The sequence below is a fragment of the Hemiscyllium ocellatum genome, chromosome 32 (genome assembly GCF_020745735.1).
Source record: "Hemiscyllium ocellatum isolate sHemOce1 chromosome 32, sHemOce1.pat.X.cur, whole genome shotgun sequence".
In the NCBI taxonomy this organism is placed as follows: Eukaryota; Metazoa; Chordata; class Chondrichthyes; order Orectolobiformes; family Hemiscylliidae; genus Hemiscyllium; species Hemiscyllium ocellatum.
Genome location: NC_083432.1, coordinates 35,247,531 through 35,299,508, shown reverse-complemented (window position 1 = coordinate 35,299,508; position 51,978 = coordinate 35,247,531). Strand labels below are relative to the sequence as shown.

At 40.8% G+C, this 51,978-nt stretch overlaps 1 protein-coding gene across 2 annotated transcripts; it reads right to left on the bottom strand.

Moving 5' to 3' along the window:
* Window positions 1-961: 961 nt before the first annotated feature.
* On the bottom strand, window positions 962-50,832 carry vat1 (vesicle amine transport 1). 2 transcript variants are annotated; one of them, XM_060849112.1, is made up of 7 exons: window positions 50,468-50,832; window positions 43,946-44,153; window positions 33,666-33,836; window positions 33,223-33,312; window positions 22,206-22,441; window positions 6,773-6,882; window positions 962-1,504 (listed from the first exon to the last, which is right to left on the bottom strand). In XM_060849112.1, exons 1-6 carry the CDS (start codon window positions 50,792-50,794, stop codon window positions 6,796-6,798), a joined length of 1,119 nt encoding a protein of 372 aa, XP_060705095.1. In that variant the 5' UTR covers window positions 50,795-50,832; the 3' UTR covers window positions 962-1,504; window positions 6,773-6,795. The 2 variants fall into 2 exon arrangements, with proteins under 2 accessions (XP_060705095.1, XP_060705094.1); XM_060849111.1 differs by having other exon boundaries at window positions 962-6,882.
* Window positions 50,833-51,978: the final 1,146 nt, after the last annotated feature.

Below are 51,978 nucleotides of genomic sequence, written 5' to 3'. Positions count from 1 at the left end.
TGGATGGGAAAAAAAGAAGTTGTTAAATTAGAGCACAGTGTGTTACTTAAGGTATTGTGGCACTTCAAAAAAAAAAGCCATGGGGTTGAAGAGCTCTCAGTTTAACCTCCAAAACAAGAAGATTTGTACATTGACCAGAAGACATTACCATCAGTTTAGGGATAATTTTTTTAAAAAGCAGGTTGTGTGCCACTGTTATTTTTCATTTATGAATGAATGTTTTCTCATTCAACAACTTAGATACTGAGTAAAATATTCCCAGATTAGTTTAATGATCACAGTAATACAAGAGAATAATTGCTGCACATGTTTTTACAGCAAGATCCAGATGGTATTTAATGTAGGAAAAGCCACAGAAATAAAAAAGAAACGTTGGATGTACTCAAACGTCAGGGCAGATATTTGTGGGGAGAAACAGTTAAATGTTTCAGATGAATGGCCTTTCATTCAAAGTGTTCTGCAGCTCTGTCGGTCAAGGTCAGAAACCTGGAATGGCTGCTCTCTCCACAAATATTACCACGTAGCAATTCCGTTATTTGGTTTCACTTCAGGTTTCCAGAATCCCCAGTATTTTGATCTGGTATGGTTACACCTTTTGCTTCCAATAAAAGGCATTTTACCCAATGGAGCAATCCCCTTATAACAGGGATCTAAATGTGGCTAGCCTGGTATTCAAAAATCCAACAATGTTTATTACAGCTGGCTGAAATGCAAACATTTGATTCACAGACACTTCAGTGTTACTAAATAACTTTAATACTAAGCCAGCCAATACATTTCCATCACTTTGTCCTGCTTCAAGTGGCCCCAGATAAGGCAGAGTCTGAGCGTTTGATACCCTCAGGTCACACTAAAATACAGTGATGATATTTCCAGCATCTCTTAAAGATATGCTAACATACTAATCTTGACATGGATCAGGTACCAAATGCTTTTAAGATCAATGCTTCCAGAATCACACTTTTGGATTTTAGGTATGCATTTTATTAAACATTTAAGGCATATGGTAACACCTGGCATTAAACAGCATTACATTTCATAGGATCCATCTAAACAGCAACTGCACAGTTTTAACTGTTTCACACACACATACAAAAAGCAGCTTTTAGTACGAGATTAAAACACTGAATAAAATCGAGCGCAGTTAACGTTGACCTATTTGAGAAAAGGACAGTTTGTGCCTTCAGTGAATTTCCAGTTGCAAGTTCCTTTTGAGACTAGAGTTGGCCAGCTAACATTATTCTAATGCACAGCAATAAAATCCCCCATTAAAGACTAACTGAGCAGATTCAAAATACATTATTCTTGGTGTTAAACATTTGTCATAAACGCTAATCCACTTTAATCTTCTTAAGTGCTAGGCTTTAGAAACCAGCAATCAGAATTAGAATGTACGAAAAGTCAGAACTTTTAGTATGGACATTCTTCCTATTCCAATTTACCACACAGTGTACTAGGCAGTACTGTATAACATCTTGATTCAGCACCTGGACTTCTGATTGTCCTAGATAAAGAAAAACAATAAAAATGATTGAATTCCATGGGGCGAAAATACCTTCTAAGTGTGCTCAAAAACAGGAGACAGTTGCAATTACATTCGTAAAACTGTATGAATGAAGGGATCATAGACACAGTCATATAAACTCATTAAATGAAGCCATAATCTCTGTTAGATATACTGGTAGTTACCAGCTTGGAAAAAAGGTAATGAATAATGAAACAAGCTCTATGCTGAGAAAAAGTGGAGGATCTAGTTTAATGGGAGAAATAAACAGGACGTATACATGATGTTTGCATTGTAGAGGTGCTAGCACCTGAAGGAGGAGGGAGGCTCCGAAAGTTAGTGTTTTCAAATAAACCTGTTGGATTATAGCCTGGTGTCATGTGATTGGGTGTCCAACCTAATGCAACATCGGCACCTCCACATCATGGTCAACAAAAGGAGTTCACTTAGACAAAGTTAAGCAGAAGGCCACAGCTTTCACATTAATTTGTCCATTCAGGACTATACATGCGTTCAGTTGCACACTAATCAGAACTGTACTGCCAAGTTGCTGAGTAAGCCACTCAGATGCATCAAATCAAAACAAAAATCAGAAATTCTGCTTCACACACAAATTACCTCCATACACATGCACACTGAAGAATCATGCAAATGCATATTTGAAAAGGTATCAAGAACCAGATATAACTCAAGATTCCCTAATCAAGCACAAAAAAAAGTATTCAGATCACTACAGTGACTTTACAATGTTGATGTGTCTTTGCAGTTTAGGTGTTATTGGAATTGGAATGCCCCTGAGCAGCCAGGTATATACATCCAGACCCTAATCAAAAAAGGGACTTGCAACTGTAAATCAAAGGTCGCAGGGTTACATAATAAGCCACATGAAGGCAGATTTGGCCCTTTTAAATCCTGACAATGGACAAAGTTTTATTTGGAACATTAGTCCCTTCCTTTAACGGACATCAAGCTTAACCACAGGAATGGATCTCTCAAATTCCATCACATCATTCAAATCACATTCAGAACCAACCGGTTCCCTAGTTTTCAAGAAATTGGCACATTTTTAGTAAGCTTCAAGACATTTGAGCTGTTGCTCAGGCTCAGCTTTGAATAAGGCATTGTGTATACAAAGTTTCAAACTACTTCAGTGGACAGATGAGTGGGATATCAAGTTTTGTTTTCAGTTCTCGGTCTATAATTCATGGAAATTGCTTTGAGGAAAAGAAATGACGGGGAAAAATTAAGTTTGGGTGCAGCGTCATGATCCATTGCCTTTCCAGAGTATGCTGCCATGTTTCAGCAGGACAGTAAGCTGATTATAGAGAGTCTCTAAATCTATAGTTGAGTCGGCTCAGCACAAACCTGGGACTAACTTTGAGCCCATTTGGATCAGTGGAATTCAGTGAGTAGCAACAAAAGAAAGAAATGGATTGCAATGTTGAACATCACCTCTTCAGCTAATTCAGTTGCAGTGCATCAAGATCCACAAATTGCTTGACTTAGAGAGCCTGGTCTTAAATAAAAACAGAAAATGGGAAGGAATGGAAGAATCTTGCATGGACTTGGCTGTTGGAGTGAAATAGTTGATCGAACAGAAAGTTAAAGCAAAATGACCAGTGAAATAAACAAATCTGATCACGAGCGACTGCCTACTTTGCCTCAGTCACAAGTGAGATGTTGTTCTTAACTTAATTCAATAGATTGCCAGTGTTCCAAGTAGTCCATTGGTTAACAAAAGAAAAGTGTACATGCCCTCTCTAGTTTAACACAAGACATGTATGAGTTGATTTCCCTGTATAAAAATAATGAAAAACTCATCTGTCCACTTGGGCAATTTGTAAAGATTCCAAATGCTCAAATATTCTTTGGTCCCCAGTTATTTCTGCAAAGGTTGTAGATTTTATTTGGTAAACAAGATACCTCCCATTTCACACCACATTCAATAAAAATCTCAGCAACGTGTCTGAACTCCTTTTTCTCTGATTTCTTAAGATACAAACTTATAGCACATGAAAAGGGCTAGAGTAGTAAGGCCACATGTGATAAAAGGGTACAGCATAACAGAGGTTAACCAATTAAAATTTGCAGTCACAAATGATTCCACTAAACATTAGTAGGACATTTTTCATGAGGAGTCCATTTTCTTACAGTTACCTTCTGCTCCCAATTACTAACTCCCAATTGTTTTACTTCTTCCATCAGATTTTAACCCATTGTTCATCAGAATCCACAAACATGACACTGCAGGATTAGGGCAATTTCATGATTTTACTCTGTCAAAGCTATTCTTGATCTGGGAGGTGGGTAAGAGCTTGTTCACCACTATGTTGCTGACCACATTATAATGTACAATAGGTACAAAGGATGAGGTAGCTGAGACTGACCAATCTTTCAACCACCGCTGGGAAACAATTCAATGCAGAAAGAGGCTTCTCTCTGGTCTTTCGTACACATTGAAGACTGTGGCAATTTTGATAAAAATGATTATTGTAAACAGCAAGTGGTTAAGATTCTACATTCAGACGAGGGCAAGGTTTATGGTGGACACAAACAATAGAGATCTCAAATCATGTGACAGTTTACAGGAAAGCCTAATATTGGAACGTATTTATCTTATCTTCTGCTATCTTGCTTAACCCAACTCTTTTGGTTTAGCCACTTGGAAAAAGCCTAAATGTGTCATGGGAGTTTGGGAAAGCAAATAGGACTTCATGCTTTGAAGAGTTGCAGATCCAGAATCCAACTTTTTTTTTAAAAAAATGGTAACAACACCAAGAATAAAACCTCCTGGGGCAAAAACATTTTCTGTGGAGTTTCAAACAAAATGTGGCTTCAAATTAAAAAATGGATAGAACTAAATTGCCATTAAGATCATACTGACAAATTATATTTCACTAGCTGTTGAAAATGCATTTTAAAAAGTTCATCTTGGAATCTACAGACAGTTCTTTTATTGATTTATCCAGTGAGAATATAACAAAACTAGTTAAGAGTTTTCACAAGGCACTGGATTTGTACTCTGGTTTGGCAGGTATTTGAATACTCGATAGGCAGAGATTACCTTTGACATAAGACATTATAAATGGTCGTGAAACTTAATTTAGTAAAGAATACTTGGCATTTTATCTTGCCAAACAGCACCAAATTCAGACCTGGATGTTAAAAAATCAGTCAAGTGCCCTGTGCAGAAAAAGGTGGAGTCAGCCTTATTGACAAATCTTAGTGACACCCAGCCTGAAGTCTCATACTGTACAGAGATGGAGATGGAATTTATAAAATCCAGATGCTATCTTGGCACAGACCCAAAAGTAAAGACAAGAATTTGGCTATTGTGCAGGATGAAGTTATTACTTGTGGATTCATTCCTTAAGCACAAGAGGCAGTTGAGATGGTGCCACAGTTAGATCCTTATTGCAATTATGTACTCCTATATATGTGTTCATATAGACAGTACACATTTAGCAAGAGGTCAAGCAGCTGGCCCTATAGAATCAAACTTTATGCACTTTTGTAATGTAAACAGAGTAAAAGAGTGCAACTTGCATTGGTCTCAGTAATTTATTGACTGAGTCACTAGTTGCCTCTGGTCAATTTTCTTTTAGGATTTAAAAAGGTCAGTTCTGGACATGTGTAGCATTAATAAATTCAGATTTAATTTGCTTTACTGTGGATTTTCCCATGCAAAAAAAACACCACAGTGCACGGACAAACAGGATTTGGCCATTCCAGGATAGATCCTAAAGAGTAGGAGGCAACGGTCCAAGATTCGGTCAACAGAATTCATTATATTTCTGGAATTTGGATTCAGTTTAGCACATTAAATACTTAGCTCTGCTTGCCCTAAACATTTACCAACGCACCCTGTACTGTCAGTCACTAAAGCTAGAGGAATCTATTAATTTTCATCAGCCAGGGAATGGCAGTTCAATCTGCTGTAAACAGACACAAACCATGTTAAAGTGAGAGCAAGGAAACATGGTTACTGTGGTTGGACTTGTACATATCTAATGTGCACATTGGGACATATCAGCTCTAACTAGCACTGCCCATTTGAGTCAGAGGTACAAAAGGTTGATGGCAGAAGTACATGGAACAAAAAAAAGAGACCTCAGACAAAAAAAGTCACTGATCATGAATTACAAGACTGAACAGCAGAGAAATAAATCATTGCCTTTGGCCAAGTTATAACTGGGAATGTGCAGCTACTCCAGGTTTTGATCATTCTAGCCAGAACATCATTTTTAAAAAAAAAAGTCAATAATAGAAACAAGAGACTAGTTTCAGCCGGTTATTGGAAGAAATCGAGTGGCACTGTAAATTATAAGTGGTACAGTATATCAAAAGGCTCAAACAGTTCCAACTCGAGTCATAATTATCAAACATGGAGTAGGATCAGAATCCAATGAAGTAGTTAGTGGTTACTGTATGAAAACTAAATGTCACTTGGTGGTGTTTTTGGGTGACAATTTGTTAGTTACTGGTCTGGACCGAACCATTGCCAATCAAGTAGCCTGGATCAGTGTACAGTCCCAGCTAGAACTCAGTTGAAATAAAAGGAGTCCTTAAAACCCCATATACAGCTAACACTCTCCACAGGTTCAATTGATCAAACAGCACTTATCTCTAATGTGAACCATTTAGTACTAACCCTTTAAGGTTTTCTACATGGACAGATGGAATTCAATAGGGTGGACAAATAATTGAATCAAAAAAGAAAGGGGAGGTGCATTTACTGCACAGATCACACATTCAGCAGTTCCTGAAAGTCAGGCATCAGTGGTGTAGATGTACAGTGAAAGCCAATCAAGTTTCACAATATTTTACAATTCTGTGCTGTCCACAAGTGGTCAATTTGTGCCTCAGTTTGGAAGATTCAACACAATTGTTCCAATATTTTGGATCTTTGATCTACATGGTGGATTATAATTACAGTAGTTTGGAGTCATTGGAGACAAAGGGGTGCCAACGCAGAACTATGTCAGGCTGTCAGCTGCAGATGTTCTATATTTTTTAAATTGTTGAACATATTGGAGATTGGGATGTTGGGGGGGGAAGAGAAGAGAGAACAAGAGGATAAAAGGTTGTGTGAAAGGCCCATTAAACAGGATGGTAACTTTTAAGCAGCAAACCAGAACTAAAATGCACCTGATTACAGGATCAGTCAAGATTTGCTTCCCTGCTTCAAGCTTAAAATTAGTCATCTGTCCATCTTCAGGTCATAAAAGGTTAGCACTTTGAGCTAAATTTACAAGTGTTATTCCCTGCCTTCTATTGGAAATACAGTCAGACTAATTTTCAGCCTTCTTTGCTTCTGGGACCAGAATAACTTTCCCAATGTTTCTGCGCTCCTGCATTTGCTTCATAGCGTCTCCAATCTGCAGAGGAAAAGAAGAAGTTTATATTTTTTAGCACCAAAATAGTCAGTCAATCTCAAATTGATCTTATGGCTGCTTTCATTTAAAAGTAAAGATAATATTAAACCAGACAATCCAAAACAAGACAGGCTAAGCAGGCTTACTGTTAATACAAGAGATTACGAAAGTGTTTTCTGCACACAAAAAACCTCAAATGCCAACATTTTGGCAGACTCTCTGGTGGATCAAGTGTTAAAAGTCACAAGTTGCCAAGTGGCAATTATCACACAGCCATCTGCTTAGCAATTCAACTCTAAATACCAGGATTGCTTTTTATTTGCATGAACCCTTCACACATTTGGAGCAATTAAGTGGTGTGGAGAATGGATACACTTTTTTCCCCCAAAAGTGCTGACTACTCCATTTCAGCTGAAAGCTGTTATTTTACAAAAAAAGGACTTTAAAAGGAACATTTAAAAAAATCTGCGTTGGGACTAAAACCCTGATCAGACTCAAATCAAAGATGGTCAGTGGAACAACAACTATGACATACTGGACAGACACTTGCATGCACCATTCAAATTCTTCCAAATTTACAAAAGAAACATTTTTAAATAAAAGTGGAGAGTTAAACAATTTTTAGGATGAGCACATCAAACCTTGCCAGTCTCTAACTCACTGGGAGCGAGCAAATTAAAAGAAAACATTTTGAATAGGCCCAATGGATTAGCTCTGCGTAATTTTACTTTGCAGCTCTTTTAAAAAGAAAAAAAACCCTTTCCTTGTGAAACTAGATACTTGTGACTGAAAATATTACTCACCAACATCATCCACATTATAACCAGACTGGTTATGACATTATTTTAATATTAGCACAAAACTGTACTACAATCGTTGCAACAACTGCATCCCACAAATGTCATCCAAACATTTTTTCCACATGAAGGGAAACAGCCTGGACCCAATTCATACTTTTTTCCCCCCCAGTTGCTAAAAATTATCCAAAAATCCAATACAAGTTCCAAATAAGTGAATATTTTCAAACCATATACTGTAAAAGTTCAGAATAGAGTGGAAATTTAGGAAGAGGAGTACTTCTGTTTTCCTCTGGTTGAGTCACGCCATGCACTGAAACACAGACTCAATAAAGCAACAGAAATACCACATCGAAAAATGTGATCTTACCATGGCACAAAACAGTGCTGAAAATGTGTTGCTGGAAAAGCGCAGCAGGTCAGGCAGTATCCAAGGAACAGGAAATTCGACGTTTCGGGCATAAGCTCTTCTTCAGGAATAGCTTATGCCTGAAACGTCGAATTTCCTGTTCCTTGGATGCTGCCTGACCTGCCGCGCTTTTCCAGCAACACATTTTCAGCTCTGATCTCCAGCATCTGCAGACCTCACCTTTCTCCCCATGGCACGAAACAGTGCCCACCCAAGATACCCCTCGACTGTAGGCATGCAGCCACCACCTGATGGCACCCTTCACAAAACAATGTTGCTGAAACCAGAAGTTCAAGATTTATTGACAACACCCCAAGAAAGCAGAATTTAGGAATGAAGTGGTGGGAGCACTTTCGCCCAATTTACAATTCAAGTCAAATGCCATTACTTGTTATTTTCTGGGGATAGGTGTTGTGGCACTGTGTTGATCAATTCATTACTGATTATACTATTCACAAACATTTTGTAATTACCGTTATATAAGCGCCAAAGGCCAGTGGCTATTGAACAGATTTGCATCGGGTTCTGCACAGGCTCAATACCTTTTTGGAGGTGGATACGGTGATGGCCAGAGAAAGTGTTTTGTGTTTCTGCACACAGACAGCTCCAGCTCCCAGCTGTTTAATTTGAACTTTTGGCAGCGCAAGAAAGGATGACAAATCTTCTCAAAGTCTGTTTCTGTTTATGAAGTGCTCATTAATCCAGAGTCCTGAACACTTTTCAAAAGAGCTTAGTTTGCACTTGAAGGAAATAGGACACCGTTTGGTATTAAACCAAAGCACTAAACTGCAAACAGACATACGGCCGTTTTATCAGTGATTGGGGCAGTTATGTTTCATTTTCAATGCTGCTGAAACTGCTGTGCAAATAGAATAAACTGGAATATAGTTTATTCTAACTATTGAAATGATATCAGAGATGGATGAGGTGAAATTGTTTCACTGCACTATATCAGGGAACCAAAAATATAGTCAAGCATTCATCCAGTTATTGGAAGGATATTATTAAGCTGAACAGGATTCAGAAGAGATTTAACAGGATGTTGCTGGGTATGGAATATTGGAGTTAAAGAAAGGCTGGATAGGACATTTTTCACTGGAGCGAGGAAGTTGAGGGGCAACCTTATGGAAGTTTATAAAATAATGAGGGGTATAGCGTTAATGGTCATTGCCTTTTCCCTAGGATGGGGGATTCCAAGACTAAGGCGCACATGATTAAAAAAGGAGAGAGAGAGAGAGATTTAATAAAAAAAGGACAAGAAGGGTTTTTTTTAAAAAAACAGAGGGTGGTTTGTGTGTGGAAAGAACTTCCTGAGGAAGTCATGGATGTGGGTACAACATTTAAAAGATATTTGGGAAGGTAAATGGATTGTCCTATAGGGCCCAGGGATGTGTAAGTTAGGGTGGATTGGCCATGGGAAATTGTCCCATAGTGTTCAGGGATGTGCAGGTTAGGTGCATTAGTCGGGGCCAGGGGAATGGGCCTGGGTGGGTTACTCTTCAAAGGGTCAGTGTGGACACAGATTCCCTACAGTGGGGAAACAGGCCCTTTGATCCAATAAGTCCACACTGACCCTTCCAAGAATAACCCACCCAGACCCCTGACTAATGCACCTAACCTGCACATCCCTGAACACTATGGAACAATTTCCCATGGCCAACCCACCCGAATGTACACACCTTTGGACTGCAGGAAGAAACTGGAGTACCTGAAGGAAACCCATGCAGACACAGGGAGAAATGTGCAAACTCCACACAAACAAACAGTTGTCGAGGCTGGAATTGAACTCGGATCCCTGGTGCCATGAGGCAGCAGCGCTGACCACTGAGCCTAGTCATTGCCAAAGCTTCTCAGAGGAGTGCCTTCTGAACCCGGCGATTGCCTCTGCCCCCATCTGGAAGAACAGACGGGCAGCAGGTACATGGGAAAGCCACGCCCCGGCATGCTCCGCTCCGCTCCCCCCTCCCCAACTCGGAAATGTACCTGCCGTTCCTTCGGGATCAGAATCCTGAAAGTCCCTCCCTCCGAGGGAAGTCGCGGGTCAGGCCAAAAAAAAGGAGGGACACTGCAGATGTTAGAGAAGGCAGCTCACTCCCCCCTCCCGCCCTCCCCCCAACCACCCCTGGGGGATAACCAGAGACCCAAGGGGCGGTCAGGGTGTTGGAGGGATATGGGCCAGGAGCAGGTAGGTGGGACTAGCTTAGTTTGGAGATTCTACTCGACATGCACTGGTTGGACCAAAAAGTCATACAAACACAGAAACAGACGCTATCAGTAAGCCTTTTGAATACGGTGAAATCATATCCATATTTGACTGAACTCATCTACCTTTCAGACAGACATGCCCTTTTGCTTGGGTTTCTCCTGCTCAAAAGAAACTGTTTATGTCAAATAAAGCTCTTTAATCTTATCTTCACCTCACATACCAAATCAGCATTAGTTACCTATTTTAAATAGCTGCAAGACCATAACAGTTACAGTAAACAATAAAACTTGCTTGTTCACCAATAAGTGAAGCAGAAACCAAGAGTTCAAACAGTGGTATAAAGTGGAGAAGTAACTTTGCTGTGGATAGTAAAAAAGGTTGAATTTAGGTTCAAGCACAATTTGCATTAAAAAAAGAGATACAATCAATCAATATTTCCACTTGATGCAGCATATTTATTTGTTCAGGAGGCATTTATATTATTTGCTTAAAGGCCATCCTGAATTGAAGGTAGTGGTGAGTTACCTTCTTGAAGCACTGCTGTCCATGTGTTATTAGGAAAGAATCTCAAAATTTTGACCCCGTGATGGAGCTGTATCTCTGTTCCTTCACTAAGTTAAAAAGTTGCAGCTTTGAGGGCAACTTGTAGATGCCCTTGTTGCACTAGGTGCTGGAGACTATGGGTTAAGAAAAAACACAGCCAAGTAGTTTGAGGAGTGCATTTTGGAATTTTCCAGTGGTGAATGGAGTGAGTGTTGACGGTGGTAGACATGTTCATCCGGAAATAGATTAGATTAGACTTACAGTGTCGAAACAGGCCCTTCGGCCCAACAAGTCCACACCGACCCGCCGAAGCGCAACCCACCCATACCCCTACGTTTACCCCTTACCTAACACTACGGGCAATTTAGCTTGGCCAATTCACCTGACCCGCACATCTTTGTGACTGTGGGAGGAAACCGGAGCACCCGGAGGAAACCCACGCAGACACGGGGAGAACGTGCAAACTCCACACAGTCAGTCGCCTGAGTCGGGAATTGAACCCGGGTCTACAGGCGCTGTGAGGCAGCAGTGCTAACCACTGTGCCACCGTGCCGCCCACTAGGTGCTGAGCTTCACTCCAAGCAAGTGCAGAGATTTCCATTACAATCCTGACTTATTTCTTGTAAAGGCCGTGGATGGGCTTTGCCAAGTGAGGAGCAACCGTGCCTTTACAATGTGGGGCTGCTGAGTCCTCATGCACAGCATCATGCAGGACTTCAGATTTGGAAGCTATTGCCACACGTGAACCTCAGAAGTTCATGCAAGGGAAAGAAGGAGTTGATCTGAAAGTTAGGTACTTGCCACAGATTTCCCAGCCTTTGACCTGCTCTTATAGGCAGACTATTCAGCTTGCAATTGTGGGGTTTCAGCAATCATATCATTCAAAGTCAAGGGGAATTTGTTCGATTCTCTAATGGAGATGGTCACTGCCTGACCTATTTATCACGCCAAACCAGACTGTTGTCCAACTATTGCTGGACATCTACACAGACTGCTTCAGTATCTGAAGAGTCATGGGATCTGCTCAACATTTGTTTGATGATTACACATCGCCCCTTTTGATGGTAGAGGGAAATGAAGCAGCTGAAGATGGTTGGGACTAGGATGCTACTGAGGAATTTCTGTGATATCCCAGGAAATAACCTCCAACAATCAGAACCATCTTCTATTGTACTAGTAATGGTGGTGGATGAAACTTAGCAAGCACGATGAGATGGCGACAATACATCCCAATTATTGTTAACACTGACTTTATTCAATAAATACAACAATGCTAATTAAAACTATAAAGGAGAAAAGCAGAATCACCTGGAGCACTAGGTACAGAGGAGAAATGGATTTTGTTTCTAGGAAACCATAAATGAGAATGGCTAAAAAAGACACGCTAAAGAGCATCCAATTCATACCAAGTTAAACCAGTTCACAATTAAAATTTGAATGCTTTAACCTTGTTGGAAAACAAGTTAAATAAAGGGAATGAGGCTGGAAAGTTCAAATCTTAACTGTACACAGAATGTAAAACACAAAAAAAAGGGACAAGGGTATGGAATTACTTTTCAAACATATCGATCCTACTCAACTGTTAGATTGTTCAAACTTGTCCAACATCGGAGATGTAAACAAGCTATTGCAGAGCAGAAATAAACAATTAAAATATGACAACCACAAAAGCTTGCATTTTGCATAAATTGAATTCCTCATTCTAAATGGGAGCTGCACCAGCCCAATGACTTTAATTTGACTTTTGTCGCAGTTTAAACATTTGCCAAGCTCAAACAAACACACAGCCAAACTGTCTGGTCAGTGAAGCCCAGGGAGTCAGGTATGCAGTTCTTTTCCCAGCACCTGAGGTGACAGGATGCAACACCATCACTGCTAGCAAACTGTTCCTCTCATTTAACTTTTAGCACCATTGAGTTTGACACTCCAGCCAGGAAAAACAACCGTCCTGCATTTGCTACAAAATGAAATGCTCTAATACCTCCCCTCTCAAAGCAGCATAAACAGACTTCATATTTTTATAGCCTGCTGCTCAAGTGCCAAGTTCCCTTCACATCAAGGCTACAAACTATTTGTGCTCTGAATGGCAGGCACCCACTCCAGGTATGCCAATTCAAGCACATTTAAATCGAGGGACACCATGTAAAAATTAAGCCACACAATTTGCAACTTTTAAAATCAGTTTTTGTATATTGGTCATCCATTTCTTCACCAACTTCACCACCCATAAGAGCGAACTTGCACATGCCAATATTAGTCCGTAATATCACAGTTTATCAACAACCAAATCAGGAGCAACCATCAACAGAAAGACAGGATCAGTTCTGACAATCTCTGCTTTATTCATTGGAGAAATGGATCATATGCAAAATTCAGGATACAGCACAATTACTGTACACTTGTAAAATCACACAAAGTTCGGCAAGACCTGTGTCAAGGACAACACCTTGAAGTTTTCATCCTCTTGTGGAGAAGCAGGTTTCAATTAAATTGCCAATTAAGAAATATAGCTCACTAAACATCAGTCATACTACTTACCTCATCAATAGTAAGCTGCCTAATTTTACCACATGCACCAAACAAGTTAAAAGTGGAGGGCTCGACATGAAAACAGGTGGGTGCCTAACAACTGAAGCATACGTGCTCCAACCTCTCTCCATACCGGTTGGCAACAATATTGTAGGGCATGCTCCTTGAGCACTGGTCACATGCACCCCACATCCACAGTCCTTGCCCACTGATGTGTCAGCCTATAACAAACATCATGGGGCATTTGCAATCCACTTACAGCATGTTGCTGCACTTCACCGGCAACAATCACTGAAGTGATACTGCGAGGGCATGCACACAGCTGATGGACTGGAGCAGGCCGAGACTCCAGCCAGTCTTACTGCTGGCAGAGGAACGTTGACCTTCATTTCATAGTGCAGTATAATAAGGAAGCCTTATAATATTACTTAGACTGTACCTGGAGTACAGACGGGTTTGGCTCCCCTTTATTTCCTTCCTTTGGATCAGAAAACAATGGTATTAAGAAGCAGCCCAGAGAAGGTTCGCTTGGCTGATCCTGGGTACGCAGGAATGGACTTAACGGTTTAGTAGGTTGGCCTTGTACTCATTGTTTTAATAAAGGTTTCTTCTTCTAGACTCCAAAGGATTTTCAGGAGCTTGACACGATAGATGCAGAGAGTAAAAAATGAGGTCTGCAGATGCTGGAGATCACAGTTGAAAATGTGTTGTTGGTTAAACCACAGCAGGTCAGGCAGCATCCAAGGAATAGGAAATTCGACGTTTCGGGCATAAGCCCTTCATCATTCCTGATGAAGGGCTTATGCTCGAAACGTCGAATTTCCTATTCCTTGGATGCTGCCTGACCTGCTGTGGTTTAACCAGCAACACATTTTCAACGATAGATGCAGAGGTCACTTTTCCTTTTGAAAGAATTTAGGGCCGAAGAACACAATCTCAGAGTAAAAGGGTACCCAGTTAGGACAGAGGTGATGAGTAATTTCCTCCCTCAAAAGAGGGGAGCAAATCTCGAATTCTTTATTGTCAAGGCTGGGTTGTTAAGTAGACTCAAGTCTGAGAGACAGCAAATCAAGGGTTAGAAGGATAGCACAGGCGACTGGAAGGAGGATTCAGATCAGCTATGATCTCACTGCATGGCAGAGTAGATTTGATGGGCTGAATGGCCTACACTTCCTCTATGATTTTATGGCTGGGGCAGTAGCAGGGGCAGTGCAGGGTTTGTCTGGGCATACTACAGCATTTTAAACAAGGATGGCAGGTTTCTCTAGCATATCCTGGCAGTGGCAAGTTGTTTTGGAAACAGTTCAGTAAGGCAAGATGGGGTTGGAATGGAGTGAGGATGACAGCACAGGGGCAGGATAGGTCATTAATAAAGCAGTTTGACCAGATTCAGCAAGGAACTCATGGCAACACACTAAAACAAGCCTTGACGTAACTGTTCATTTGCTCTGAACGAACAGTCCTACTGGAGTCAAAACCTTAATTCAGTTTCTCTTCAAACGCTATCAGATTTGTTCATTTTTCCAACACTTTGTTTTTAAACATTAAGCAGACAAAGAAAGTGCTACCAAAATGAAGAATTGAACTGCATGAAAAAAGGAATCCAGCCTATCCCAGGGTCATCCTAGTCACTGACCTCAATCTGAGGTGCATAGCTAAGCATTTCCAGATTGCAGTAATTGGTTAAAATATTTTTTAAAAAAATAAAAAACTGTGATTAACAAAACCTGTGCAAGTCTTCAGGATCATGCTTGGGAAGCAGCAGTAATTCCTGAATTTTATACCAGTCTCGATTTTGGGGAAACACCTCAGCTGGTTGCTAGTCCCTCCTGATTGTTCTTTGCTCATCAGGTCCCCTCAATGCTGTTCAAAAAAATAAGTGAAAATACAACTTCAAGTAGGGACAGCATGCCCAGCGGGGTAGTGGGGCAGGGATGTGTTCTTTTGATTTCAAAATAATTTTAAAAATATGAATATAACAAAAAAAAGGGATGATTTGCTGTCAGAGGTTTTCACTTGAGGTTAATTCATTGAAATCACTCAGTCACAGCTATCCTAACCTCCAAGGGTACATGGATATCAGAGCTTCAGAATTTAGATTTTGATTTAAAAGGTCTATCAACGGAACTGAAAATGGAGCTCTATAAACAGAGTGCGATTCTACTGCCACTAAAACTGAATGAGATCTATCTTTCAGTACAATTGGTAAATGACAAATATATAATGCCATTCTGCGACTGCTTTCTGTACAGAGCAGGAGTAGAATCTAAACATTACCCCTTGCAGCTAAACAGCGAGAATGCCAGAACAGCTATAATACCTGATGGCCAAGTCCTCAAACTCTGAACCAACAACTGTTTTGGACTTTTTCCAAACAATCCCAACCACATGGCATAGTGGCTCAGTGGTTAGCACCACTGTCTCAGTGCCAGAGAGCTCCATTCAATTCCAGCCTCAGGCATCTGTGCAACCTCCACAAAGCCAAAGATGTTCTCCCTGTCGGTTTCCTCCTATGGTCCAAATACACGCAGTTTTAGATGGATTGGCCCATTGCAGGTAGGTGGATTAGCCATGGGAAACACAGGGCCAGGGTATAGATGGGAGTCTGGGTGCACTGTTCTTCAGAAGGTTGGTGTGGTCTTGATGGGCCAAATGGCTTGCACCCACACTGTAGCAAGTTTTATGGTTCACACAGGAATCCCACTGTATATAAGGGGTCAAAATTGAGCAGAAGATTTGGCTGCATTTGCAGTGGGAGATTACAGCATGAACTCTTAAAAGAAATTTCACTGTCCTCTATTTTGTGCAGAATTCAAAAGGGTTTCATCTTACATCATTATCACTAGCTGTAAAAATTGAAGGTTTACGCTTGAATCTTGTAATTGATTTATATCTTTAGTTACCATTTTGGTTTTTCTTACACTTCAGTTGTAACCAGTACGCCAAACCAATACATCAAAACGTGACTTAAACTGAACAGGTCAAGCCAGTGAGGAAGTTTATATCTCCAGGTTCCTGCCATTGAAATATGCATCTATTTGTACAGAATCAGCAACCAATCCAATTGGTACAAGCATAATCAGACTTGAGAACAAACCTACATTCTTTTTCAGTTGGTTGTTAAAAGATGTGCGCAATTGACTCAAGTGCCCTTTGACATGAAAATACACAGCCAAGTGGAAACTCTGGGCAGTACTCTGCACGAACTAAAGGAGCACCACATTCTTAGACTATGAACTAAAAGGATGCCAGGTTAAAGATTCTTCTGAATAATAAGATTATTATTAAGAATACTAACATTCCAGACAGAGTCAAGTCCCAGGTCATCTGCTTAGAAATTCATTTTCAATGAAAGCTTTGAGATAGCCCCTATGGATCTTGGTTTGCTTACAAAATGCCCTTCATTTAAAAAAAAGCCAAATTTAAAAATGTAATGCAGTAAACATGCAAGAACAGTGTTATTCAATTTGTTCGCACCTTACAATTGCCCTAACACATTTCAGCTTAGTGCTCAGGCAAGAAAGATACAGTCAATGCAGCACAAACATTTCTGACGTCATTGCAAAATTCAGAAACACCTCCACAGCTTTTGTGACTTTGGTGAAGGAGAACAGGTGAGCAGGCATTCAGTGGACTCTGCAGGGTCATCAGCTGCCTTGGCTGAAGGACACTGTCTACAATTGCCTGTCAGTTCCATTGCACAGTGCACTGGTATCCTGCACCTCCATGCAGGTTTCCATGGGTCTCTCTGCTGGAATTCTATCAAGGCCAGCTTCACGTAAGCAAGCAAAAAAAAAAAGTCAAGTCCTTGGTTTGTTTGGCTTCACCTTGCTGCTCCACACCAGGCATCTTGCACCATTTCAAGATGGAATCATTGGGCAATGGTTGCTTCCATCACTATGAAGTCTTGCCCAGAACTTGATTTCATGCTGGTGCAGTGTCATTCCACACAGTAACAGGAGAAGTTCACACTGGTTCAGCTAATCTGGAGTCATCAGTCAATTTCAATTCATTGCTGGCATCATTCTAGTGGATTTGATAGTCTGCTGGTGGGAATGACTGACCACACTGACAGTGTTGAGTGCCATCTGAATTTGACTCTTCCATTTCACTACATGAACACCACCCACAAAACTGGAGTCAGATATCTCTGACACGATGATGGAAAATGGACTAGAGATCAGATGACCCAATAGATCCAGGAGTAACAACATTCAGTTCAAATTGATTCAGACTGGTCAGATTTAATTTATTCCTCAAAATATTTTGATGGCTCTAAAAAAAAGCCCAATATTGCTGTAAGTTTCAGCTCTTAAGAACAAGTGCCCCATGAAAGAGTTAAATCCCCAAAATTATCTAATTAATTAGATTCTCGCTTTAGTGTGATAATTAGGGCACAAACAGTTTGCATAACACACCATCAAATTTGGCATCTCTAAATTTACTATTTGCAACTGACTATTTTATTGCTTTCCATGCTCAAAAGGTTACCTTGAAAAATCTTTAGTCATAGAATCATTGCCCCAACTTGTTGACGTTCATCCAAATCTAAGCGTCCTGTTCCCTCTTCCACTTTAAAAGCTTACAACAGTCTCTGCCTCAACCACTGAGCAGCAAAACACTCAACCCTCCCAGCAGATTTGCACAAAGAAATGTCACCTAACTTCAACGACAATAACATGCAAAAATCATATGGCATGCAATTTCCCTATCAGACCTATTCTGCTTTCTGTAACCACCACCTAGACCCCAAAAGTGATCTTTAATTTTAATTTCTTCCCCTCCTTTGCTCCAACAGATGTGTTGCGCGCACCTTAAAAGAAGTTGCTATCACAACAGCACCAGAGGGTTCTTTTGCCTTTAACATTCAGAACTCTGGAAGTCAATTAAAAATTCTACCCTGACCCAGATGAATCACTGTCGCACAATGTTTCACAGACTCCTAGAGGTTATAGCCATAAACCTGCCAAATGAACTGCTGGAGTCCAATTACTCTTTTACATTTATGTTAAGTAGCTGCTTCTTAAATTTTAGGAGTATTTGAGTTTCATATGCAAGACCTCCTGCTTTGGCAGCCTTTGTTAATTTTCCCAATGTGATCCTTTCCACAATACATGGCAAGCCACGAAGGCACAGAGAAAGACCAATACACAGCTTTTCAGCAAAGAAGCCTATTACACTATTTGGTTTCATTCGGGTTTTATTATTGCAGATTGCAATATTTTCAAGTTGCATGTATAAAATTAAATGCTGTAGTTAACAAATGCTGCACAATATTTACAGGTAAAGTTATTAGCTATTTGGTCTAGGGTTCATGAAAAAGATAAAGTCTAGTAGGATAAGTGGTTAATTGATGCTACTGCATACTCCCAATTCAGGAGACAAGTTACAATTTCCTATTGGATCAAATCTGTTAGTTTTGCAGTGACCTGGTTAAATAGTCAATAAAGCTCTTATGATCAGTCATGCTCCAGTTGCAGTGTACACATTAGTTGCCAAGTTAACAAATCCATACTGGCATTCAAAGCATTAAATTATAGTACAATAGGACTGAAGTCCTGTCAAATGTGTATTGCATAGAAATATAGCGCCTTTCACAACCCCAGGACATTCTACACAGTGCCCTGCATAGTCAATGGAGTCTGTTGTTAACATGGCAGCCAGCTTGTGCACTGAGATTAATGACAAGATAATCTGTTTCCATAATGTCACTCGAGGGATAAATCAGCCAGGAAACCCAGGTTTTTTTTTCCCCCGCTCAAAATAACAAACTCACTTGAGATGGGGAAGGAGGTTGAAAATCATCATGGCCTTCCTCGGATGGAAAGATCAGAATTTTTGGTTTAAAAATCTCAGCTGAAAGACTTCACATACCAAATCTTGGAAACTTTCGCCAATTAAAATGCAAAGCCAACAGTTCATCTGAAGATAAAAGAAATTACTGTGTAGTGAGTCCTGGAACTTTGGGCTTCTGATCTCCGATTTTAGGGTTTAACATTAAACAACACAAGAAAGGCACTCAAACACGCACACCCCGTAGAGAAAAAAAAAGGTGCTGATCTTGAAAATAAAAGGTTTTAACATTGCTTCCAAATGTTTTCCTATCTTGCTGGAGAATCACTGACAAATTAAAGAGGGATAAAAAAGTGGGGTGGGGTTTGGGTTGGGGGTAGCGGGGAAGAAGACATTAACAAGCTGCTGCATTATAGGGTTATGGAATGCTTTACCATAAGTAGTTTTGACCCTTTTTTTAAAAAAAAAGAAATTGAATAAGCATCCCTTACTTGCAATACAGTGGAGTCACAGGATTATGAGTTTTAGAATCAGAAAAAAAAGGGGTCATTCAGCCTATTGAGTTTACACCAACCCTCGGAAAAGCATTCCACCCAGACCCAGCAACCCCCCACCCTACCCCGGTAGCCCCACGTTATCCACGTGGAATCCACTTTGCCTCTTGGGACACTACAGGAAGATTAGGGATAGCCAATCCACCTTGCCTGCCCATCTTTGGACTGTGGGAGGAAACCAGAGCACCTGGAGGAAACCCATACAGACACAAAGAATGTGTAAACTCCACACAGACAGACAGAGTCGTCCAAAGTTGGAATCAAACCCAGTCGCTGACACGGAGGCAAATGTGCTAACTGCTGAGCCAAAGTGCCACCCACTGCAGTAACTGTGGCTACATTTAAACTTCCTTAGACCCATGACAAAATGCCAACACAATCATGACCCACTGCTACCCCACCTGGAACCAACAGCACAAACCAATGCCTGAATTGGGGACACATCTGGGCTGCATCAAGAAAACCAATAGTGCATTTCACTAGCAGGCACTCCAGACAAGCAGCATTTATTAAAATTGGCTTCCAGGACTAACAGAACCTCAAGCCAACAGATCTGCTGGCTTTATTATCCAAGTTTCAAAAAGATTCTATTTCAGGAATTTATAATAAAAATGTAAGCTTGTAGCCAGATACATTTGGATTCACAGACCACTGGCTGCTTTTACAAAGATGGTTGAGGAGGAACAGCAGCCGGACTCTGGTTCTAAACAAACAAACCAAAGGGTTAATTCTCCTAGGACTTCCCAAAGTACTTTGCACCCAATGGTTTATTTTGTGGAGTCAGCATGATGTAAACACCATATAGCTATCTGAACACATGGTAACCAAGATAATAGCAGGGAAAAGGTCAATGCTGCTCCAAAACATTTCCTTTCTGGCAATGCAGTTTCTAAAAGGTGAACCTTGACAAATTTTGGATTACTTTGCTTACAAAATAATATTGGTTTATTATATTAAAATTGTAATGAAAAGTTTTAGAATAAGTAGTGAGGAAAGGGTTGGCGTGACAGCATGCAAGAGAGTGCACAAGGGAGCGAGCACGGGCATGGCTATGGAGAAGTACAAGGAAACATGTATAGAAGTTGCTTCCATAAACCTTCCATCTATCACGTGCCCTCAACTTCAATCTTTGAGTCAGTTCCTTAGTTTATTCTCTAAAACCAAGAGACTGCTAATACAAAAAAAAGGGGGCAGGTCCTTTAAGATTGAAAGCAGGAGGAATTTCTTCATTCAAAGGCTGGTGCATCTTTGATAATTCTCTACACAAAGGGGCACAATAATGGAGCAGCTTTAAAGGCATAAATCACCAGATTTCTGGATATTATTAATAAAAAGGAGATGGGGAATATGCAGAGAAAATGACACCAAGATAGCTGCTCAGACATGATCCACTTAGATGGCAGAACAGGCTCAAGGAACATCTTCCTCCTGCTCCCCCCACTTCCTATATTTCCAAGGTTGTCACTTCTCTTTGCCAAAGCTTTTCCTCTACAAAAGATGACGACATTTTGTATGCTTGCCTTTATTGGTCAGAGTATTGAGTACAAGAGTTGGGAGGTCATGTTGCGGCTGTAAAAGACATTGGTTAGGCCACTTTTAGAATAGTGTGCGCAATTCTGGTCTCCTCCCTATCAGAGATCTTGTAAAACTTGAAAGGGTTCAGAAAAGATTTCCAAGGATGTTGCCAGGGTTGGAGAATTTGAACCAAATAGGGAGAGGTTGAATAGGCTAGGACAGTTTTCCCTGGATCATTGGAGGCTGAGGTGTGACCTCAGAGGTTTATAAAATCATGAGGGACATGGATAGGATAAATATACAAAGTCTCTTCCCTGGGGTGGGGAGTCCAGAACTAGAAGGCATAAGTTTAGGGTGAGAGGAGAAAGAAAGATATTAAAAAAGGGGCAACGTTTTCATGCAGAGGGTGGTAGGTATTTGGAATGGGCTGCCAGTGCAAGTGATGGAGGCTGGTACAATTGCAACATTTAAAAATACCCTGGATGGGTATATGAATAGGAAGGGTTTAGAGGGATATAGGGGCCAAGTGCTGGAAAATGGGACTAGATTAATTTTGGATATCTGGTCAGCTTATTGGATCGAAGGATCTGTTTCCGTACTGTACACCTCTGACTCCAAGTATCTTGTGAGGAACTTTCTTAATCCAAGCAATTCTTTTCACCAAAAAAAATTATTTAAAATAGAGCCAGGGAGAGGGGTCAGGGACAGAGACACTGAAATAAGAAAAAGAAAAATAATAAAATGAAAATGACAGGTTTGACTAAATTGCAGACATTTTTCACAATGACCAAGCTGTCAATACTGAGTGAGTCTATTTGAGCTGACTGCCATTAAGCGCAGAGGCAACTATCCCAGCATGTAGAAAACATATAAAGAGGAAAACTGGACGCCAACATTATTTACAAACCAGTAACAATGCAAATATGGGAGAGATGAGAGTTACCAAAGGCAAACTCCAAGTTTGTGACTAAGTTTCTTACCTGTTCAAATGACCACACAGAGTCTATTCGAGGTTTGATTTTCCCTTCTTTGTACAGAGAAAGCAGCTTGGTGACAGCATCCTGAATCTGGTCAATCTGCAGGTAACCCAGATGATAGCCGCACACAGCTTTGTTGGAATGCAGCAGCTGCAAGCTATTAATGGTGAACTTATTCCACCACAACTTTGCTATGGCTAATGGATTCCGTTTTGGTCCAGTCAGAAGATTTGCTGCACCTAATTAAGAAAATATCAATTAGAACACTCAAATAACTGAAGGAAACAAGCATAAGAAACCCAAAAACAACCCTGTCTCAGCAAATTTTGCTGTCATTGGACCCATTCCAGGTTAGAAATGACCAAAGTCTAGCAAAGTCAGGATTTAGGCAGCATAGCATTCCATGTGAAGGGGTGGATTGACCAGGTCATGTAACTTCAGTCATAGGCAGCGAGTAACATTTGTGGCAGTGCAGTTAGAAACTCTCAAACTGGATTTGTAAATATTTACATGCAATATAAAACTACTTTTCCAGTACTAGTAAATGTACTGTCCCCACAAAATTAGCAAGCTTTCTGGCATGTGGAACAAGTCAGAGACCTTGTTCTGCTCCTCCTCTGCCATGCCATTCTCCTCATACTTATGAGCATAGAACAAACGGTGCTCTTTACAAAACTAGATTCATTTGCTTGCAATTTTTTTAAGCATTCAATGTGTTCCCATTAAAGTGCCAGGGCTGCAAGGTCAAATTGATTTCTGAATAGCGTTCAAGAAGAATGGAATAAACATTGACTTCAGACGTGCGTCATGGCATGTCATAAGGACAAGCCGCACAGAATTCGAACTCTGCAGGAACTGCTAAAATGAAGTAAATTGGGGTCACCAACTTTGCATTTCACCATCACATAAATGCACTTTTATTTACAGTGTTTAACTTGTGTTGTTTTATCATAGGAATGAAGGATCTATTATGTGGGGTCAGGACTTTTTATTCCTGATTTGGTCACAGCGAGCTCTCTGTACTCAGAGAAGACTAGGCTGATATACTCTTTTCTCTGCACATCTCACCCACACCCCTACCACTACCCTCCCACCACCACTTCATGCAGTCAAATGGCTTGTGTTTCTCAACTATTAAGCAGACTTGATAAAAGGTCAATGCACACAATTGAATAGAAATTCCTATCCGCACTAATAACCAGGGTGACTGAGAAAAGCAAAATAAATAAGAGGTATTGAAATCACCAACATGAGCTGGAAGTGGAAAGCACGAGTAATTAGTGCTTCCATTTATTGAAGAACTTTCAGAACTACGTACCCACAATAAACCATAGAAGCAAAACAAAAACTGCCATGATCTTCTGCCAAGTACCAATAATAAAGAGATATATCTGTAAGGTGGACTAAAACAAATCTGTGCCCCATTGTAATTGAACTTCCTTGGCATATATCCAGACCATTCACATTTAGGTCTTATCTTTAAAAGGACATTGGAGTGAGATGACGAACTAAATACCAACTTTAGTTATTTGTGGGATGTCAATTCATGTCAGTCAACAGGAGAGAAAAAAAAATTGTTCTAACTTCATTCAATTTGCAAAATCTACATGAATGAGATCCTCCTTCCAGTCGTCAGGTTAAATTAGAGCGTCCTAAAATGAAAAGGTTAGCACACCAAGCCAATTCACCTTCAATCACTGTCTGACACAGAAGACATTTAAAAAGTTGAATATAACATTGATCATAGCTTTCTATCAACTTTAAAATGACTTCTTACATAAAATTTAAAAGTTGCTTTTGTTTACATCCTACACAAAGAATAACCTTTGTCCAAAACAGCTGATTTGAATCCAAGATCAATGCAATCTTTCAGTAGAAAATGTTTATTTCAATTCCATAGATGATCATCCAGTGGAATACATCAATAATGGAAAGAAACAATTGGAGAAATAAAAATGCAAGCTGTAAGTGTTTTATCAAAAGCAATTAGTGTTTTGAGCTGGTCACAGGTGATATTTACCAAGTGACATACAGCGAAGCAATTAGAGGGAGCTCAACTTCCTAATACTGTCCAGGTCAGAGGCATTCAAAAGAGGCAATAACCTAGTTAAAAGGTCACAACGCCAGGTCAGGAAATCCACGTATGATCGTGGCAAAGCCAGAGGCAGCAAAAGGCAACCCGCTTAGTTTGAGACCCCAACTAACCACACAGACACTGGTTGCTTGTGGCAAGGCTTGCAGGACATAAATGGGCTATATAGTGAAGTCAAACAACCGCAGGCAACAATATATCCCTATCGGATGAGCTCAATGCACTGCACACTCGCTTTAAGTAGAAGTTCAGTGAAATGATGTCACCTCTCCCAACAGCTACAGTCACCACTGCAGACATCAAGACTCAAATTTGAGAGTAAACCCACTGAAAGCGATTGGCCTGGAGAGTATCGCTGGCTGTGCACTCAGATCCCACATGGGCTAGCTGGCAGGAGTATTTGTTAACATCTTTAACCTCTCCTTACTAATGATCCAAATTCCCCACCTGATTGAAGACGACCACCATCATCCTGATGTCAAAGAAAAATCATGCAGTGTACCACAATGACTACCACCTGGTGCCTTTGACCTCCATTATTACAAAGTGCTTCAAGGGGTTAGTCATAGTTCACATCAATTCCAGACTGCCAAGATACTTTACAATTCACCTACTGGCACAACAAACCCATGGGAGACACCATCTCCCTGGCCCTATACTCAATGGAACATCTGAACAAGGACACTTGTGCCAGATTTTGAATTATTGACTTCAGCTCCACATTCTAAACCACAATTCCAAACATACTAATCTCCTAACTCCATGACCTAGATCTCAGCTTCCCCTCTAATTGGATCCTCAACTTCCTGACCCATAGACCAAAAATCAATAAGGAAAGGTGACAACACCTCCATTATAATATTCAACATCAGTGCCCTGCAAGATTGCATCCTTAATCTCCTTCATACACATGACTGTGTGGCCATGTTCCGCCCCAACTCCATTTACAAGTTTGCTGACAACATGACCATTGTAGATCAGACTGTAAACAATAACAAGACAATACAGGAAAGAGACTGAGTGCTGAGCTGCATGGTCAAAGGACAATGATCCCTCCATCAACATCGGCAAAAAAAAAGGAACTAGCCATTGACTTAAGGAAGCAGAGTGGAGGGCCTGCTACTGTTTGCATCAACGGTGCTGAGGTGGAGTTGGTCAAGTGTGCCAGGCTCCTGGGAAATGTGGTCATGCTGTTTCTGACCACCCCACCCCCCCCCCGCCAATTCAGTTGAAGCAAATGCTCAGAGACAGTATAGTTTTACCTCCTCCATCTTTATTCTGGGCGACACACACACACACACACACACACACACCGCTCATGTGCTCAGGGACACAAAGTCCATGGTCTTCTCTGGAACAGCAGCTTCTCAAATGAACTATATAGTCATTTTACAGGGAGCAGCATCCAGATAAGGCAACATGCATATTGATTGCCATGGTCACCCAATCAGCAAGCATCAATAGTAAAGATTAAGCCATTTGCTGTTACCCAATGAATAACTGACTTGATTAGATTACTTACTTAGTGTGGAAAAAAGCCCTTCAGCTCAACAAGTCCACACCGACCCTTCGAAGAGCAACCACCCAGACCCATTCCCCTACATTTACCCTTTCACCTAACACTAGGGACAATTTAGCATGGCCAATTCACCTAATATGCACATTTTTGGACTGTGGGAGGAAACCTGAGCACCCGGGGGAAACCCACGCAGACAGTTGCCCGAGGCCGGAATTGAACAAGGGTCTCTGGCACTGAGGCAGCAGTGCTAACCACAGTGCCACTGTTTGTGTCAATGGTGCGGAGGTGGAGTTGGTCAAGAGTGCCAAGCTCCTGGGAGATTTTGGTCATTCTGTTTCTCTCCTTCCCACCCCCCCCCCCACCTCAGTTGAAGCAAAACGCTCAGACAGTGAAGTACTGTTCACCTTGTTGTTAAAAGTGACCCCACGTACAGAATGCTTGCAATATTGTTGAATGGCTCAACATAACGACTGCTTTTCTACCTTGTTAACCCATTACCCTTTCCTCCAGCACTCCATTGTTAACTGCAAAGTTATCTGATCAGAGTCATGCTCAGCTGAACCTCTTGTTTCACAAAATTCAGAATTTAACTCTTTCCCTACCTGCTTATATCCTATAGACATTCTCCTCATGACCCACCCAGTGAAAGCACAACAGCGCCTCTACTTCCTCAGGAAACTGAGAAAATTCAGCATGACTAAAGATATACCAATGTTTATAAATGCATCATAGAAAGCGTGCCATCTGAAATGTATCACAGCAGAGTATGGCAACTGCTCTTCCAAGACTGCAAGAAAACTACTGACAGTTACGATCACAGCCCAGTCCAGCAAGCAAACAAACCTTCCATCCATTGACTCCATCTATATATTTCTCACTGCCTTCAACACTAGCAATCAATATAATTAAAAGACCCCTCCCACCCCGGTTGTACCCTCTTCTGCCAGGCAGAAGTTTGAATGCATGTACGAATTGATTCAGGGACAGCTTCTTCCCCACCATTAGACTTTTGAATGGACCTCTCAATGTTAACGTTGATCTCTCTCTGCACCTTCTCTGTAGCTGTAGCACTGTTCTGCAACGATCTACTTGTACAGCATGCAAAACCACCACTTTTCATTGTATTTCAGTACATGCAACAATAATAAAATCAAATTAAATTCTGATCAGATGCCAAAGATCAAATGTTCATGAACAAAAATTGTCAAAGACATCTACAAAATGAGCTGTTCGTATGCAACTTGGTTTTCAGCCAAATTGAGAATATCAGACTTGATGATCATGCAACAAGTGTTAAACTGCTTAGGATTCGAGAGTTATGATACAGTATCTAGAGAATGCTCCAGGAAACTGAGGCCCAAAAATTGAGCCAGTGAAAGCAAGTCACATTCCAACCTAATGTCAGCTGTGAAACAGATGTCAGTGTCAAACCACCAAAAAAAAAGGGGGCTAAATGAACTGACTTAAAGAAGTTATGCACTGTTAGCAAACAACAGTACATCTTGAAAACTAGGTCACTAGAGGATAGAAGAAAGAAAGATGCCAAGAAGTTTTTGGTTATCATCTAACAGACTTTTCAATTTTAAGTTTCAAGCCCAAAATTAATCTCAAAACCAGTACATCACCATAAACCCCCTCATAAAGAGTCGGTTTACATTTTAATCTAGCAAAGCTACCAAAATACAAATTAGCTCCATTGTATCAGTAACTCATGTCACATACAATTGTTTAATGAAGAGCTTCTTGCTGTGTTTCAAAGTATTTTGCAAAAAGTACCACTTTCCCCTACAAAGTGTACACGTTTTGGGTAAGTTTATGCTGCTGCAAGCAAAGTCTTCCCTGCTCTTTGAAAGTTCCAGTTGTAGATCTAGCATTGCAAGTTCAGACATAAATATAAGTTGAAGATTTCCATTCTGATATTCAGATATGATTAGATTAGATTCCCGACAGTATGGAAAAAGTCCACACCGACCCTACAAAGAGTAATCCACCCAGAGCCATTCCCCTACCCTATATTTACCCGAGTAATGCAACTAACACTCCGGGCAGTTTAGCATGGCCAATTCACCTGACCAGATCTTTGGATTGTGGGAGGAAACCCACACAGACACTGGGAGATTGTGCAAACTCTACACAGACTGTTGCCCGAGACAGGAATTGAACCCAGGTCCCTGGCGCTTTGAAGTAGCAGTGCTAACCAATGGGCCTCAATGCCTCCATATATCCTGTCACTTTTCACAATGTAGATTTACAGAATGTTTGTTCCTCCTATCCCATGCAAAAATGTTGCATTACCAAAAGGCAACCTGCCTCAAAACTACAGAGAACTCAACTCGTGAAGCAAGCCATTAGGAGAAAGTTAGACAAATCTCCAGAGAAAAAATTGCTGTGATGGCTATAATAAAGTCATATTTGACAAAAAGAAAAAACGACTCCAGCATAGTAGTATTCTGAAACAATTTAACATACCTCATCTTTGACCTGTTCAGCAAAATCTCTAATCTAGCTACTGGCTTATTAGGCACTGTAACTTGCCAATTATCCAATGTCTGTTGAGTCCAGATCTGCACAAATTGTGTTGTTTGGCTCCACACTTCATGACGAGAAACCCATACTGTACAAAGTACAACTAATGCCATCAAGTATTTATTATTCATTGAATAATACCACCATACTCAGCTTGGGGATACAGAGTGGAAAAGCAAGATTTAGTCTGTATATGTTTTGGGCAGCTTGGAGTATCATTTAAGCTCATATCAGTACAAAATACAAAGTACTAATTGTGAGATATTGTGGAGGAATGGAGAAAGAATAGGCCCAACTTTCTCCAAATCAAACCCTGTCCCAAATCTAAAATCTCCCTCATATTTCGTCAAGCTCATCTTGGCACCAAGACTCACTTCATGCTCTGATCTTAAAGGTTTGACCCCCACTCAACTGATCACCATCTTACTGGTCTTCCATTCATGCATGTCACCACAATGACCTAAATTGATCGTCGTAACAAAACCCTTGTTTCCGCTCATCTGCTCTCAAAACGCTCATTGTGCCTCCATTACACCTAGACTGGATTATTCAAATATAAATATGGTTGACAAGAGGTATTCATTTTTTCAAATTCTGATCAAAGTTCTTGCGTTGCAAATTGCATGGAGTCCAATTCATAAATCTTACTTGTGCCCACTGGCCTAGTGTTCCCAGTCAAGTAAAACCTCCATTTTCAACATTCACATATTTTCACTTCATTCCTCAGCCTTGATGAAGTTTGAGAACCCCCAAATGTAAAAGAAAGTTCTAGTTTATTGGCTTATCAGTGTTTTGGTGCACTGGGAACTCAAAGCTTACAGATCACCTATTAGAGAGTGATTCATTAGAAGTTCTATTGCGTACCTGTCCTTTGACAGGCTGAGACTGGAAATCTCAGCAGGTGTTTGGCTACCTCCAAACTGCCAAAATCATCTGGAGCCTTGCATGTGTTCTGCTCCTAGCCTCAGGCAAAGATATTTGTTCCCCCACGCCCCCCCGAAAAAGACAGTCAGCCCTGGGTTATAAATCTTATTATCTGCCTCCTGTTCCAATTAACACACCTCCTTACCAATTATCTAGGGGATGTTAAGACCAACAATAAGGACAATACTAAATCCTATTATCGACCTCCTTTCCCATTAACACAAGATTATGAATAACACAGTAACAAGCTACTGTGAACAATTCGATATCTGGTCACAGGAAGGTATCAATCACTGGTCACTGTAAGATTGAGAAATACCTGTTTTAACAACATGATAGCAAATCAGTCATATTATGTTAAGACTGTTTGGGTGTGACTAATACAAGGTATAACTACACTTGTATGTAATGAATCTCTGAACATTGAGCGGTGTCACCACAAGGTGGCCTTTGGTGTCACCCAGAATCTGTCACTGTCTATCTTTGAATTGAAAACTTATGTCATCCAGAATTAAGAGTCAACAGCCTCACCTCTCCCTATTCTCAGAACTCCTCCAGTCTTCAGAGCTTCTAACACTGCCAATTCTGGCCTCTTAAAAGTATTCCCAATATGAATGTCTTCAGAGTTGGCAGATGGGGTCTTCAGTTGCCAAGGACCCCAAACTCTGAAGTTCTCTCCAAATACCAATGTCTCTATTTCCATTAAGACAGAGCTGTTGGGTATCAGACTTAATTAACAGCCATATGAGCAATTTAAAAAATTCCAATGCTTTACACATCAAAACATTGCTTTACATCACTGCTTTGACCCAAGGTGATAAAAATCAACATTTTTGTTACTTCACCATTTATGACCATTGCTGAAATGAAGTGCTATACTTAATACACCACAGGTATGATTGGTACTGTATCTAGTTGGAGGCTTTAAGGAAATCCTGCTCCTACTATGCAAAAGCAATGTCCCTGTCACTGAAGAGGAATATTGGGAATGCAGGCTTTTCAGTGGTGGACTCCATCCACAAGCTGAATTGAGTTAGGATCAAAAGACTCCAAACCAGGCAGTAATAAACCTGCTCCATTTAGAGTGGTTAGATAAACCTATAATGTTATATTAAAGTTTTTTAGCTAGATTTTAAAATCTTAAAAATGTGGTTCAACTTATTCAGCATTTACAAGCAGTGCCCCAATCAGTAGAAGACTAGTACAAAAAAGATGAGTACAATGTGTTATGAGGAAAAAAAAACAAAAATCAAAAACTAAACACCAAAGATTGCAGCCCCCGCGCAAAAGGCGAAATGTAATTTGAATTTTAAATACATCTCTGCTACATAGATCATGGCAAGAGCCCAAGTGAGATCACAAACTAACATTGGGATCCTGAGCTCCAGTGCAACAGTAAAACTTTGCCTGAGAGAGTTATAAAAGCCAGGTTCCTCTTCTGACGGACCCACCCTCTTAGCCTCTTCCTCCACCTCGAGGGTGACAATTTTCAAGCCTCAAAAACAGGATCACAGTGGAAAAGGACTGGGAATCAATGGTTACTGGATTTGGGAAGATGGGGGTTGTATAATTCAGTAGGGTAGACAGAAAAATATCCTAAACAGGGTGAGGGCATAAAGATATCAAAACCTGGTCAGGCTGTAGGAGAGATAGACACATTAATAATTTAGTGAATTCACAAGAGAAATGTTAAAAGAACACCAATCCCTTATTTAGATGCAGAAATAATTACAGGACAATCTCAAGATTATCCAAATTTTGGATTATCTGAACAAAAATACTCTCTGCCCGTGTCATTTGGGTAATAGAAAAGTTTGCCTTGTAATTCAACAATCTACACGCAATTTCATGCGAGAGAAACCATCTTGGGAACTGCTGCAGAGCTTTTTATCATTTTTATTCTGGAGGCTTGACTCAAATTATCTTCAACTTCTAGATGTTTAATCTCCAGGTACAGTATCGTCATGGTTACTATATCGGATTGATGACACAAGGTTTGAATTCCTGTCATTGTACCTTATGAAATCAGAACTTACCAAATTTTGCAAAAAAAGTGACCGTGACAAAAAGATGCTGCATTGACATTAAAAATCCAATTATCCCAGGAATTAAGAAGTCACATGATAGTACAGAACTTGAATTTTATTGAAGGCGGCATTCTGTCAAAGCCTTTTATTTTTCACTCATCAGGACATTTGCAAACATATCAGCATAAAGGGGGAGTATCAAGTGCGCAGGTCAGATTGTGCTGTCAAGTCAAAGAAGATGTTCTGTTATCACACAAAATGAGCAACACAGTACATTAAGTTCAACGTCAGTGTGATATTAAGTAAGCAAGCTGTAAGAGCATGTGCTTCAGGTATTCGCAAAAGGCAAGGCATTCTTCATAACCCAATCAGTTCCTTATTGTAGAACTCAAAGAATGGAGATCATTTGCTGAATAACCGAGTGCGCCAAGAATGATACAACCATTCTAAAGCATGTTGGTTGGACCTGTGGTGTGCACACTTAGGCGAAGTTTGATATGCTAACAAATAGGGCCTCCAACTCCAATTTGCCCATATTGGATACCTGGCCCACATAACACACTTAGCTCAATGGCTGAAAGCAAGCAAAAACGACACCAAAGAACAAGAGACAGTTACACTGCAAAATTATTAAAGAAGTCTAAATTATGCAAATCAACATTAGCTCCAAAATCTCACCATCCTGATTTGGACACATTGACACCAAGTCAACATTTTTGTTTTATAATTCCTTACTTTGTGGACAGCAGTGATTCCCAAAAGGAGGAGAAGGCCATTACTGCTGTTATCTGCTTCAGGGAAACCAGGTTAAGTAATTCAATTAGTTAGCAGCAAGTTATAAAAGAAAACCATTACTACACGTATAATGATTTGGAGGAGCCGGTGTTGGACTGGAATGGACAAAGTTAATAATCACAACATCACATTATAGTCCAACAGGTCCATTTGGAAGCACTAGCTTTTGAAACACTGCTCCTTCATCAGGTGGTTGTGCAGCAGGATCATAAGACAATTATTAGCAAAAGGTTAGTGTCATGCGGCTGAAAATATATTAAACGAACTTCAAATCAAGTTTTTAAACCTTTGAGAATGGTTTTGCTACTTTTGGTTCATTAATATCTAAACCCCAGAACTCCTTTGAAGTCACATTCTCAAGATAACTTCAGGTGTTCTAACAAAATAGGTCATCTCAGCTCAGTCAATGCATTAAAGATATGAGGTTAAAGTCTGTCTGTGTCCCAATCTTGAGTCAGATTGGCTCTCTTTCTAAAGTTGAATTTAGAGACTCTTACGTGGATTGACTGGAAGGTTATGCATTTTTTGAGCAAAGTAAAATACAATTCTGCAAATACAGGTTTGTGCGTAGGAGGGAGGATCTGTGTTAGTGAGAGAGTACGTGGATGCGTGCATGCATGCACGTACGTGCAAGAGTATATGTGGTGAATCTGTATTTGCAGAATTTTATTTTGTTCAAAAAAAATGCATAACCTACAGTCAATCCATGTACCATTCCTTAAGTCCAACTTTAGAAATAGAGCCAGTCTGACTCAAGACTGGGACAGACTAACCTCACACCTTTCATGCTTCTTCTGAACGGAGATGACAATTTGTTAGAAAACCTGAAGTTATCTTGAGAATGTGACTTAAAAAGGAGTTCTGGGATTTATATATTAATGAACCAAAACCATTCTAAGTTTGTTTAATATATTTCAGCTGCATGAACTGTGACATTTTGCTATAAACTTTGCATCTTATGGTCCTGCTCCACAAACACCTGATGAAGGAGCAGCACTCAAAGCTAGTGCTGCCAAATAAACCTGTTGGACTATAACCTGATGTTGTATGATTTTTAACTACATGTACGATGTCACGCTTATAACAATACTAACGATTAGAGCAATTCCAACAATTCAGTATTACAATAATATTTACCATATAATACGATTTTTCCCATTGGTTTGAGCAGATTAAAGCCTTTAGTTGTGTCACTTCCACCCAGGGGATCCAAAACAATGTCAACACCTGGAAAGAAAAACACAAGTACAGAACACTGAAAATTTCAGCACTTGCATGATAAAATGCTAGTCAACATCTGAAGCATAATTTAAATCATGCAAATATAAAATCAATGGAATGATGCTAACTGGAATTTTAAATAAAGTAAATGGAAAATTTGCTATGGGGATGTAAAGGTAAACCACTTTGCTGCAAGACTTATAGCTATTGTGCTGCCCAATAGTTAATGACCCTTCTGGTGAGGATACACAAATTACATATTGTTGAGAAACAGACATGACTGGTGTGGACATCCTTCAACTTTAATTGTGACTTTCTTGCGATTGAAGTTAGTTTTGCTTTTCTTTTCATGCAATTACCGTTTGGGGAAATCTTTCGAACTTCATCAGCATAGTCCAAGGTGGAGTAGTCAATTGGATGAGTCACACCCTGTTCTTTGATGACTTCATGTTTAGCTGCCGAAGCAGTTCCAAAGATAGTCACATCTTTAACTATTTTACACAGTTGCGTTGCAGCAGTCCCCACACCACCTGCAAAAATCAGCCAAGAAAACTCCAGTCAGTCACCAAATGTTACTTGAATAGCAACTATAAAGCACTTTGTGGCAAAAACCTTTTACAGATCATGTGAGAACAATCACAGCCCATTCCTCACTAAGAACTTGAACTCAAATACTTGTGCTCCATCACTGTAAAAAGGTATAAATTAATTTTGTTATCTCTTAGCCAAAGCGTTGAAAAATAATTAAAGTCAAACAAGGTTACACAGCAGCTCAGATGGAACAATACTTGAGGTAGTCATTTCTTGCAATTTTAATTCAACTCTCTGCCAAACTACAGCTCTATTTTAGTATGGCTATATTGATTCAGATTGCAAACAGAATGAAATACCAACAGCTACTCGGACTGGTGTTTACAGCCATTTCTGGAGATTTATAAATGAACAGTTTCAGTGTTAGTAGGCAGAAGGGAATCATTGGAAGATCTGAACTTCAACCCACCACCCCCATCCCCCACACTCCGTAGTGGTGAAGCAGAAAGTCACATGGGAAAAATAAACAAGCACCATTTCTTTTGTAGATTTAAGCAGCCTGACGCTGTTTGGCCTTTGGAGATGCATTTAAAAAAAAGGCTCCATGGTATCAGTGAGGTTATTCAAGAACAGAATTAAAATGGTGATCATGCTCTTTGTTAAACACAGGCTAAGTGAAGTCCATTTTTAATTATTAAAAGGATTGGTCAATCCGTTCATAGGTCTCTGGAGAAATTTCATTCAGGACTAGTAAGAAAGACATCAATCCTTTAACAAAAAGGCACCAACCATTCATTGCGTTTGCAGAAACTTAAGGCAAATAGACAAAGGTGCAAGGCATAAAGCCGATACAAATTGACAAATGGTATGCAGATAGAATAAGATCCCGAATTGTTAAACTGAAGCTGGAACCAGTCATAACCAGATTTCAAATTAAAGGAGAGGAGACATTAATTAAATCTCAAGAGCAAGCCTAGATAAATTAAGCAAGGTGTACAAGTGTAATTTGGATTTTTAGTTGAATTATTGTTTAAATTATTTTTAATGATTACTTTTAAAAATGAATTAGTGAGGCTAAAATTGGTCATTACCATAGAAACAAAAGAAGTGGTGTAGCTAATGTAAATAGGAAGGAGGGGGACCTGGTAGAGAGCTCAAAAAAAACCTTAAACCTTTCTTTGAAAAGTTAAATTTTCATAAATTATCCTGGATATTTTGCAGCAAACAGTTGCAGAGGTAAATATACAAGACTATATTCGGATACTAAAATAACCATGGGATGTTGGGCAGTTAGATTTTTAGTAATTTGCATCTTATTAAAGCTCATCTACCACACATCCAGGTTTCAAATAGCAATTTTGAATTAGTAGCAAATGGAACTTCTTTGGTCATATGGACTGGAGGTACTTTGATGACCTCGAAACATATAGGGCACTTATTAAAACACTAAGAAGAAAAGTATTTCGTTAGGAGCCATGCACTTAGTGTAAAAATTATTTTCATGTACAGGTTGTGCCCTTCTCCTTACATCTTTCTGACATAACCCCCACTTGCAATTGTCAAAAAAAAACAATGCTATCACTTGAATACACAAAGGAAACGACAGAGCTCTTCTCTGTAACACTCCCTCCCACACACACATTAACATTGGCCAAGCAATTCTTTTTCCATTTAGTTACTTCTCCAATTCTGTTGGAAATTATCAGTTCGACATGGCCTTGAACTGACTTCTGGAACAGCTATTGTTCAGGAAAGGCTTCGATCTTTTTCCTTAATGGCATCCACCCAAGAATCTGCTAAAATCAAATACTCTAACATACCATAAACCCGCTACAAACAAATGCCACCAACCTTCAAAAACTTAAATCTATCAAATCAATTGCTTGACTAGCTACACAAACAAAAGAGACCAAACAATTCCCCCACCGCGTCAGCTGAATAGAATATTTCTTTCAGGAACATGTCAAAAAGTCACTGTGCAGAATTGTGATAAGCACCAGTCTTCAGTAGAAATAATCCCAGTGTTACTTAAATTGTTGGTTTCAGCAAAAAGTCACCATCCTTATTTTTTGAAAAATAAAAAGCATTTGGAAGCTACAATTAGTTCAGTTTTCCTGTAAAGCCATACATTTGTAAAAGTTTCTACCCATCCGCCATGACACATTTCACCCAAACCCATCAAGAGTTCTCTCTTCCCTAGACTTCCCTTGATCTAAGTGCCAGTGACAGTTCACTATCCAGGGCAACACATTTTCCTCTCGGGCACACCAGCAAGGAACTGGCTACAGAACAAAACTTGCATTTAGTTTTCCCTTTCCTTGTCCAAGTCATGTTAGGACAGTATAGCTTTCAACTAAAAAATAGTGCGAGGATGCAGGGTTAGATTAGATTACTTACAGTGTGGAAACAGGCCCTTCGGCCCAACAAGTCCACACCGACCCGCCGAAGCGCAACCCACCCATACCCCTACATTTACCCCTTACCTAACACTACGGGCAATTTAGCATGGCCAATTCACCTGACCCGCACATCTTTGGACTGTGGGAGGAAACCGGAGCACCCGGAGGAAACCCACGCAGACACGGGGAGAACGTGCAAACTCCACACAGTCAGTCGCCTGAGTCGGGAATTGAACCCGGGTCTCTGGTGCTGTGAGTCAGCAGTGCTAACCACTGTGCCACCGTGCCGCCCGGTTAGTTGCATGAAAAATTATGGAAAAAAATTAAAGGGGGTGGGGAGGGATTAGAGGTTAGTCAAGTTTCCAGAACAAATAATAGGACAGAGCATATGGGGGAAAGGTCAGAAATCTAATTTCAGGCACAGCTGATAAGGAAACAACTATGGGAAGGGGGCTGCAGTCAACACTGGACTAAGTGTGTTGTACTTAAATACATGTAGTATACAAAAAGCAAAGTTAACAATCACACAACACCAGGTTATAGTCCAACAGGTTTAATTGGAAGCACTAGCTTTCACAGCACTGCTCCTTCATCAAGTGGTTGTGCAGTGCTCTGAAAGCTAGTGCTTCCAATTAAACCTATTGGATTCTAATCTGGTGTTGTGTGATTTTTAACTTTGTACATCCCAGTCCAACACCAGCATCTCAAAATCAAAACAAAGCAAATGAGCTTGTAGAGCAAATTGACTTTGGCAGGTAGGATGTTGTGGACATTCCAGAGACAGGGTTGTGAAGAGATTAGGGCTGGGAACTAAATGTCCAAGGATATATGTCCTCATGAAATGACAGGCAGAGGAGTGGTCTGGTTTGTAAGAAGTGAAATTAGATTAACAAGTAATGACATCAAGGTATATAATCTGCGGGGGTGAGGATTGAAGAACCACATAGGGAAAAAGACTAATGAGAATTATGTACAGACCTCGCAGCAGTAGTCAGGATGTAGGGAAGAAAAATCAATCAGGTGATGGAAAAAGGTATACAAGAAAGGCACTATGATAGTAATCATGGGGACTTCAATGTGCAGATGGATTGGGAAAATCAGAAGCAGATTTCAAGAAATGAATTCATGGCATGTCTGAGATAGAACCCACTGGGGTATAGGCAATTCTGGATTTGGTGATGTGTCCTGACAATAATAATACGACAGAATTCACCCTGCAGTTTGAGATGGAGAAGCTGGAATCAGATGTAACAGTATGACAATTCAGTAAAGGCAACCACAAAAACATGAAGGATGAGCTGGCCACAGTTGACTAGAAGGGGAGTCGAACTGAGATGGTGAAATAGCAATGGCAGGAGTTTCTAGAGGTAAATTCAGGAGACATAACAGAACTTCATCCCAAGGAAGAAACAACACCCTAAAGGTGAGGACAAGGCAACCATGGCTGACAAGGGAAGTCAGGTACAGAATAAAAGCAAAAAGATTAAAAAGAAACAGAAAGTGGTGCAGATGAGTGAAGCCTTTAAAACTCAGCAAATGATAACTGAAAAAGCAATAAAGTGGGGAGATGATGAAATACAAAGAAGCTAGCTAGTAATAAAAGAAGATTGCAAGAGGGTTTTTAGACATATGAATAAGGTAAAAGAGGCAGACAAGAGTAGAAATTGGACTGCTGAAAAATAAGGCTGAAGAAATAGTAATGGGGAACAAAACTGGCGGAGGAACTGAACAGGTATATTACATCAGTTTTCACAGTGAAAGAAAGCAGCAGCATCTGAGAAGCTCAAGAGAATCTATGGGGATAAGACAGTGTAGTGACCATCACTAAAGGACACAGTGCTGGGAAGCTGAAAGGTCTGGAGGTGGATAAATCACATGGACCAGAAGGACCTCACTCCTGAGTTCTGGAGGTGGTGGCGGAGGTATTGGTGGTGATGGTTCAAGAATCACTTGTGTCAGGGAGGGTACCAAAGAACTGGAAAAATGGCTAACGTAATATCCCTGCTCAAGAAGGGTGGAAGGCAGAAGACAGGAACCTATAGGCCAGTTCATCTGACCTTGGTCATTGGACTCTTAAATTCTTGTCATTGTTAAAATTGAGATTGCAGACCATTTGGAAGTGCTCATTAAGGGGAGGTCACACCTGACAAATCCATTAATTATGTTTTGGAGATATAATGAGCAAGTTAGACAATGGAGAGCCAGTAGATATGATCTATTTGGATTTCCAGAAAGCTTTTGACAAGGTGCCACATAGGAGGATGCTAAATAAGATAAGAGCCCATGGCATTAGGGGATGGTAGTAGCATGCATAGAGGATTGGCTGACTGGCAGAAAGCCAAGGGTCAGGATATAGGGACGTTTTTCAGGATGGCAGCCAGTAACTAGTGGAGTTCTGCAGGGGTCAGTGTTGGGACAACAACTATTCATGCTAAACACTAATGATCTGGATGAAGGAACGGAGGATATTGTTGCTAACTTTGCAAATGACAGATAGATGGAGGGACAGGAAGTGTTGAGGAGACAGGAGGCTGCAGAAGGACTTGGACAGGCTATGCTACAAGCAAACATGTGGCAGATGGAATTCAATGTGGGAAAGTGAGTGAGAGTTTATGCATTTTAGTAGTAATAACAGGAATAAACTACTTTCTAAACAGAAAACGGCTTCGGAAATCTGAAACACAAAAGGGACTGGAACATGATTGAAACTCTCAGAATACTGAGAGGTGTGGACAGAGTGGACGAGAGAGAACAGCCTTAAGAGTGAAGGGCCAATCTTTTAGAATGGAGATGAGAAGGAATTTCTTTAGGCAGAGGTTAGGGAATCTGTGGAACTCACTGCTGCAGAACGCATAGGATAGAATCCCTAGTGTAGAAACAGGCCCTTCAGCCCAACAAGTCCACACTGACCTTCCAAAGAGTAACCCACCCAGCCCCATTCTCCTATTACTCAACATTTACCACTGACTAATGCACCTAACCTACACATCCCTGAATACTATGGGCAATTTAATTTGGCCAATTCACCTCACCTGCACATTTCTGGATTGTGGGAGGGAAACAAAGCACCTGGAGGAAACCATGCAGATACAGGGAGAACGTGCAAACTCCACACAGACAGACAGTCAACCGAGCCCAGGTCCCTGGTGCCAAGAGACAACAGTGCTAACCACTGAGCCATCGTACTGCATGTTGAGGCCAAGTCACAATGTATTTAAGGCAGATAGGTTCTTGACTGATAACGATTATGCAAAGACGACCAGAGCATGGGGATTGAGAAATACATGAGCTATGATCGAATGATGGAGCAGGCGTGAAGGGCCAAATTGCCTAATTCTGCTCCTACAGTCTTATGATAGTTTGGACTGCACAGTGAAATGAGAGACTATGGATCACACTGAAAAAAAGTCTACTTGGTGACAAATGGTTTGATGTTCCAGCTACATATTTTCACACAACCAAGTGGAAGTTACCTGTCCAATTGCCTTTAATTATGGGATACTTCCAACCTTGGCTTGCAAATGGTCTACGCTCAATGATGCTTCTCTAAAGGAAAGCCACCAAACCAGTTTCTGTCGGCCAATATTCCTCAATGGGACAACTCCATTCTATTCACTTTCTTTCTCCAGGTAAAAGTTCACTGAAAATGTTAAGTTGCAGATCAAGATCTTAAGTAGTTTGTCACAGGGTTCAAGACCCACCTGCTCCACTATGGTGTAACAGCAGCGCTGAATAGGCTGCTTAGAAAATATACACTCTGGCTTCCTCCCAGTCCACTTTCTTTGGCACGGATACTAAAGATACATCAATGGGCTTGTTCTTTATAAGAGAATTCAAAGTGCAGTTATTCTTTACCCTTGTTGGATTCATCTTTTGCTTTCCAAACCCATTGAGTATAATAAAAAAGGAAATGTTTAATATCTTTGAAAGGACCAGAAAGTTAGTTTGTGGACAAGAATTCCAGTGGACCTCCAAATCCTGTCTTTGTCACCCAATTTATAGCAGTCATGCAGCATGGGAACAGATCCTTCAGTCCAACTAGTCCACAAGCAGTGATGGCCCCCTTGCCTGCATTTGGCCCATATCCCTCAGCATACCCATTCATGTACTTATCAAAATGTATTTTAAATGTTGGACCAGTAACTACATCCTCCACTTTCTCTGGCACTTCATTCCACATACGAATCACTATAATAAAGTCACTTGTCCCTCATGTCCTTTGTAAAGCTTCCTCCTCACCTTAAAAGAAACACCCCCTCCCCTAGGGAAAAGGGCCCTTGCTATTCCCCTTACCTATGCCCCCATGCCTTTCTAATTCTAAGCTGAAAATGTGTTGCTGGAAAAGCACAGCAAGTCAGGCAGCATCCAAGGAGCAGGAGAATCGCGTTTCAGGCATGAGCCTTTCTTCTGGAATCTTCCTTCCTAATTCAAAGGTCAATGCTCAACTGAAAAAGTTCCAGATTCTTCTTCTGCCTCAAACCCTCCAGTCTGGGTAAATCTTTTCTGAACCCTCTCCAATTGAATAGCATCCTTCCAAAAACAGGGTTACCAGAACTGTACACAGTACTCCAGAGAGGCCTCACCAGTGTCCTATCCAACCTAAATATGATGTGCCAACTTCTATACTCAATGAAGTCTGAGCAATGAAGACAAGTGTGCTAACTGCTTTATTAACCACCCTGTCTACAATAGAAACAAATTTCAAATAATGATGTGCCTGAACCCTTCAGTCTCTCTGTTCTACAGCCATACCCAAGGCTCTACCATTAACTGTCCAATTCCTGCCCTTGTCCGTTTTACCAAAATCAATACTTCACATTTATCCAAAATTAAACTTCACTAGCCACTCCTCAGCTCATTGCCCAATTGATCAAGATCTCTTTGTAATCTTAGAATAGATTCTTCACTGCCCACTATACCACCAATTTTGGCATCATCGGCAAACTTACTAATCAGGTCTCCTAGTTAGAAGTGGACCCAGCACCAATCCCTGTGGAACACCACAGGTCACAGGCCTCCACCACCACCCTCTGTCTCCTCCTTGGTCAAACTAATTTTGTATCCAATTGGCAAGTTCTCCCAAGGTGTTGGGGGAGGGTTGTAAGTAGCTAGCACTGTAATGAACAATTGCATCTGATTTTCCAATGAATCAAGCCAGACGGAGAGCTTGCCATCCAACTAAGCTTGACAGACAGCTCTCAAAATGGAGCCCTAATAGTAGTGGGCTATCAGCACTGAAGAAATTAGCCTTTTCAGAAAAACGATGCTCTAATTTTAAAGGAATCCAGGAAGGGTGAGGAAGGTGGTAGCAATGTTGTTATTTTACTTCATTAGCTATGTGGAACCCAAGAATAATGTCTTGGGACATTGATCTGAATCCCACCATGACAGATGGTGAATTTTGAATTCAATAAATATCAGAAATAAAAATCCAACTCAATAGCGACCATGTGATCACTACCTATTTTTGTAAAAAGCCACCCAGTTCATTAATGTCCTTTGGAGAAAACAAACCTGCCATCTTTGCCTAGTCTGGCCTATGTTCCTCTAAACCCACAGTAATGGGGCAGACTCTTAAATGCCCTCTGGGCAATGAGGGATGGGTAATAAATGCTGCTTTAGCCAGTGAGCGATACCTACATCCCATAAATAAGTTTTATTCTTAAAAACTCCCTTTTCTTTTGTTTAAAATATGAAAATTGGCCATAGCATGTCACATTATGGAGAGGGGTGACCTGTAGGGGAGAAGGGGACTCTTCACTTAGGGCAGCCTGGAGATGGGGGAAAAGGGTGTACAGAGATCTAATTGGAGAACTAACCCACTGTCAGCCACTAGGAGGCCTCCTCCACACTACTGTATTGCTCACACCCCCAGGAGTCCACCTGGAAAATACATTTGTTGGAGGCTAACTGCTCCAACAAGCTCAACTGGCTACCTACTATTTTCCACTAAACAATACCACCTATGAGAAAATGCCCAGTGGTGTAATGGAAGTGTGAATGTATATTCTCACCTACCTCAAGTATTCATTCCCATTGAAGCCTAGATGTTCAGCACAATATTTCATGAGAAATGTTTCCTCTTAACACCATAAAATGTTGCCTGATCTATCAAGTATTCCAAACATCTATGGCATTTTGCATGAACACTTTTATATGTAAAATATGCTATGGATGATCGCCTCATTCCTTTCAGCCTGCCCAGCATAAAGTGCGAACATTCACTTGTGCTGTAGGTTCAAAATGGGAGCACTAAAACAGCTTGAAGTAAAAATAGTACATTCTTTTCCCTACAACTAAAGAGGTGGGGTCAGAAATGAGACCAATGAGATTATCTCCTGTCAAAGGCTGTTAAACACTCAGAAGCTGCAGCACTCTTTCACAAAGCACATGCACAACTCATCTTCAGGTCTGGCAGGGGAATCAGTTTGCAGTTGCTTATTGAATATGCACACTTCGTACGCAATATTTACTAATTGCATCTGGTTCAAAGGGAATAAAGATATGTTAAAATGCCATACAGCTTCAAGTTGGTCATGCCAATTAGTGTACTTTATGACAATTCTCATTGCTGATTTCAGCACAAACATTTTCTATTGCACATCTTCAATAAATCATCAACTTGGTAACACACACCCAAGCCAAAGATTACTGGCTGAAGTTACATTCCAACACTCCCCAAATTGTTACTTCATTAATATCATGCGTTCTCTCAACTAACATTTTTCAGATTATATTAAATCAAAGACCTCAAATACACAATACAATTGAACTATTCAAGCAGCTAGCTCTTGGAAGATTCTTTTTGTGAAACTCGCACCAACAGAGACATGTTTGTGGGCCCTGGTTATGCTTAAAACTACTGCTGTATTCCATGTGATGGTAACTGCATCAGGTGTGTTACTGTATTAGCGTTGCAGCTTGGACCATTGTTCAACAAAATGGTGCAGTACACAGACTTCATTTGTACACAATTAGATTTTTAAAATTTCTATTCTTGTGTGTTAAATAACAAAGTATCTGCCAAATATCAGTTTTGTAAATAGTATAAGCTAACTTTAGAAAAAAAAACTGATCTAGTTTAGGGGAACTCAGAAGCATCTCATATAGCTTTCAGCTTCCCAAGTCTTATTATGGTTTGGGGATTTTAATTATGTAGCATAATGTATTTCTGATCATATTCCCAATTCTCAAAATGAATGCAAGAGAAAACTAACCAACCTAATTACATTTCAATTATGAAACCTCACTTGCTCTATTGGTGCATTTTTGTATTCAATTGGCTGTTTTAACATTTGCCCCATCAGCATCTCTTGCAACACAAGAAATTGGGTGTGGCTATAATAGATATTAAAGAATCTAACAGACATTTATTGCAATCATCCACAAACATGATATTCCCAAGTCACATGAGCGTCTAAAGAAACATTAAGGTGTTATGTCACAAGAGGAACATGCTTCTGCTGGTGTTAGGCTTCAAGGTGATCAGAGGAGAGATGGAGGGGGATGTTTAAGTCACGAGCAATGATAATGGCAATAGCATGACCATGTCCCTTACAGGTATATTGACCATGGGGCATAAAACTGGTACCTATTTTACACAAAGAAATTCAGTTAAAGATTTTAGGTTATAATCACAGTGCACATTTACAACATACTCAGAGGTAAATCAAAGGAAAAAAAATGTACAAAGCAACAGGAATTCTTACCAGCTGCCATGTGGATGAGAATGCTCTGATTTGGGCGCAGATTTGCAAAGTCATAGATCATCATGTATGCGGTAACATAATTGGCTGGAATGGCTGCAGCCTCTTCAAAACTCATCCCGTCAGGCATCAGGAAGGTATTACTGACCGGAATCACAACCAGTTCTGACCACAATCCTGCTCTGTTCATTACAATTACACTGTCACCAACCTATCAAAAGATAGAGAGTAAGAGCCATTGAGTTAGAGTTGGAAGCAGCAGCCAAAAACTTGGGACTTATGCATAGCATTACATTAGACTTACAGTGTGGAAACAGGCCCTTCGGCCCAACAAGTCCACACCGACCCGCCGAAGCGCAACCCACCCATACCCCTACATTTACCCCTTACCTAACACTACGGGCAATTTAGCATGGCCAATTCACCTGACCCACACATCTTTGTGACTGTGGGAGGAAACCGGAGCACCCGGAGGAAACCCACGCAGACACGGGGAGAACGTGCAAACTCCACACAGTCAGTCACCTGAGGCGGGAATTGAACCCGGGTCTACAGGCGCTGTGAGGCAGCAGTGCTAACCACTGTGCCACCGTGCCGCCCGAGCGCTTTGTTGAGCTCTTTGACTTTGTCAAAAATGGGGAGGTCGGTCATTTATGACCAAAGATGTTTGATCACTATAGCGCTGCCAAGTTTAATTCACACATTAGACAGGTTCATTACACTTTCTGAAGTGTAAATATCTTAAGCTTGCATCCTAACCTCAATAGGACAACCTGTATGCTTCATTTAACAGTTAAACTTGGATTTCAGGGTCAATTTCAAAATTGATTATACAAAAAGGGGAAGCATCTTAATAGGTACAGGCATGGCTGACTGCTAACCAATAACCTTGTACTCCACACTGCCAATTACCCGTGATCAATGTTTCAGGAGTCCAACTACAAAAGATAAAAGTAGCAATAAACAAAATGTCACATGGAGGTGAAAGGTCAAAGAGGAGAAATTGTATCTTCGTAAGCTATTTCTGCCTGGTACCTCTCTGTGTGCTTTGAGGACCTGTAGAATGATGCCATTTGGCTGGATTTCAGATATTTTGGTTAACAATGTTTTGTCACAGAGAACATATATTGCAAACAGTAATAGAACTACAACAGCCCACTGTTCACAGAAGGCCCTCAGGACATTGATAGACACCATTTGCTTCTTACTCACATCCACTAAGGCAGATCTGGGTCAGGTAAGAGGTAGGCAACCAGGATGACGACTATAGGTCAACCCCCAAGCTTCAATCATCCAAATCAGAATGAAAAGTACTTTGCTTAAAAAAAAAGGTTTTATTGGTTCTGCCCCCAACGGAGCACTGTTTTTAAATTTCCCCATTTTATAACAGGGCAACCAATCCAACCTAAGCAGCCTGATATTATCAGACTCCAATACACAGTGCTCACATTGTGCCCTGAAAAAGATAATCCATGCCATGTTCCATCTAGTTCAATTGGGACTTCATTGGATTGCTAATGATGCAAATAAAAGGGAATCATGAAAACTGCACTGGTTACTTTCTAACCAATGACACAAACAGAATTAAGGCTAGTGTTATGTCCCGATGGTAAAGCAAAATGTGTTGATACCAAATAGGTTGATAGACCATCATCTACAGCATGAGATGATATGATGCAAATAGTCATTCACAATGATTTCTTCCACAGGGCTAATCTCAGACAAGACTACAGAAGGAAAAGAGAAACACTGTGCTGCTTAACACAGTATTGCTCCGTCCCTCCATAAACATCAAACTCATCCACAATTCAGCGTATCCTGGAGCAAAACGTGTGCTACTGCAAAAAAAAATGAAGAAAGCCTTTTCTTTTTCGCATTCTACTACCCCTCCCCCCAAGCAGCTGCACACAAACCATTCTCACAAGAAGGTCATAGATGCTGACACTATCACTTGAGCTTGTGGAGATTACTTCCAAATCGAAAAGAACCAGTATCTGTTCACAGCAGAAAGTTTGCAATGATGACTTGTTTACTTGGACTGAAACCCCACCCCCCACGAAAAGTTTTAAACTCAAATCCAATAAATCTTACAACTCTTAATCTCTCAACTCCCACCTCATTACTTTTGATCACAAAATGTTGCACAGCCTTCCAAAACAATGAAATCTAATTAGAATAGTTTACTCAAACAAGCAGTTTTGCTTAATTAGGCATTAACTAAATCAATACAGTGAATTACATGGGTGTCAGGTTTTAATTTTTATATCCTAAGGCCAAGAAAGCTTTCTAAACAAGTTTGTTAATGTCTCATGCATCTGGATAACAAAATATACTGGTCTGGTACAGGAGTCACAATCTTTCAAGATTTGATCATATTCCCACTTTTCTTTCAGTGCTTCTAATTGCTTAGTAATGTCCAAACAATCTCACTGAACCCTTTCTGCTGCTTGGCACATCTACAGTTTGGGGCTGCACAATATTGCACACTTGCTTTCATGTACCATCAGCAGCACTTAAAATTAAAGCCACTAAATTCTCTACCTCTACCTCATCATGCTCAATGCATTCTTGGCCCTGTGATCACACATTCAGGTTTCACCAACATTTATTTCATTTTTTTTTTGTAAACATATCAAACACCTCTTCTACCGCCACTGCTTGGCAATCTATTATTTCTTTCAACAGCAGAATTGAAAATATGTTTTAAATGCTCAAATGTGCTATGACTCATGTTCACTCATCTCAGTTTTACACCCACAAGTTTTTCGTTGGTTTGGCAAAATAATTAATTTAACTGTTCATGTTATTCATGAAAATGTGATTACCGAATTCTTTAACAAAAAAGATTTTTTTATTACTAATGACATACCTTACATTTTTTTTAACCATTTCATCCATTTGCCACCTCAAATGATATGAATCTCAATTGCAGTTGATTAGATTAGATTCCCTAAAGTGTGAAAACAGGCCCTTTGGCTCAACCAGTCCACACTGACCCTCCAAAGAATAACCCACCCAGACCCATTTCCCTCTGACTAATGTACCCAACACTGTGGGCAATTTAACATGGCCAATTCACCTGACCTGCACATCTCTGGACTGTAGGAGGAAACCAGAGCACCCAGAGGAAACCCACACAGACATGAGGAGAACATGCAAACTCCACACAGAGACAGGCAGCTGAGGCTGGAATTGAACCTGGGACCCTGGCACTGAGGCAGCAGTGCTAACCGCTGCTATTGTGCTGATTAAACGTACTGTGTAAACTACTGATACTTCAACTGTAAATGCTTCTAAACCCAATTCCGATGGCACCCATTGAATAAAGGTAGCCCCATTCCCATCCAAACTATCTAGGCTACACAAAAACAAAACAGCCTGCTCACACCAGACACAATGGTGTGGGCAGACAGAGTTTCATCGTGGTCACTGAGCTGCTTATCAAGCCTTTAATTGCACATGCCAGACAGACTAACCCAGCTATCATATTAACAGGGGCAAGGTTAATGGTATCTTGACCACAGATTTTATGTTAACATTCTTCTCCCCACCCCTAGTCTTAGAAAATATGTCCACATTGAGCCATAAAATTCAGCCCCCGTCTTACTCCGGATCTTCAACAGCAGCGTTGTACAGTGGATGCTGGAGATGGGAAATGGAAAACAATATATGGAGAAACTCAGTAGGTCCAGTAGCAGAGGAGTTGGTAGTATGGTATTCATAATCACTGAGCTAGGTATCCAGGACTCAAGGCTAATGTTCAAATCCCACCATAGCAGATGGTAAGATTTGAATTCAATAACAATTTGGAATAAAAAGCTGGCCTAATGGCAATCACATAGGTGCCAGGAGAATGACAGCCCTGGATGTAAAGGCAGCGTTCGACTGAATGCAGTGTCAAGGATCCATAGCAAAACTGGAATCCGTGTATATCGGGGGTAAACTCTCCACTGGTTGGAGAGATACCTGGCTCCAAGGAAGAGAGTTGTGGTTTTTTGGAGGTCGATCATCACAGATCCAGGACATTTCTGCAGGAGTTCCTCAGATAGCATCCGAGGCCAAACCATCTTCACTGTTTCGATGACTTTCCCTCCATGACTTCAGAAGTGTGAATTTTCAATGGTTGCATGATGTTCAGCACCATTTGAGAATATCTCAGTATTTGAGGGGTCAATGTTCAAATGCCACAAGATCTGGACAATATCCAAGCTTGGGCTGACAAGTAATATTCAAACCACAATAAAAGGCCTCCAATAAGGGACAATCTGATCATCATCCCTTGACATCCATTACTGAATCCGCTACTATCAATATCCTTGGAGTTATCATTGACCAGAAACAACTGGACTTGACACAAAAACGGTGGCTTCAGGAGCAAGTCAGATGCTAGGAACACTGCAGCAAGTAACTCACCTCCTGAATTCCTAAAGCCCATCCTTCACCGACAAGGCACAAGCTACAGATGTGATGGAATACTCCCATTTGCCTCAGTGGATGCAGATCTAACAACACAGTTTGACACCACCCAAGACAAAGCTGCCTGTTTGATCGGCACCATATCCACTCCCTCCACCACCGACATTCAGTAGCCACAGTGTAGCTATAAGATACACTTCAGAAATGCAAAAAACCTTAGACAGCCCCTTCCATACTATGACCACTTCCATCTAGAAGGACAACAGCAGATACATAGAAGCACCTCAATATTTAAGCTCCCCTTCAAGCCACTCACCATCCTGAATTGGAAATGCATTGTTGCTCCTGGGTCAAAATTCTGTACTTCCCTCCCCAAGGGCATTGTGGGTTAACTACAGCACAAAGGTAATGTCAAGAAGGCAGCTTATCATCACCACCACCTTCTCAAAGGGCAACTAGGGACAGGCAATAAATGCTGGCCAGCCAGCGAAGTCCACATCCCTCCAATGAATAAAAGATATGACCATTGACATGGACCTAGGTGCTGCTAGACGTGCTCAGTTTCTCACTCAAATCCCTTGTCTGTGCTCATCTCAAATTAAAATCTTTAATCCTTTATAAATATTTTCTATGTTATGACTTACTTCTGTAGCAGGTGGGACTTGCAGCCAGGTGTCTTCACCTAGGGGTAGGGACACTGCCCGTGACCTACTCTGGAGCTACAATAATCAATGCATCACCCCATAAGCCACCACCAGAAACTCTCGGACAAAGTTCTCCAATTCCTCTCCCAATTAGTTTTTGCTTCTTCTACACCCACCACTCCTCCCAATTTTCTTTCACTGCATACAAGCCATCTTTAGTTTGGCCACGCCTCTGAAAAGTGCTAGAATATTTTTCAACATTATTTTAAAAAAATACTATCCAAAGATGTTGTTGCCTTGAGGCTTGTACCTGAATAACCCCATACCCCACTGAATGATGGTATCTAATGCCCATCAAGAAATCAGCACATTCCAAGTCATCAGGTGGGAATCTGGAGTGGGAGCATTGACTTACAGGATTGCATGCAAATCTTTTTTTAAAAAGATCAGTTACACCCCCACCCCAACAAGAGCTGAGAAGTGCCATCTCTCTGCATAGTAGTTGCACTCCTACAGGGAGTGCCCAGAGATCAGGGAGATGCTAGACACTTGGCACCTCCCACTGCAGGGAGTTAAAAAAAACTGACCAATTGTTAATCTCCATCACTAGTCTGGTTTGACAGCTAAATGCTGCATTAAACTGCAAAACAGAGCATCTTAACTTCATGTATTTGAAGAAGCACAAAAGACAAAAACAAAATTCAGTTAATATTATGACAATAACATTATGATGAATAGTCAGAGAACCAAAAAAAAAGTGAGCAAAATAACTGTTTATAAAAAGTATAATCAAAAGTACTATAATATACAGGGAAGTGTTTTTCCACCTCAAAAAGAATTTATTCATACCATTTGCAGAAACCAATTCCAAAACATGTGAAATTGCATGTTGTAAATCCAAAAAGGACAGATCCTTTCCATTACTACTCAGAAGGAAATGATGGGAGTGGCACTCATTTAAACATATGGAACTCCATTTTCTTTTACTAAGATTATTTTATATATTCCAAACACCCAGCCTGATGTAAAACTACACTGGAGCTACTTCTACAGGTCTAAATAGCATGTGGATAATAAGTATTTTTTTTATTTTTCATTTAATTAAAAATGGACACATCTGCTAAGGCTATTGAACACCAGAACACACACAGGAAAACAGATTCTTAGTTGACTTTGAGAAGGGGGTTGGGGGGCAAGATGCCCACTCCTCATGTAACAGAACCCCGAAATTTGAGATTGCAAACTGGAAAGATCTCGAACCTGCTTTTCGATGGGGTTCAGGGAAGTGTAGAAATTACTCGTACGCAGCTTTACCCCCTCCAAAGACCCTGTTGTCCTCAGAAGGATTTGGGCGGTGGCTTTAAAGATCTGAGCAATGCAACTTCTTCCCCCCCCCCCCCCCCAAAGAAGAAATAAAACGGGGGAAAAGGGGGTGAAAGCAACAGGTTCGCAGGGAGTGGCTTACCTTTCGGTCGGTCACATCGTCCCCGACCGCTTCCACCAGCCCAGAACACTCCATGCCTGGAACCAGGGGCGGTGAAGCCGGCAGTCTATCGTAGAGACCCTGCCTAGCCATCAAATCAGCGAAATTCAAGCCACAAGCCTTGACTCGGACTAGAATTTCGCCTGATTTCGGAGTGGGGGTATCCTTCTTGAGCTCCACTTTTAGTTTATCATAGCCCCCGAAGCCAGTCAGCACAATGGCTTTGTATGTAGCCACTGGCTCCGGCTCTTTGGTTTCTTGCTGAGGCTCCTGTTCTAACGGCGCTTCTTTAACTTCTTCCACAGACATGGCTCTCTCTTCTTTTTTTTTCCCACCCTCGTCTTCTCCCTCTCCCACCCACCCCACCCCACCCCCAAATAAAGCAACAACAACAACAAAATAAAACCACGTTAACGGGTGCAACAATGAACGGCTGTTCTCTCTAAGGAAACCCCGGCCCGATTTCGTCTCAAATGCACGGTCCCAGGCAGAGCGAGGTCTATTTGTCAGCGAGGGCTGTCTGATGATGAATCGACTTGAAAACCCGGAGCTGGAATGTAAAGCGGAGGACCTCAAACGTCACTGAAGATCCAGCCACTGCATTCATGCTCAAGACGCGTCACCCTGCGACTTTTTTCCCCCTATTTCTTCCTATCCCATTGTAAACATCAATGCCTCATAGTACAGTGCTGATTATCTATAAATAAAGAAAACCCACACATACTGATTATATTGTCCCGCTAACTGGTAAAGTCATTACAGAGAGAGGGGACTGATTGTAATTTAATCTGAGGGTCACTACAGCTCAGGCAAGGGGAGAGATTACCTATAAAAGAAAAATACTCACACATACTGATTGTTTTGTTGTAATTGTTATGTCCTCCCACCCATTGGTTTAGAAACACACTCAATGTCAAATTAATCTCATGGGTCATATCCCTGAGCTAAAGTTTTATATTCTTGTCATTAGACATATACAGCGTGGAAACAGAACATTTAGTCCAACTTGTCCACGTCAACCAGAGTTGGAAATATGGACATAGACCCTTTGGTCCAACTCCTGATGAAGGGCTTTTGCCTGAAACATTGATTCTCCTGCTCCTCGGATGCTGCCTGACCTGCTGTGCTTTTCCAGCACTACACTCTCGACTCTGATCTCCAGCATCTGCAGGGTAAAAAGTGAGGTCTGCAGATGCTGGAGATCAGAGCTGAAAATGTGTTGCTGGTTAAAGCACAGCAGGTTAGGCAGCATCCAAGGAACAGGAAATTCGATGTTTCAGGCCAGAGCCCTTCATCAGGAAGGAGGAGAGGGTGCCAGGCAGGCTAAGATAAAAGGTAGGGAGGAGGGACTTGGGGGAGGGGCGATGGAGATGTGATAGGTGGAAGGAGGTCAAGGTTAGGGTGATAGGCCGGAGTGGGGTGGGGGCGGAGAGGTCAGGAAGAAGATTGCAGGTTAGGAGGGTGGTGCTGAGTTGAGGGAACCGACTGAGACA

Coding starts and splice junctions, on each gene's coding strand:
- vat1 (XM_060849111.1), bottom strand. CDS start 50,794: ATGTCTGTGGAAGAAGTTAAAGAAGCGCCGTTAGAACAGGAGCCTCAG. Junction 44,154..50,467: donor ACGATGTGACCGACCGAAAG/GTAAGCCACTCC, acceptor ATCTTTTGATAG/GTTGGTGACAGTGTAATTGT. Junction 6,883..22,205: donor CTGTGTGGTCATTTGAACAG/GTAAGAAACTTA, acceptor TTTCCTCTGCAG/ATTGGAGACGCTATGAAGCA.